At 52.2% G+C, this 69,671-nt stretch overlaps 1 protein-coding gene across 2 annotated transcripts; it reads left to right on the top strand.

Moving 5' to 3' along the window:
* Positions 1 to 33,527: 33,527 nt before the first annotated feature.
* Positions 33,528 to 54,454, top strand: LOC140398838 (uncharacterized). 2 transcript variants are annotated; one of them, XM_072487790.1, is made up of 9 exons: positions 33,528 to 33,690; positions 36,608 to 36,728; positions 38,390 to 38,506; positions 42,071 to 42,168; positions 51,298 to 51,378; positions 52,331 to 52,453; positions 53,170 to 53,319; positions 53,403 to 53,450; positions 53,625 to 54,454. In XM_072487790.1, exons 1-9 carry the CDS (start codon positions 33,622 to 33,624, stop codon positions 53,745 to 53,747), a joined length of 930 nt encoding a protein of 309 aa, XP_072343891.1. In that variant the 5' UTR covers positions 33,528 to 33,621; the 3' UTR covers positions 53,748 to 54,454. The 2 variants fall into 2 exon arrangements, with proteins under 2 accessions (XP_072343891.1, XP_072343892.1); XM_072487791.1 differs by lacking the exon at positions 52,331 to 52,453.
* Positions 54,455 to 69,671: the final 15,217 nt, after the last annotated feature.

Below are 69,671 nucleotides of genomic sequence, written 5' to 3'. Positions count from 1 at the left end.
TGACTGAAGACTGCTCTCTGAGGGAGCTGTGTGACTGAAGACTGCTCTCTTAGGGAGCTGTGTGACTGAAGACTGCTCTCTGAGGGAGCTGTGTGACTGAATACTGCTCTCTGTGAGGGAGTGTGTGATTGAAGACTGCTCTCTGTGTGGAAGTGTGTGACTGAAGACTGCTCTCTGTGTGGGAGCTGTGTGACTGAAGACTGCCCTCTGTGAGGGAGTGTGTGATTGAAGACTGCTCTCTGTGTGGGAGCTGTGTGACTGAAGACTGCTTTCTGTGAGGGAGCTTTGTGACTGAAGACTGCTCTCTGTGAGGGAGCTGTGTGATTGAAGACTGCTCTCTGTGAGGGAGCTGTGTGACTGAAGACTGCTCTCTGTGTGGGAGCTGTGTGATTGAAGACTGCTCTCTGTGTGGGAGTGTGTGACTGAAGACTGCTCTCTGTGAGGGAGTGTGTGATTGAAGACTGTTCTCTGTGAGGGAGTGTGTGACTGAAGACTGCTCTCTGTGAGGGAGCTGTGTGACTGAAGACTGCTCTCTGTGAGGCAGCTGTATGATTGAAGACTGCTCTCTGTGAGGGAGTGTGTGACTGAAGACTGCTCTCTGTGTGGGAGCTGTGTGACTGAAGACTGCTCTCTGTGTGGGAGTGTGTGACTGAAGACTGCTCTCTGTGAGGGAGCCATGTGGCTGAAGACTGCTCTCTGTGAGGGAGTGTGTGATTGAAGACTGCTCTCTGTGAGGGAGTGTGTGACTGAAGACTGCTCTCTGTGAGGGAGCTGTGTGACTGAAGACAGCTCTCTGTGAGGGAGTGTGTGATTGAAGACTGCTCTCTGTGAGGGAGCTGTGTGACTGAAGACTGCTCTCTGTGTGAAAGCTGTATAACTAAAGACTGCTCTCTGTGTGGGAGTGTGTGACTGAAGACTGCTCTCTGTGAGGGAGTGTGTGACTGAAGACTGCTCTCTGTGAGGGAGCTGTGTGACTGAAGACTGCTCTCTGTGAGGGAGTGTGTGACTGAAGACTGCTCTCTGTGTGGGAGCTGTGTGACTGAATACTGCTCTCTGTGAGGGAGTGTGTGACTGAAGACTGCTCTCTGTGAGGGAGTTGTGTGATTGAAGACTGCTCTCTGTGTGGGAGCTGTGTGACTGAAGACTGCTCTCTGTGTGGGAGCTGTGTGACTGAAGACTGCTCTCTGTGTGGGAGCTGTGTGGCTGAAGACTGCTCTCTGAGGGAGCTGTGTGACTGAAGACTGCTCTCTGAGGGAGCTGTGTGACTGAAGACTGCTCTCTGAGGGAGTGTGCGACTGAAGACTGCTCTCTGTGGGAGCTGTGTGACTGAAGACTGCTCTCTGTGAGGGAGTGTGTGATTGAAGACTGCTCTCTGTGAGGGAGTGTGTGACTGAAGACTGCTCTCTGAGGGAGTGTGTGACTGAAGACTGCTCTCTGTGAGGGAGCTGTGTGATTGAAGACTGCTCTCTGTGAGGGAGCTGTGTGATTGAAGACGGCTCTCTGTGTGGGAGTTGTGTGACTGAAGACTGCTCTCTGTGTGGGAGTGTGTGACTGAAGACTGCTCTCTGTGAGGGAGCTGTGTGATTGAAGACTGCTCTCTGTGAGGGAGCTGTGTGACTGAAGACTGCTCTCTGTGAGGGAGCTGTGTGACTGAAGACTGCTCTCTGTGTGGGAGTATGTGACTGAAGACTGCTCTCTGTGAGGGAGTGTGTAACTGAAGACTGCTCTCTGTGAGGCAGCTCTGTGACTGAAGACTGCTCTCTGTGAGGGAGCTGTGTGATTGAAGACTGCTCTCTGTGAGGGAGTGTGTGACTGAAGACTGCTCTCTGTGTGGGAGCTGTGTGACTGAAGACTGCTCTCTGTGTGGGAGTGTGTGACTGAAGACTGCTCTGTGTGAGGGAGCCGTGTGGCTGAAGACTGCTCTCTGTGAGGGAGTGTGTGATTGAAGACTGCTCTCTGTGAGGGAGTGTGTGACTGAAGACTGCTCTCTGTGTGGGAGCTGTGTGACTGAAGACTGCTCTCTGTGAGGGAGCTGTGTGACTGAAGACTGCTCTGTGTGAAAGCTGTATAACTAAAGACGGCTCTCTGTGTGGGAGTGTGTGACTGAAGACTGCTCTCTGTGAGGGAGTGTGTGAATGAAGACTGCTCTCTGTGTGGGAGCTGTCTGACTGAATACTGCTCTCTGTGAGGGAGTGTGTGACTGAAGACTGCTCTCTGTGAGGGAGTTGTGAGATTGAAGACTGCTCTCTGTGATGGAGTGTGTGATTGAAGACTGGTCTCTGGGTGGGAGCTGTGTGACTGAAGACTGCTCTCTGTGAGGGAGTGTGTGATTGAAGACTGCTCTCTGTGAGGGAGTGTGTGATTGAAGACTGCTCTCTGAGGGAGTGTGTGACTGAAGACTGCTCTCTGTGTGGGAGTGTGTGACTGAAGACTGCTCTCTGTGTGTGAGCTGTGTGATTGAAGATTGCTCTCTTTGAGGGAGTGTGTGATTGAAGACTGCTCTCTGTGTGGGAGTGTGTGATTGAAGACTGCTCTCTGTGTGGGAGCTGTGTGACTGAAGACTGCTCTCTGTGAGGGAGTGTGTGATTGAAGACTGCTCTCTGTGTGGGAGTGTGTGATTGAAGACTGCTCTCTGAGGGAGTGTGTGACTGAAGACTGCTCTCTGTGTGGGAGCTGTGTGACTGAAGACTGCTCTCTGAGGGAGTGTGTGACTGAAGACTGCTCTCTGTGTGGGAGCTGTGTGACTGAAGACTGCTCTCTGTGTGGGAGCTGTGTGACTGAAGACTGCTCTCTGAGGGAGCTGTGTGACTGAAGAGTGCTCTCTGAGGGAGATGTGTAATTGAAGACTGCTCCCTGTGTGGGACTGTGTGACTGAAGACTGCTCTCTGTGGGAGCTGTGTGACTGTAGACTGCTCTCTGTGAGGGAGCTGTGTGACTGAAGACTGCTCTCTGTGAGGGAGTGTGTGATTGAATACTGCTCTCTGTGAGGGAGCTGTGTGACTGAAGACTGCTCTGTGTGGGAGTGTGTGGCTGAAGACTGCTCTCTGTGTGGGAGTGTGTGACTGAAGACTGCTCTCTGAGGGAGCTGTGTGACTGAAGACTGCTCTCTTAGGGAGCTGTGTGACTGAAGACTGCTCTCTGAGGGAGCTGTGTGACTGAATACTGCTCTCTGTGAGGGAGTGTGTGATTGAAGACTGCTCTCTGTGTGGAAGTGTGTGACTGAAGACTGCTCTCTGTGTGGGAGCTGTGTGACTGAAGACTGCCCTCTGTGAGGGAGTGTGTGATTGAAGACTGCTCTCTGTGTGGGAGCTGTGTGACTGAAGACTGCTCTCTGTGAGGGAGCTGTGTGACTGAAGACTGCTCTCTGTGTGGGAGCTGTGTGATTGAAGACTGCTCTCTGTGAGGGAGCTGTGTGATTGAAGACTGCTCTCTGTGTGGGAGTGTGTGACTGAAGACTGCCCTCTGTGTGGGAGCTGTGTGACTGAAGACTGCTCTCTGTGAGGGACCTGTGTGACTGAAAACTGCTCTCTGTGAGGGAGTGTGTGACTGAAGACTGCTCTCTGTGTGGGAGTGTGTGACTGAAGACTGCTCTCTGTGTGTGAGCTGTGTGATTGAAGATTGCTCTCTGTGAGGGAGTGTGTGATTGAAGACTGCTCTCTGTGTGGGAGTGTGTGATTGAAGACTGCTCTCTGTGTGGGAGCTGTGTGACTGAAGACTGCTCTCTGTGTGGGAGTGTGTGACTGAAGACTGCTCTCTGTGTGGGAGTGTGTGATTGAAGACTGCTCTCTGTGTGGGAGCTGTGTGACTGAAGACTCCTCTCTGTGTTGGAGTGTGTGACTGAAGACTGCTCTCTGTGTGGGAGTGTGTGACTGAAGACTGCTCTCTGTGTGGGAGTGTGTGACTGAAGACTGCTCTCTGTGAGGGAGCTGTGTAACTGAAGACTGCTCTCTGTGAGGGAGTGTGTGATTGAAGACTGCTCTCTGAGAGAGATGTGTGACTGAAGACTGCCCTCTGTGAGGGAGCTGTGTGACTGAAGACTGCACTCTGTGAGGGAGCTGTGTGACTGAAGACTGCTCTCTGTGAGGGAGTGTGTGATTGAAGACGGCTCTCTGTGTGGGAGTGTGTGATTGAAGACTGCTCTCTGTGTGGGAGTGTGTGATTGAAGACTGCTCTCTGTGAGGGAGTGTGTGACTGAAGGCTGCTCTCTGTGTGGGAGTGTGTGACTGAAGACTGCTCTCTGTGAGGGAGCTGTGTGACTGAAGACTGCTCTCTGAGGGAGCTGTGTGACTGAAGACTGCTCTCTGTGAGGGAGTGTGTGACTGAAGACTGCTCTCTGTGTGGGAGTGTGATTGAAGACTGCTCTCTGTGAGGGAGTGTGTGATTGAAGACTGCTCTCTGTGAGGGAGTGTGTGATTGAAGACTGCTCTCTGTGAGGGAGTGTGTGATTGAAGACTGCTCTCTGTGAGGGAGTGTGTGATTGAAGACTGCTCTCTGTGAGGGAGTGTGTGATTGAAGACTGCTCTCTGTGAGGGAGTGTGTGATTGAAGACTGCTCTCCGTGTGGGAGTGTGTGATTGAAGACTGCTCTCTGTGTGGGTGTGTGTGATTGAAGACTGCTCTCTGTGTGGGAGTGTGTGATTGAAGACTGCTCTCTGTGTGGGAGCTGTGTGATTGAAGGCTGCTCTCTGTGAGGGAGTGTGTGACTGAAGGCTGCTCTCTGTGTGGGAGCTGTGTGACTGAAGACTGCTCTCTGTGAGGGAGCTGTGTGACTGAAGACTGCTCTCTGTGTGGGAGCTGTGTGATTGAAGACTGCTCTCTGTGAGGGAGCTGTGTGATTGAAGACTGCTCTCTGTGTGGGAGTGTGTGACTGAAGACTGCCCTCTGTGTGGGAGCTGTGTGACTGAAGACTGCTCTCTGTGAGGGACCTGTGTGACTGAAAACTGCTCTCTGTGAGGGAGTGTGTGACTGAAGACTGCTCTCTGTGTGGGAGTGTGTGACTGAAGACTGCTCTCTGTGTGTGAGCTGTGTGATTGAAGATTGCTCTCTGTGAGGGAGTGTGTGATTGAAGACTGCTCTCTGTGTGGGAGTGTGTGATTGAAGACTGCTCTCTGTGTGGGAGCTGTGTGACTGAACACTGCTCTCTGTGTGGGAGTGTGTGACTGAAGACTGCTCTCTGTGTGGGAGTGTGTGATTGAAGACTGCTCTCTGTGTGGGAGCTGTGTGACTGAAGACTCCTCTCTGTGTTGGAGTGTGTGACTGAAGACTGCTCTCTGTGTGGGAGTGTGTGACTGAAGACTGCTCTCTGTGTGGGAGTGTGTGACTGAAGACTGCTCTCTGTGAGGGAGCTGTGTAACTGAAGACTGCTCTCTGTGAGGGAGTGTGTGATTGAAGACTGCTCTCTGAGAGAGATGTGTGACTGAAGACTGCCCTCTGTGAGGGAGCTGTGTGACTGAAGACTGCACTCGGTGAGGGAGCTGTGTGACTGAAGACTGCTCTCTGTGAGGGAGTGTGTGATTGAAGACGGCTCTCTGTGTGGGAGTGTGTGATTGAAGACTGCTCTCTGTGTGGGAGTGTGTGATTGAAGACTGCTCTCTGTGAGGGAGTGTGTGACTGAAGGCTGCTCTCTGTGTGGGAGTGTGTGACTGAAGACTGCTCTCTGTGAGGGAGCTGTGTGACTGAAGACTGCTCTCTGAGGGAGCTGTGTGACTGAAGACTGCTCTCTGTGAGGGAGTGTGTGACTGAAGACTGCTCTCTGTGTGGGAGTGTGATTGAAGACTGCTCTCTGTGAGGGAGTGTGTGATTGAAGACTGCTCTCTGTGAGGGAGTGTGTGATTGAAGAGTGCTCTCTGTGAGGGAGTGTGTGATTGAAGACTGCTCTCTGTGAGGGAGTGTGTGATTGAAGACTGCTCTCTGTGAGGGAGTGTGTGATTGAAGACTGCTCTCTGTGAGGGAGTGTGTGATTGAAGACTGCTCTCCGTGTGGGAGTGTGTGATTGAAGACTGCTCTCTGTGTGGGAGTGTGTGATTGAAGACTGCTCTCTGTGTGGGAGTGTGTGATTGAAGACTGCTCTCTGTGTGGGAGCTGTGTGATTGAAGGCTGCTCTCTGTGAGGGAGTGTGTGACTGAAGGCTGCTCTCTGTGAGGGAGTGTGTGACTGAAGACTGCTCTCTCTGTGGGAACTGTGTGACTGAAGACTGCTCTCTGTGAGGGAGTGTGAGATTGAAGACTGCTCTCTGTGAGGGAGCTGTGTGACTGAAGACTGCTCTCTGTGAGGGAGTGTGTGACTGAAGACTGCTCTCTGTGTGGGAGTGTGTGATTGAAGACTGCTCTCTGTGAGGGAGTGTGTGATTGAAGACTGCTCTCTGTGTGGGAGTGTGTGATTGAAGACTGCTCTCTGAGGGAGTGTGTGACTGAAGACTGCTCTCTGTGAGGGAGCTGTGTGACTGAAGACTGCTCTCTGTGAGGGAGTGTGTGACTGAAGACTGCTCTCTGTGAGGGAGGTGTGTGACTGAAGACTGCTCTCTGTGAGGGAGTGTGTGATTGAAGACTGCTCTCTGTGTGGGAGTGTGTGATTGAAGACTGCTCTCTGAGGGAGTGTGTGACTGAAGACTGCTCTCTGTGAGGGAGCTGTGTGACTGAAGACTGCTCTCTGTGTGGGATTGTGTGATTGAAGACTGCTCTCTGTGAGGGAGCTGTGTGACTGAAGACTGCTCTCTGTGTGGGGGCTGTGTGACTGAAGACTGCTCTCTGAGGGAGATGTGTGATTGAAGACTGCTCTCTGTGAGGGAGCTGTGTGACTGAAGACTGCTCTCTGTGAGGGAGCTGTGTGACTGAAGCCTGCTCTCTGTGAGGGAGCTCTGAGACTGAAGACTGCTCTCTGTGTGGGAGTGTGTGATTGAAGACTGCTCTCTGTGAGGGAGCTGTGTGACTGAAGACTGCTCTCTGTGAGGGAGCTGTGAGACTGAAGACTGCTCTCTGTGTGGGAGTGTGTGATTGAAGACTGCTCTCTGTGAGGGAGCTGTGTGATTGAAGACTGCACTCTGTGAGGGAGTGTGTGACTGAAGACTGCTCTCTGTGAGGGAGTGTGTGACTGAAGACTGCTCTCTGTGAGGGAGTGTGTGACTGAAGACTGCTCTCTGTGAGGGAGTGTGTGACTGAAGACTGCTCTCTTTGTGGGAGTGTGTGACTGAAGATGGCTCTCTCTGTGGGAGCTGTGTGACTGAAGACTGCTCTCTGTGTGGGAGTGTGTGATTGAAGACTGCTCTCTGTGAGGGAGTTGTGTGACTGAAGACTGCTCTCTGTGTGGGAGTGTGTGATTGAAGCCTGCTCTCTGTGTGGGAGTCTGTGACTGAAGATTGCTCTCTGTGTGGGAGTGTGTGACTGAAGACTGCTCTCTGTGTGGGAGTGTGTGACTGAAGATTGCTCTCTGTGTGGGAGTGTGTGACTGAAGACTGCTCTCTGTGGGAGCTGTGTGATTGAAGACTGCTCTCTGTGAGGGAGCTGTGTGACTGAAGACTGCTCTCTGTGTGGGAGTGTGTGACTGAAGACTGCTCTCTGTGTGGGAGTGTGTGATTGAAGACTGCTCTCTGAGGGAGTGTGTGACTGAAGACTGCTCTCTGTGTGGGAGCTGTGTGACTGAAGACTGCTCTCTGAGGGAGTGTGTGACTGAAGACTGCTCTCTGTGTGGGAGCTGTGTGACTGAAGACTGCTCTCTGTGTGGGAGCTGTGTGACTGAAGACTGCTCTCTGAGGGAGCTGTGTGACTGAAGAGTGCTCTCTGAGGGAGATGTGTAATTGAAGACTGCTCCCTGTGTGGGACTGTGTGACTGAAGACTGCTCTCTGTGGGAGCTGTGTGACTGTAGACTGCTCTCTGTGAGGGAGCTGTGTGACTGAAGACTGCTCTCTGTGAGGGAGTGTGTGATTGAAGACTGCTCTCTGTGAGGGAGTGTGTGACTGAAGGCTGCTCTCTGTGTGGGAGTGTGTGACTGAAGACTGCTCTCTGTGAGGGAGTGTGTGACTGAAGGCTGCTCTCTGTGTGGGAGTGTGTGACTGAAGACTGCTCTCTGTGAGGGAGCTGTGTGACTGAAGACTGCTCTCTGAGGGAGCTGTGTGACTGAAGACTGCTCTCTGTGAGGGAGTGTGTGACTGAAGACTGCTCTCTGTGTGGGAGTGTGATTGAAGACTGCTCTCTGTGAGGGAGTGTGTGATTGAAGACTGCTCTCTGTGAGGGAGTGTGTGATTGAAGACTGCTCTCTGTGAGGGAGTGTGTGATTGAAGACTGCTCTCTGTGAGGGAGTGTGTGATTGAAGACTGCTCTCTGTGAGGGAGTGTGTGATTGAAGACTGCTCTCTGTGAGGGAGTGTGTGATTGAAGACTGCTCTCCGTGTGGGAGTGTGTGATTGAAGACTGCTCTCTGTGTGGGAGTGTGTGATTGAAGACTGCTCTCTGTGTGGGAGTGTGTGATTGAAGACTGCTCTCTGTGTGGGAGCTGTGTGATTGAAGGCTGCTCTCTGTGAGGGAGTGTGTGACTGAAGGCTGCTCTCTGTGAGGGAGTGTGTGACTGAAGACTGCTCTCTCTGTGGGAACTGTGTGACTGAAGACTGCTCTCTGTGAGGGAGTGTGAGATTGAAGACTGCTCTCTGTGAGGGAGCTGTGTGACTGAAGACTGCTCTCTGTGAGGGAGTGTGTGACTGAAGACTGCTCTCTGTGTGGGAGTGTGTGATTGAAGACTGCTCTCTGTGAGGGAGTGTGTGATTGAAGACTGCTCTCTGTGTGGGAGTGTGTGATTGAAGACTGCTCTCTGAGGGAGTGTGTGACTGAAGACTGCTCTCTGTGAGGGAGCTGTGTGACTGAAGACTGCTCTCTGTGAGGGAGTGTGTGACTGAAGACTGCTCTCTGTGAGGGAGCTGTGTGACTGAAGACTGCTCTCTGTGAGGGAGTGTGTGATTGAAGACTGCTCTCTGTGTGGGAGTGTGTGATTGAAGACTGCTCTCTGAGGGAGTGTGTGACTGAAGACTGCTCTCTGTGAGGGAGCTGTGTGACTGAAGACTGCTCTCTGTGTGGGATTGTGTGATTGAAGACTGCTCTCTGTGAGGGAGCTGTGTGACTGAAGACTGCTCTCTGTGTGGGGGCTGTGTGACTGAAGACTGCTCTCTGAGGGAGATGTGTGATTGAAGACTGCTCTCTGTGAGGGAGCTGTGTGACTGAAGACTGCTCTCTGTGAGGGAGCTGTGTGACTGAAGCCTGCTCTCTGTGAGGGAGCTCTGAGACTGAAGACTGCTCTCTGTGTGGGAGTGTGTGATTGAAGACTGCTCTCTGTGAGGGAGCTGTGTGACTGAAGACTGCTCTCTGTGAGGGAGCTGTGAGACTGAAGACTGCTCTCTGTGTGGGAGTGTGTGATTGAAGACTGCTCTCTGTGAGGGAGTGTGTGATTGAAGACTGCTCTCCGTGTGGGAGTGTGTGATTGAAGACTGCTCTCTGTGTGGGAGTGTGTGATTGAAGACTGCTCTCTGTGTGGGAGTGTGTGATTGAAGACTGCTCTCTGTGTGGGAGCTGTGTGATTGAAGGCTGCTCTCTGTGAGGGAGTGTGTGACTGAAGGCTGCTCTCTGTGTGGGAGCTGTGTGACTGAAGACTGCTCTCTGTGAGGGAGCTGTGTGACTGAAGACTGCTCTCTGTGTGGGAGCTGTGTGATTGAAGACTGCTCTCTGTGAGGGAGCTGTGTGATTGAAGACTGCTCTCTGTGTGGGAGTGTGTGACTGAAGACTGCCCTCTGTGTGGGAGCTGTGTGACTGAAGACTGCTCTCTGTGAGGGACCTGTGTGACTGAAAACTGCTCTCTGTGAGGGAGTGTGTGACTGAAGACTGCTCTCTGTGTGGGAGTGTGTGACTGAAGACTGCTCTCTGTGTGTGAGCTGTGTGATTGAAGATTGCTCTCTGTGAGGGAGTGTGTGATTGAAGACTGCTCTCTGTGTGGGAGTGTGTGATTGAAGACTGCTCTCTGTGTGGGAGCTGTGTGACTGAAGACTGCTCTCTGTGTGGGAGTGTGTGACTGAAGACTGCTCTCTGTGTGGGAGTGTGTGATTGAAGACTGCTCTCTGTGTGGGAGCTGTGTGACTGAAGACTCCTCTCTGTGTTGGAGTGTGTGACTGAAGACTGCTCTCTGTGTGGGAGTGTGTGACTGAAGACTGCTCTCTGTGTGGGAGTGTGTGACTGAAGACTGCTCTCTGTGAGGGAGCTGTGTAACTGAAGACTGCTCTCTGTGAGGGAGTGTGTGATTGAAGACTGCTCTCTGAGAGAGATGTGTGACTGAAGACTGCCCTCTGTGAGGGAGCTGTGTGACAGAAGACTGCACTCGGTGAGGGAGCTGTGTGACTGAAGACTGCTCTCTGTGAGGGAGTGTGTGATTGAAGACGGCTCTCTGTGTGGGAGTGTGTGATTGAAGACTGCTCTCTGTGTGGGAGTGTGTGATTGAAGACTGCTCTCTGTGAGGGAGTGTGTGACTGAAGGCTGCTCTCTGTGTGGGAGTGTGTGACTGAAGACTGCTCTCTGTGAGGGAGCTGTGTGACTGAAGACTGCTCTCTGAGGGAGCTGTGTGACTGAAGACTGCTCTCTGTGAGGGAGTGTGTGACTGAAGACTGCTCTCTGTGTGGGAGTGTGATTGAAGACTGCTCTCTGTGAGGGAGTGTGTGATTGAAGACTGCTCTCTGTGAGGGAGTGTGTGATTGAAGACTGCTCTCTGTGAGGGAGTGTGTGATTGAAGACTGCTCTCTGTGAGGGAGTGTGTGATTGAAGACTGCTCTCTGTGAGGGAGTGTGTGATTGAAGACTGCTCTCTGTGAGGGAGTGTGTGATTGAAGACTGCTCTCCGTGTGGGAGTGTGTGATTGAAGACTGCTCTCTGTGTGGGAGTGTGTGATTGAAGACTGCTCTCTGTGTGGGAGTGTGTGATTGAAGACTGCTCTCTGTGTGGGAGCTGTGTGATTGAAGGCTGCTCTCTGTGAGGGAGTGTGTGACTGAAGGCTGCTCTCTGTGAGGGAGTGTGTGACTGAAGACTGCTCTCTCTGTGGGAACTGTGTGACTGAAGACTGCTCTCTGTGAGGGAGTGTGAGATTGAAGACTGCTCTCTGTGAGGGAGCTGTGTGACTGAAGACTGCTCTCTGTGAGGGAGTGTGTGACTGAAGACTGCTCTCTGTGTGGGAGTGTGTGATTGAAGACTGCTCTCTGTGAGGGAGTGTGTGATTGAAGACTGCTCTCTGTGTGGGAGTGTGTGATTGAAGACTGCTCTCTGAGGGAGTGTGTGACTGAAGACTGCTCTCTGTGAGGGAGCTGTGTGACTGAAGACTGCTCTCTGTGAGGGAGTGTGTGACTGAAGACTGCTCTCTGTGAGGGAGCTGTGTGACTGAAGACTGCTCTCTGTGAGGGAGTGTGTGATTGAAGACTGCTCTCTGTGTGGGAGTGTGTGATTGAAGACTGCTCTCTGAGGGAGTGTGTGACTGAAGACTGCTCTCTGTGAGGGAGCTGTGTGACTGAAGACTGCTCTCTGTGTGGGATTGTGTGATTGAAGACTGCTCTCTGTGAGGGAGCTGTGTGACTGAAGACTGCTCTCTGTGTGGGGGCTGTGTGACTGAAGACTGCTCTCTGAGGGAGATGTGTGATTGAAGACTGCTCTCTGTGAGGGAGCTGTGTGACTGAAGACTGCTCTCTGTGAGGGAGCTGTGTGACTGAAGCCTGCTCTCTGTGAGGGAGCTCTGAGACTGAAGACTGCTCTCTGTGTGGGAGTGTGTGATTGAAGACTGCTCTCTGTGAGGGAGCTGTGTGACTGAAGACTGCTCTCTGTGAGGGAGCTGTGAGACTGAAGACTGCTCTCTGTGTGGGAGTGTGTGATTGAAGACTGCTCTCTGTGAGGGAGCTGTGTGATTGAAGACTGCACTCTGTGAGGGAGTGTGTGACTGAAGACTGCTCTCTGTGAGGGAGTGTGTGACTGAAGACTGCTCTCTGTGAGGGAGTGTGTGACTGAAGACTGCTCTCTGTGAGGGAGTGTGTGACTGAAGACTGCTCTCTTTGTGGGAGTGTGTGACTGAAGATGGCTCTCTCTGTGGGAGCTGTGTGACTGAAGACTGCTCTCTGTGTGGGAGTGTGTGATTGAAGACTGCTCTCTGTGAGGGAGTTGTGTGACTGCAGACTGCTCTCTGTGTGGGAGTGTGTGATTGAAGCCTGCTCTCTGTGTGGGAGTCTGTGACTGAAGATTGCTCTCTGTGTGGGAGTGTGTGACTGAAGACTGCTCTCTGTGTGGGAGTGTGTGACTGAAGATTGCTCTCTGTGTGGGAGTGTGTGACTGAAGACTGCTCTCTGTGGGAGCTGTGTGATTGAAGACTGCTCTCTGTGAGGGAGCTGTGTGACTGAAGACTGCTCTCTGTGTGGGAGTGTGTGACTGAAGACTGCTCTCTGTGTGGGAGTGTGTGATTGAAGACTGCTCTCTGAGGGAGTGTGTGACTGAAGACTGCTCTCTGTGTGGGAGCTGTGTGACTGAAGACTGCTCTCTGAGGGAGTGTGTGACTGAAGACTGCTCTCTGTGTGGGAGCTGTGTGACTGAAGACTGCTCTCTGTGTGGGAGCTGTGTGACTGAAGACTGCTCTCTGAGGGAGCTGTGTGACTGAAGAGTGCTCTCTGAGGGAGATGTGTAATTGAAGACTGCTCCCTGTGTGGGACTGTGTGACTGAAGACTGCTCTCTGTGGGAGCTGTGTGACTGTAGACTGCTCTCTGTGAGGGAGCTGTGTGACTGAAGACTGCTCTCTGTGAGGGAGTGTGTGATTGAAGACTGCTCTCTTTGAGGGAGTGTGTGACTGAAGGCTGCTCTCTGTGTGGGAGTGTGTGACTGAAGACTGCTCTCTGTGAGGGAGTGTGTGACTGAAGGCTGCTCTCTGTGTGGGAGTGTGTGACTGAAGACTGCTCTCTGTGAGGGAGCTGTGTTACTGAAGACTGCTCTCTGAGGGAGCTGTGTGACTGAAGACTGCTCTCTGTGAGGGAGTGTGTGACTGAAGACTGCTCTCTGTGTGGGAGTGTGATTGAAGACTGCTCTCTGTGAGGGAGTGTGTGATTGAAGACTGCTCTCTGTGAGGGAGTGTGTGATTGAAGACTGCTCTCTGTGAGGGAGTGTGTGATTGAAGACTGCTCTCTGTGAGGGAGTGTGTGATTGAAGACTGCTCTCTGTGAGGGAGTGTGTGATTGAAGACTGCTCTCTGTGAGGGAGTGTGTGATTGAAGACTGCTCTCCGTGTGGGAGTGTGTGATTGAAGACTGCTCTCTGTGTGGGAGTGTGTGATTGACGACTGCTCTCTGTGTGGGAGTGTGTGATTGAAGACTGCTCTCTGTGTGGGAGCTGTGTGATTGAAGGCTGCTCTCTGTGAGGGAGTGTGTGACTGAAGGCTGCTCTCTGTGAGGGAGTGTGTGACTGAAGACTGCTCTCTCTGTGGGAACTGTGTGACTGAAGACTGCTCTCTGTGAGGGAGTGTGAGATTGAAGACTGCTCTCTGTGAGGGAGCTGTGTGACTGAAGACTGCTCTCTGTGAGGGAGTGTGTGACTGAAGACTGCTCTCTGTGTGGGAGTGTGTGATTGAAGACTGCTCTCTGTGAGGGAGTGTGTGATTGAAGACTGCTCTCTGTGTGGGAGTGTGTGATTGAAGACTGCTCTCTGAGGGAGTGTGTGACTGAAGACTGCTCTCTGTGAGGGAGCTGTGTGACTGAAGACTGCTCTCTGTGAGGGAGTGTGTGACTGAAGACTGCTCTCTGTGAGGGAGCTGTGTGACTGAAGACTGCTCTCTGTGAGGGAGTGTGTGATTGAAGACTGCTCTCTGTGTGGGAGTGTGTGATTGAAGACTGCTCTCTGAGGGAGTGTGTGACTGAAGACTGCTCTCTGTGAGGGAGCTGTGTGACTGAAGACTGCTCTCTGTGTGGGATTGTGTGATTGAAGACTGCTCTCTGTGAGGGAGCTGTGTGACTGAAGACTGCTCTCTGTGTGGGGGCTGTGTGACTGAAGACTGCTCTCTGAGGGAGATGTGTGATTGAAGACTGCTCTCTGTGAGGGAGCTGTGTGACTGAAGACTGCTCTCTGTGAGGGAGCTGTGTGACTGAAGCCTGCTCTCTGTGAGGGAGCTCTGAGACTGAAGACTGCTCTCTGTGTGGGAGTGTGTGATTGAAGACTGCTCTCTGTGAGGGAGCTGTGTGACTGAAGACTGCTCTCTGTGAGGGAGCTGTGAGACTGAAGACTGCTCTCTGTGTGGGAGTGTGTGATTGAAGACTGCTCTCTGTGAGGGAGCTGTGTGATTGAAGACTGCACTCTGTGAGGGAGTGTGTGACTGAAGACTGCTCTCTGTGAGGGAGTGTGTGACTGAAGACTGCTCTCTGTGAGGGAGTGTGTGACTGAAGACTGCTCTCTGTGAGGGAGTGTGTGACTGAAGACTGCTCTCTTTGTGGGAGTGTGTGACTGAAGATGGCTCTCTCTGTGGGAGCTGTGTGACTGAAGACTGCTCTCTGTGTGGGAGTGTGTGATTGAAGACTGCTCTCTGTGAGGGAGTTGTGTGACTGAAGACTGCTCTCTGTGTGGGAGTGTGTGATTGAAGCCTGCTCTCTGTGTGGGAGTCTGTGACTGAAGATTGCTCTCTGTGTGGGAGTGTGTGACTGAAGACTGCTCTCTGTGTGGGAGTGTGTGACTGAAGATTGCTCTCTGTGTGGGAGTGTGTGACTGAAGACTGCTCTCTGTGGGAGCTGTGTGATTGAAGACTGCTCTCTGTGAGGGAGCTGTGTGACTGAAGACTGCTCTCTGTGTGGGAGTGTGTGACTGAAGACTGCTCTCTGTGTGGGAGTGTGTGATTGAAGACTGCTCTCTGAGGGAGTGTGTGACTGAAGACTGCTCTCTGTGTGGGAGCTGTGTGACTGAAGACTGCTCTCTGAGGGAGTGTGTGACTGAAGACTGCTCTCTGTGTGGGAGCTGTGTGACTGAAGACTGCTCTCTGTGTGGGAGCTGTGTGACTGAAGACTGCTCTCTGAGGGAGCTGTGTGACTGAAGAGTGCTCTCTGAGGGAGATGTGTAATTGAAGACTGCTCCCTGTGTGGGACTGTGTGACTGAAGACTGCTCTCTGTGGGAGCTGTGTGACTGTAGACTGCTCTCTGTGAGGGAGCTGTGTGACTGAAGACTGCTCTCTGTGAGGGAGTGTGTGATTGAAGACTGCTCTCTGTGAGGGAGTGTGTGACTGAAGGCTGCTCTCTGTGTGGGAGTGTGTGACTGAAGACTGCTCTCTGTGAGGGAGTGTGTGACTGAAGGCTGCTCTCTGTGTGGGAGTGTGTGACTGAAGACTGCTCTCTGTGAGGGAGCTGTGTGACTGAAGACTGCTCTCTGAGGGAGCTGTGTGACTGAAGACTGCTCTCTGAGGGAGCTGTGTGACTGAAGACTGCTCTCTTAGGGAGCTGTGTGACTGAAGACTGCTCTCTGAGGGAGCTGTGTGACTGAATACTGCTCTCTGTGAGGGAGTGTGTGATTGAAGACTGCACTCTGTGTGGAAGTGTGTGACTGAAGACTGCTCTCTGTGTGGGAGCTGTGTGACTGAAGACTGCCCTCTGTGAGGGAGTGTGTGATTGAAGACTGCTCTCTGTGTGGGAGCTGTGTGACTGAAGACTGCTCTCTGTGAGGGAGCTGTGTGACTGAAGACTGCTCTCTGTGTGGGAGCTGTGTGATTGAAGACTGCTCTCTGTGAGGGAGCTGTGTGATTGAAGACTGCTCTCTGTGTGGGAGTGTGTGACTGAAGACTGCCCTCTGTGTGGGAGCTGTGTGACTGAAGACTGCTCTCTGTGAGGGACCTGTGTGACTGAAAACTGCTCTCTGTGAGGGAGTGTGTGACTGAAGACTGCTCTCTGTGTGGGCGTGTGTGACTGAAGACTGCTCTCTGTGTGTGAGCTGTGTGATTGAAGATTGCTCTCTGTGAGGGAGTGTGTGATTGAAGACTGCTCTCTGTGTGGGAGTGTGTGATTGAAGACTGCTCTCTGTGTGGGAGCTGTGTGACTGAAGACTGCTCTCTGTGTGGGAGTGTGTGACTGAAGACTGCTCTCTGTGTGGGAGTGTGTGATTGAAGACTGCTCTCTGTGTGGGAGCTGTGTGACTGAAGACTCCTCTCTGTGTTGGAGTGTGTGACTGAAGACTGCTCTCTGTGTGGGAGTGTGTGACTGAAGACTGCTCTCTGTGTGGGAGTGTGTGACTGAAGACTGCTCTCTGTGAGGGAGCTGTGTAACTGAAGACTGCTCTCTGTGAGGGAGTGTGTGATTGAAGACTGCTCTCTGAGAGAGATGTGTGACTGAAGACTGCCCTCTGTGAGGGAGCTGTGTGACTGAAGACTGCACTCTGTGAGGGAGCTGTGTGACTGAAGACTGCTCTCTGTGAGGGAGTGTGTGATTGAAGACGGCTCTCTGTGTGGGAGTGTGTGATTGAAGACTGCTCTCTGTGTGGGAGTGTGTGATTGAAGACTGCTCTCTGTGAGGGAGTGTGTGACTGAAGGCTGCTCTCTGTGTGGGAGTGTGTGACTGAAGACTGCTCTCTGTGAGGGAGCTGTGTGACTGAAGACTGCTCTCTGAGGGAGCTGTGTGACTGAAGACTGCTCTCTGTGAGGGAGTGTGTGACTGAAGACTGCTCTCTGTGTGGGAGTGTGATTGAAGACTGCTCTCTGTGAGGGAGTGTGTGATTGAAGACTGCTCTCTGTGAGGGAGTGTGTGATTGAAGACTGCTCTCTGTGAGGGAGTGTGTGATTGAAGACTGCTCTCTGTGAGGGAGTGTGTGATTGAAGACTGCTCTCTGTGAGGGAGTGTGTGATTGAAGACTGCTCTCTGTGAGGGAGTGTGTGATTGAAGACTGCTCTCTGTGTGGGAGTGTGTGATTGAAGACTGCTCTCTGTGTGGGAGTGTGTGATTGAAGACTGCTCTCTGTGAGGGAGTATGTGACTGAAGACCGCTCTCTGTGAGGGAGTGTGTGACTGAAGACTGCTCTCTGTGTGGGAGCTGTGTGATTGAAGGCTGCTCTCTGTGAGGGAGTGTGTGACTGAAGGCTGCTCTCTGTGAGGGAGTGTGTGACTGAAGACTGCTCTCTCTGTGGGAACTGTGTGACTGAAGACTGCTCTCTGTGAGGGAGTGTGTGATTGAAGACTGCTCTCTGTGAGGGAGCTGTGTGACTGAAGACTGCTCTCTGTGAGGGAGTGTGTGACTGAAGACTGCTCTCTGTGTGGGAGTGTGTGATTGAAGACTGCTCTCTGTGAGGGAGTGTGTGATTGAAGACTGCTCTCTGTGAGGGAGCTGTGTGACTGAAGACTGCTCTCTGTGAGGGAGTGTGTGATTGAAGACTGCTCTCTGTGTGGGAGTGTGTGATTGAAGACTGCTCTCTGAGGGAGTGTGTGACTGAAGACTGCTCTCTGTGAGGGAGCTGTGTGACTGAAGACTGCTCTCTGTGTGGGATTGTGTGATTGAAGACTGCTCTCTGTGAGGGAGCTGTGTGACTGAAGACTGCTCTCTGTGTGGGGGCTGTGTGACTGAAGACTGCTCTCTGAGGGAGATGTGTGATTGAAGACTGCTCTCTGTGAGGGAGCTGTGTGACTGAAGACTGCTCTCTGTGAGGGAGCTGTGTGACTGAAGCCTGCTCTCTGTGAGGGAGCTCTGAGACTGAAGACTGCTCTCTGTGTGGGAGTGTGTGATTGAAGACTGCTCTCTGTGAGGGAGCTGTGTGACTGAAGACTGCTCTCTGTGAGGGAGCTGTGAGACTGAAGACTGCTCTCTGTGTGGGAGTGTGTGATTGAAGACTGCTCTCTGTGAGGGAGCTGTGTGATTGAAGACTGCACTCTGTGAGGGAGTGTGTGACTGAAGACTGCTCTCTGTGAGGGAGTGTGTGACTGAAGACTGCTCTCTGTGAGGGAGTGTGTGACTGAAGACTGCTCTCTGTGAGGGTGTGTGTGACTGAAGACTGCTCTCTTTGTGGGAGTGTGTGACTGAAGATGGCTCTCTCTGTGGGAGCTGTGTGACTGAAGACTGCTCTCTGTGTGGGAGTGTGTGATTGAAGACTGCTCTCTGTGAGGGAGTTGTGTGACTGAAGACTGCTCTCTGTGTGGGAGTGTGTGATTGAAGCCTGCTCTCTGTGTGGGAGTCTGTGACTGAAGATTGCTCTCTGTGTGGGAGTGTGTGAATGAAGACTGCTCTCTGTGTGGGAGTGTGTGACTGAAGATTGCTCTCTGTGTGGGAGTGTGTGACTGAAGACTGCTCTCTGTGGGAGCTGTGTGATTGAAGACTGCTCTCTGTGAGGGAGCTGTGTGACTGAAGACTGCTCTCTGTGTGGGAGTGTGTGACTGAAGACTGCTCTCTGTGTGGGAGTGTGTGATTGAAGACTGCTCTCTGTGTGGGAGCTGTGAGACTGAAGACTGCTCTGTGTGAGGGAGCTGTGTGACTGAAGACTGCTCTCTGTGTGGGAGTGTGTGACTGAAGACTGCTCTCTGTGTGGGAGTGTGTGACTGAAGACTGCTCTCTGCGTGGGAGCTGTGTGACTGAAGACTGCTCTCTGTGTGGGAGTGTGTAACTGAAGACTGCTCTCTGTGTGGGAGTGTGTGACTGAAGACTGCTCTCTGTGAGGGAGTGTGTGACTGAAGACTGCTCTCTGTGAGGGAGTGTGTGACTGAAGACTGCTCTCTGGGTGGGAGCTGTGTGACTGAAGACTGCTCTCTGTGTGGGAGTGTGTGACTGAAGACTGCTCTCTGTGTGGGAGTGGGTGACTGAAGACTGCTCTCTGTGAGGGAGCTGTGTGACTGAAGACTGCTCTCTGTGAGGGAGCTGTGTGATTGAAGACTGCTCTCTGTGAGGGAGTGTGTGACTGAAGACTGCTCTCTGTGAGGGAGCTGTGTGATTGAAGACTGCTCTCGGTGTGGGAGTATGTGACTGAAGACTGCCCTCTGTGTGGGAGCTGTGTGACTGAAGACTGCTCTCTGTGAGGGAGCTGTGTGACTGAAAACTGCTCTCTGTGAGGGAGTGTGTGACTGAAGACTGCTCTCTGTGTGGGAGTGTGTGATTGAAGACTGCTCTCTGTGTGGGAGCTGTGTGACTGAAGACTGCTCTCTGTGTGGGAGTGTGTGACTGAAGACTGCTCTCTGTGTGGGAGTGTGTGATTGAAGACTGCTCTCTGTGTGGGAGCTGTGTGACTGAAGACTCCTCTCTGTGTTGGAGTGTGTGACTGAAGACTGCTCTCTGTGTGGGAGTGTGTGACTGAAGACTGCTCTCTGTGAGGGAGCTGTGTAACTGAAGACTGCTCTCTGTGAGGGAGTGTGTGATTGAAGACTGCTCTCTGAGGGAGATGTGTGACTGAAGACTGCCCTCTGTGAGGGAGCTGTGTGACTGAAGACTGCACTCTGTGAGGGAGCTGTGTGACTGAAGACTGCTCTCTGTGAGGGAGTGTGTGATTGAAGACGGCTCTCTGTGTGGGAGTGTGTGATTGAAGACTGCTCTCTGTGTGGGAGTGTGTGATTGAAGACTGCTCTCTGTGAGGGAGTGTGTGACTGAAGGCTGCTCTCTGTGTGGGAGTGTGTGACTGAAGACTGCTCTCTGTGAGGGAGCTGTGTGACTGAAGACTGCTCTCTGAGGGAGCTGTGTGACTGAAGACTGCTCTCTGTGAGGGAGTGTGTATCTGAAGACTGCTCTCTGTGTGGGAGTGTGATTGAAGACTGCTCTCTGTGAGGGAGTGTGTGATTGAAGACTGCTCTCTGTGAGGGAGTGTGTGATTGAAGACTGCTCTCTGTGAGGGAGTGTGTGATTGAAGACTGCTCTCTGTGAGGGAGTGTGTGATTGAAGACTGCTCTCTGTGAGGGAGTGTGTGATTGAAGACTGCTCTCTGTGAGGGAGTGTGTGATTGAAGACTGCTCTCTGTGTGGGAGTGTGTGATTGAAGACTGCTCTCTGTGTGGGAGTGTGTGATTGAAGACTGCTCTCTGTGAGGGAGTGTGTGACTGAAGACCGCTCTCTGTGAGGGAGTGTGTGACTGAAGACTGCTCTCTGTGTGGGAGCTGTGTGATTGAAGGCTGCTCTCTGTGAGGGAGTGTGTGACTGAAGGCTGCTCTCTGTGAGGGAGTGTGTGACTGAAGACTGCTCTCTCTGTGGGAACTGTGTGACTGAAGACTGCTCTCTGTGAGGGAGTGTGTGATTGAAGACTGCTCTCTGTGAGGGAGCTGTGTGACTGAAGACTGCTCTCTGTGAGGGAGTGTGTGACTGAAGACTGCTCTCTGTGTGGGAGTGTGTGATTGAAGACTGCTCTCTGTGAGGGAGTGTGTGATTGAAGACTGCTCTCTGTGAGGGAGATGTGTGACTGAAGACTGCTCTCTGTGAGGGAGTGTGTGACTGAAGACTGCTCTCTGTGTGGGAGCTGTGAGACTGAAGACTGCTCTGTGTGAGGGAGCTGTGTGACTGAAGACTGCTCTCTGTGTGGGAGTGTGTGACTGAAGACTGCTCTCTGTGTGGGAGTGTGTGACTGAAGACTGCTCTCTGCGTGGGAGCTGTGTGACTGAAGACTGCTCTCTGTGTGGGAGTGTGTAACTGAAGACTGCTCTCTATGTGGGAGTGTGTGACTGAAGACTGCTCTCTGTGAGGGAGTGTGTGACTGAAGACTGCTCTCTGTGAGGGAGTGTGTGACTGAAGACTGCTCTCTGGGTGGGAGCTGTGTGACTGAAGACTGCTCTCTGTGTGGGAGTGTGTGACTGAAGACTGCTCTGTGTGTGGGAGTGGGTGACTGAAGACTGCTCTCTGTGAGGGAGCTGTGTGACTGAAGACTGCTCTCTGTGAGGGAGCTGTGTGATTGAAGACTGCTCTCTGTGAGGGAGTGTGTGACTGAAGACTGCTCTCTGTGAGGGAGCTGTGTGATTGAAGACTGCTCTCTGTGTGGGAGTGTGTGACTGAAGACTGCCCTCTGTGTGGGAGCTGTGTGACTGAAGACTGCTCTCTGTGAGGGAGCTGTGTGACTGAAAACTGCTCTCTGTGAGGGAGTGTGTGACTGAAGACTGCTCTCTGTGTGGGAGTGTGTGATTGAAGACTGGTCTCTGTGTGGGAGCTGTGTGACTGAAGACTGCTCTCTGTGTGGGAGTGTGTGACTGAAGACTGCTCTCTGTGTGGGAGTGTGTGATTGAAGACTGCTCTCTGTGTGGGAGCTGTGTGACTGAAGACTCCTCTCTGTGTTGGAGTGTGTGACTGAAGACTGCTCTCTGTGTGGGAGTGTGTGACTGAAGACTGCTCTCTGTGAGGGAGCTGTGTAACTGAAGACTGCTCTCTGTGAGGGAGTGTGTGATTGAAGACTGCTCTCTGAGGGAGATGTGTGACTGAAGACTGCCCTCTGTGAGGGAGCTGTGTGACTGAAGACTGCACTCTGTGAGGGAGCTGTGTGACTGAAGACTGCTCTCTGTGAGGGAGTTTGTGATTGAAGACGGCTCTCTGTGTGGGAGTGTGTGATTGAAGACTGCTCTCTGTGTGGGAGTGTGTGATTGAAGACTGCTCTCTGTGAGGGAGTGTGTGACTGAAGGCTGCTCTCTGTGTGGGAGTGTGTGACTGAAGACTGCTCTCTGTGAGGGAGCTGTGTGACTGAAGACTGCTCTCTGAGGGAGCTGTGTGACTGAAGACTGCTCTCTGTGAGGGAGTGTGTGACTGAAGACTGCTCTCTGTGTGGGAGTGTGATTGAAGACTGCTCTCTGTGAGGGAGTGTGTGATTGAAGACTGCTCTCTGTGAGGGAGTGTGTGATTGAAGACTGCTCTCTGTGAGGGAGTGTGTGATTGAAGACTGCTCTCTGTGAGGGAGTGTGTGATTGAAGACTGCTCTCTGTGAGGGAGTGTGTGATTGAAGACTGCTCTCTGTGAGGGAGTGTGTGATTGAAGACTGCTCTCTGTGTGGGAGTGTGTGATTGAAGACTGCTCTCTGTGTGGGAGTGTGTGATTGAAGACTGCTCTCTGTGAGGGAGTGTGTGACTGAAGACCGCTCTCTGTGAGGGAGTGTGTGACTGAAGACTGCTCTCTGTGTGGGAGCTGTGTGATTGAAGGCTGCTCTCTGTGAGGGAGTGTGTGACTGAAGGCTGCTCTCTGTGAGGGAGTGTGTGACTGAAGACTGCTCTCTCTGTGGGAACTGTGTGACTGAAGACTGCTCTCTGTGAGGGAGTGTGTGATTGAAGACTGCTCTCTGTGAGGGAGCTGTGTGACTGAAGACTGCTCTCTGTGAGGGAGTGTGTGACTGAAGACTGCTCTCTGTGTGGGAGTGTGTGATTGAAGACTGCTCTCTGTGAGGGAGTGTGTGATTGAAGACTGCTCTCTGTGAGGGAGCTGTGTGACTGAAGACTGCTCTCTGTGAGGGAGTGTGTGATTGAAGACTGCTCTCTGTGTGGGAGTGTGTGATTGAAGACTGCTCTCTGAGGGAGTGTGTGACTGAAGACTGCTCTCTGTGAGGGAGCTGTGTGACTGAAGACTGCTCTCTGTGTGGGAGTGTGTGATTGAAGACTGCTCTCTGTGAGGGAGCTGTGTGACTGAAGACTGCTCTCCGTGAGGGAGCTGTGTGACTGAAGACTGCTCTCTGTGAGGGAGCTCTGAGACTGAAGACTGCTCTCTGTGTGGGAGTGTGTGATTGAAGACTGCTCTCTGTGAGGGAGCTGTGTGACTGAAGACTGCTCTCTGTGAGGGAGCTGTGAGACTGAAGACTGCTCTCTGTGTGGGAGTGTGTGATTGAAGACTGCTCTCTGTGAGGGAGCTGTGTGATTGAAGACTGCACTCTGTGAGGGAGTGTGTGACTGAAGACTGCTCTCTGTGAGGGAGTGTGTGACTGAAGACTGCTCTCTGTGTGGGAGTGTGTGATTGAAGACTGCTCTCTGTGAGGGAGTTGTGTGACTGAAGACTGCTCTCTGTGTGGGAGTGTGTGATTGAAGCCTGCTCTCTGTGTGGGAGTCTGTGACTGAAGATTGCTCTCTGTGTGGGAGTGTGTGACTGAAGACTGCTCTCTGTGTGGGAGTGTGTGACTGAAGATTGCTCTCTGTGTGGGAGTGTGTGACTGAAGACTGCTCTCTGTGGGAGCTGTGTGATTGAAGACTGCTCTCTGTGAGGGAGCTGTGTGACTGAAGACTGCTCTCTGTGTGGGAGTGTGTGACTGAAGACTGCTCTCTGTGTGGGAGTGTGTGACTGAAGACTGCTCTCTGTGTGGGAGCTGTGAGACTGAAGACTGCTCTGTGTGAGGGAGCTGTGTGACTGAAGACTGCTCTCTGTGTGGGAGTGTGTGACTGAAGACTGCTCTCTGTGTGGGAGTGTGTGACTGAAGACTGCTCTCTGCGTGGGAGCTGTGTGACTGAAGACTGCTCTCTGTGTGGGAGTGTGTAACTGAAGACTGCTCTCTGTGTGGGAGTGTGTGACTGAAGACTGCTCTCTGCGTGGGAGCTGTGTGACTGAAGACTGCTCTCTGTGTGGGAGTGTGTAACTGAAGACTGCTCTCTGTGTGGGAGTGTGTGACTGAAGACTGCTCTCTGTGAGGGAGTGTGTGACTGAAGACTGCTCTCTGTGAGGGAGTGTGTGACTGAAGACTGCTCTCTGGGTGGGAGCTGTGTGACTGAAGACTGCTCTCTGTGTGGGAGTGTGTGACTGAAGACTGCTCTCTGTGTGGGAGTGTGTGACTGAAGACTGCTCTCTGTGAGGGAGCTGTGTGACTGAAGACTGCTCTCTGTGAGGGAGCTGTGTGATTGAAGACTGCTCTCTGTGAAGGAGTGTGTGATTGAAGACTGCTCTCTGTGAGGGAGTGTGTGATTGAAGACTGCTCTCTTTGTGGGAGCTGTGTGACTGAAGACTGCTCTCTGTGTGGGAGTGGGTGACTGAAGACTGCTCTCTGTGAGGGAGCTGTGTGACTGAAGACTGCTCTCTGTGAGGGAGTGTGTGATTGAACACTGCTCTCTTTGTGGGAGCTGTGTGACTGAAGACTGCTCTCTGTGAGGGAGTGTGTGACAGAAGACTGCTCTCTGTGAGGGAGTGTGTGATTGACGACTGCTCTCTGTGAGGGAGTGTGTGACTGAAGACTGCTCTCTGTGTGGGAGTGTGTGATTGAAGACTGCTCTCTGTGAGGGAGTGTGTGATTGAAGACTGCTCACTGTGATGGAGTGTGTGATTGAAGACTGCTCTCTGTGTGGGAGCTGTGTGACTGAAGACTGCTCTCTGTGAGGGAGTGTGTGCTTGAAGACTGCTCTCTGTGTGGGAGCTGTGTGACTGAAGACTGCTCTCTGTGAGGGAGCTGTGTGACTGAAGACTGCTCTCTGTGTGGGAGTGTGTGATTGAAGACTGCTCTCTGTGAGGGATTGTGTGATTGAAGACTGCTCTCTGTGAGGGAGTGTGTGATTGAAGACTGCTCTCTGTGTGGGAGCTGTGTGACTGAAGACTGTTCTCTGTGTGGGGGCTGTGTGACTGAAGACTGCTCTCTGAGGGAGATGTGTGATTGAAGACTGCTCTCTGTGAGGGAGCTGTGTGACTGAAGACTGCTCTCTGTGAGGGAGCTGTGTGACTGAAGACTGCTCTCTGTGAGGGAGCTGTGAGACTGAAGACTGCTCTCTGTGTGGGAGTGTGTGATTGAAGACTGCTCTCTGTGAGGGAGCTGTGTGACTGAAGACTGCTCTCTGTGAGGGAGCTGTGAGACTGAAGACTGCTCTCTGTGTGGGAGTGTGTGATTGAAGACTGCTCTCTGTGAGGGAGCTGTGTGATTGAAGACTGCACTCTGTGAGGTAGTGTGTGACTGAAGACTGCTCTCTGTGAGGGAGTGTGTGACTGAAGACTGCTCTCTGTGAGGGATTGTGTGACTGAAGACTGCTCTCTGTGAGGGAGTGTGTGACTGAAGACTGCTCTCTCTGTGGGAGTGTGTGGCTGAAGACTGCTCTCTCTGTGGGAGCTGTGTGATTGAAGACTGCTCTCTGTGAGTGAGTTGTGTGACTGAAGACTGCTCTCTCTGTGGGAGCTGTGTGACTGAAGACTGCTCTCTGTGTGGGAGTGTGTGATTGAAGACTGCTCTCTGTGAGGGAGTTGTGTGACTGAAGACTGCTCTCTGGGTGGGAGCTGTGTGACTGAAGACTGCTCTCTGTGTGGGAGTGTGTGACTGAAGACTGCTCTCTGTGTGGGAGTGTGTGACTGAAGACAGCTCTCTGTGAGGGAGTGTGTGACTGAAGACTGCTCTCTGTGAGGGAGTGTGTGACTGAAGACTGCTCTCTGGGTGGGAGCTGTGTGACTGAAGACTGCTCTCTGTGTGGGAGTGTGTGACTGAAGACTGCTCTCTGTGTGGGAGTGTGTGACTGAAGACTGCTCTCTGTGAGGGAGCTGTGTGACTGAAGACTGCTCTCTGTGAGGGAGCTGTGTGATTGAAGACTGCTCTCTGTGAGGGAGTGTGTGATTGAAGACTGCTCTCTGTGAGGGAGTGTGTGATTGAAGACTGCTCTCTTTGTGGGAGCTGTGTGACTGAAGACTGCTCTCTGTGTGGGAGTGTGTGACTGAAGACTTCTCTCTGTGAGGGAGCTGTGTGACTGAAGACTGCTCTCTGTGAGGGAGTGTGTGATTGAAGACTGCTCTCTTTGTGGGAGCTGTGTGACTGAAGTCTGCTCTCTGTGTGGGAGTGTGTGACTGAAGACTGCTCTCTGTGAGGGAGTGTGTGATTGAAGACTGCTCTCTGTGTGGGAGCTGTGTGACTGAAGACTGCTCTCTGCGAGGGAGCTGTGTGACTGAGGACTGCTCTCTGTGAGGGAGTGTGTGACAGAAGACTGCTCTCTGTGAGGGAGTGTGTGATTGAAGACTGCTCTCTCTGAGGGAGTGTGTGACTGAAGACTGCTCTGTGTGTGGGAGTGTGTGATTGAAGACTGCTCTCTGTGAGGGAGTGTGTGATTGAAGACTGCTCTCTGTGAGGGAGTGTGTGATTGAAGACTGCTCTCTGTGTGGGAGCTGTGTGACTGAAGACTGCTCTCTGTGAGGGAGTGTGTGATTGAAGACTGCTCTCTGTATGGGAGCTGTGTGACTGAAGACTGCTCTCTGTGAGGGAGCTGTGTGACTGAAGACTGCTCTCTGTGAGGGAGTGTGTGATTGAAGACTGCTCTGTTTATGGGAGCTGTGTGACTGAAGACTGCTCTCTGTGTAGGAGTGTGCGACTGAAGACTGCTCTCTGTGAGGGAGCTGTGTGACTGAAGACTGCTCTCTGTGAGGGAGTGTGTGATTGAAGACTGCTCTCTTTGTGGGAGCTGTGTGACTGAAGACTGCTCTCTGTGTGAGAGTGTGTGACTGAAGACTGCTCTCTGTGTGGGAGTGTGTGATTGAAGACTGCTCTCTGTGAGGGAGTGTGTGATTGTAGACTGCTCTCTGTGAGGGAGTGTGTGATTGAAGACTGCTCTCTGTGTGGGAGCTGTGTGACTGAAGACTGCTCTCTGTGAGGGAGCTGTGTGACTGAAGACTGCTCTCTGTGAGGGAGTGTGTGACTGAAGACTGCTCTCTGTGTGGGAATGTGTGATTGAAGACTGCTCTCTGTGAGGGAGCTGTGTGATTGAAGGCTGCTCTCTGTGAGGGAGCCGTGTGGCTGAAGACTGCTCTCTGTGTGGGAGTGTGTGACTGAAGACTGCTCTCTGTGAGGGAGTGTGTGACTGAAGACTGCTCTCTGTGAGGGAGCTGTGTGATTGAAGACTGCTCTCTGTGAGGGAGCCGTGTGGCTGAAGACTGCTCTCTGTGTGGGAGCTGTAGGACTGAAGGCTGCTCTCTGTGAGGGAGTGTGTGACTGAAAACTGCTCTCTGTGAGGGAGTGTGTGACTGAAGACTGCTCTCTGTGTAGGAGTGTGTGACAGAAGAGTGCTCTCTGTGTGGGAGCTGTGTGACAGAAGACTGCTCTCTGTGAGGGAGCTGTGTGACTGAAGACTGCTCTCTGTGTGGGAGCTGTGTGATTAAAGACTGCTCTCTGTGGGAGCTGTGTGATTGAAGACTGCACTCAGTGAGGGAGTTGTGTGACTGAAGACTGCTCTCTGAGGGAGTTGTGTGACAGAAGACTGCTCTCTGTGAGGGAGTTGTGTGACAGAAGACTGCTCTCTGAGGGAGTGTGTGACTGAAGACTGCTCTCTGTGAGGGAGCTGTGTGACTGAAGACTGCTCTCTGTGAGGGAGTGTGTGAGTGAAGACTGCTCTCTGTGAGGGAGCTGTGTGACTGAAGACTGCTCTCTGTGTGGGAGCTGTGTGACTGAAGACTGCTCTCTGAGGGAGTTGTGTGACAGAAGACTGCTCTCTGTGTGGGAGTGTGTGATTGAAGACTGCTCTCTGTGTGGGAGTGTGTGACTGAAGACTGCTCTCTGAGGGAGTTGTGTGACAGAAGACTGCTCTGTGTGTGGGACTGTGTGATTGAAGACTGCTCTCTGTGTGGGAGTGTGTGACTGAAGACTGCTCTCTGTGGGAGCTGTGTGACTGAAGACCGCTCTCTGTGAGGGAGTGTGTGACTGAAGATTGCTCTCTGTGGGGGAGTGTGTGATTGAAGACTGCTCTCTGTGAGGGAGTGTGTGATTGAAGACTGCTCTGTGTGGGAATGTGTGATTGAAGACTGCTCTCTGTGTGGGAGTGTGTGATTGAAGACTGCTCTCTGTGAGGGAGCTGTGTGACTGAAGACTTCTCTCTGTGTGGGAGTGTGTGATTGAAGACTGCTCTCTGTGTGGGAGCTGTGTGACTGAAGACTGCTCTCTGTGAGGGAGTGTGTGATTGAAGACGGCTCTCTGTGTGGGAGTGTGTGATTGAAGACTGCTCTCTGTGAGGGAGTGTGTGACTGAAGACTGCTCTCTGTGGGGGAGCTGTGTGATTGAAGACTGCTCTCTGTGTGGGAGTGTTTGACTGAAGACTGCTCTCTGTGTGGGAGTGTGTGACTGAAGACTGCTCTCTGTGTGGGAGCTGTGTGACTGAAGACTGCTCTCTGTGAGGGAGTGTGTGATTGAAGACGGCTCTCTGTGTGGGAGTGTGTGACTGAAGACTGCTCTCTGTGAGGGAGTGTGTGACTGAAGACTGCTCTCTGTGAGGGAGCTGTGTGATTGAAGACTGCTCTCTGTGTGGCAGCTGTGTGACTGAAGACTGCTCTCTGTGTGGGAGCTGTGTGACTGAAAATTGCTCTCTGCCTGGGTGACTGAAGACTGCTCTGTGTGACTGAGTAGTTATCCCTCGCTGAAGGTGGTGCCCGATACTAATGGAGCTACATAAGATGGAGCTATGTCTGGTGGCCCAGTCTCAACTCAGGACATAATGGGCTTGGTGAAGCAGTGCGATTCATGCCAGGAGAATCAAAAGCCATCTCCTTCGGCCTCCCTACATCCGTGGCCATGGGTGCGAGTGCAGGTGGACTTTGTTGGGATTTGTATGGGTTACATGTTTTTGATCTTGGTAGACGCACACTCCAAATGGTTAGCGATAAACCACACGGTCTCCACGACCTCCCACACTACAATGGAGAAACTCGGCCAGAGTTTCTGCACGCAGGGAATACCAGAAGTCCTGGTGTCCGACAGCGACACTGCCTTCACCAACGGCGAGTTCCAAAGGTACGTGCTATCCAATGGCATCAGACTCATCAGAACGGCACGTTATCTCCCGTCGTCAAACGGGCTGGCGGAACGGGCAGTGCAGATGTTTAAAACTGGCGTAAAGAAACAACCTGCGGCATCCACAGAGAACAAATTGGCATAATTCCTATTCGGCTATCGGACCATTTCTTACACAACAACAGGAATTCCCCCAACAGAACTGTTAATGGGACAGCTGCTTTGTCCGAGATTAAACCGGCTATTCCCAAACCTGACGGGGTGGGTGGAGTCCCAACAAGGGAACCAGGAAAGAAATTACAACTCTGTGAGAACCGAAGGAACATTCAAGACAGGTGTTCTGGTTTATGTGAGGAACTTCGGAGATGGTTCCAGCTGTGTCCCTGGAATCGTATTGTCAAAAATAGGGTGACATGGTGGCAAAATGGTGTTGCTGATTTTCTCCTTGGTTCAATTGCTCTGTTTTATAACCTTTGCTCTCGAGTCGCCAGGTATCTTTATGATACCGCCATGAGGTTCAAGTCCGAGTAATGATCAATAATCCAATACACCGATTAGTAAGATTTAAATCAAAGCACATTTATTATACACAGTAATCGCTACTCATGCACAAATTCTACGTCTATGCTACTTCTACAACTAACAGGCCTATACTTAACTTTGAACTGGCCCACCAGGTCAGGGGAAGAAATGGCCTTTCGTTCGGGTTCTGAGTCTGCGGGATTCGAAGTCGGTACGGATTGGTAGCTAGGAGCGCCTATCTCGTAGCGAGCGTTGAATTAAGACTTACGATTTTGATGATCACTGGAGTCACTGCACCGATCACGGTCAATGTTGGTTCGTTTTGCTGTGTGACCCGGGCAGGAAGAAGAGAGCGGTGAAGAGAGCAGTGAAGAGCGATTTGAACTTGGGGCTCAACTCTTATAGTCCCCAGGGGCTTCCCGCCTTTCGGGGTGAACCCTGTACCTGGTCCCAAGTGATTGGACTTTGTCCCAATTGCTTGGTTCGATTTTCTCCAATACTGGAGCGGTTCCCTGATCGATGGGCGGTCTTGAGGTGCTCGTTCACCTCCTTTGTTTTGGTTCCTGCTGGCGCCGAGGAGTCTGGCTTTGCTTTGCGTGTCAAAATGTTACTTATTGTTCCCGGGGATTGCTCATCAGTATGCAGATGGCCGTTACTTTGTTATGCTGATGGTCGCTGGTATCGATGTTGTCTGGTTTTTGCAGAGGTAAATACACAGCAAACCTGCAGCTGCTGGTTTTTGTCTTGTTGGCTGACTTTCCCATCAGCCTTTGCCGTTCGCCATTTTGAATCGGGAGTTGGCCAATTTAGGTGGCTACAATGGTTAGCACTGCTGCCTCACTGTACCAGGGACCTTGGGCAGCTGTTTGGAGTTTGCACTTTCTCCCTGTGACTGTGGGTTTCCTCCGGGTGCTTCGGTTTTGTCTCACAGTCCAAACATGTGCAGGTTAGGTGGGTTGTCCAATGATTAAGTAGGGTTATGGAGATAGGGCAGGGGAGTGGGCTTTGGTAGGGTGCATTTTTGGAGGGCCGGTGCAAAGTCAATGGGCTGAATGGCCTCCTTTTGCACTGTAGGGATTCTATGGTGACTGGTGTCCTACAAAGTGAAGGTCCAGGATAAGGTCGTGAGGAAACACCCAGACCATCTCAGAAATAGGCAGCCTGTCCCCAAGAAAGCCTCATTACCGGCCAGGTAGCTGGTCGTCACTAATACGGGGCAACAGCCTGAAACAAATCCTGCGTCCGTCTCCCCTGATAACAAAGGCACTGATTCCGAGATGGAGGCAGAGGAAGCTGGTTTGCTGGCTAAAGCAGACGCCAAGGGGGATCTGCGCCAGTTACTCTTCGACGCGCTCTCCGGAAGCAAAGGTCTCCAATTTGGTTCACACCTCCAGATCCTGTTTCACCCTTGACAGATCTCACGAATTGTTAAGCGGCAGAAGAGATTTCCTCACTGCAGGAGCACTGAGGGAGAAACAGACTTGTGGGGGGTGGGGGGGGGGGGGGGATGTTTTGGTGGCCACGAAGGACAGGGGTGTTCGTTAATAGAATACAAATTCTCCTATTGAGCGGGTGGTAGCTCGCCCAATAGGAAATGTAAAGCGGGAGCTTAAAACCCGCTGATCCAACCCAGGCTGGTATCCCATAGGTCCCTGGGCTTGGACTAGAGTGCTGTTAGCCACTGCAGTGGCCTTTTTTGTTCCCTTAATAAAAGGGTTTTGTGCTGGAAGACTGACCTTGGTGACAGAACTCCGTGCGGCTGATTGAGAGATGCTGCACAAATCCCCCACTGAGTACTGAAATGAACTAGAAGCGTAGAAGCGGAGGGCAACTATGTCCTTCAAAGCCACTGTCATGGGGTGTCCCTAAGTGGTGTAGCCTCCTGAGCACTGGACCTCAGGCATTTGTCGGTAGTTGCTGCGCTGTACGCTCTAGCCACTGGATAGTGGGGTCTTTGGCGTCTCTTCCCACCTTGGACTCACTGCTGGCCCTGCACCAACTGAGCCTCTCCTCTTACACGCCTCTGCCTGCACCCACTTTCCCTCCTCTCCCTCCTGCCCCTCTCTTCCTCTTTAGAGGAGGTCCCACCAGCAGAGTACACTGTCCCCACTGGAGCAGATGCTACAAACCAGTACCTTGCAAATGATGGACCGCTGTCCCCCAATCCTCAGAAAAACCTTCCAGGGGATCCCTAAAATGCTGAAATGCATCAAATGTTAAACAATAACTCTGAAACTCAAAGAAAACTCTTTACTCACACTTTACAGCTACGAACTCTACCACAGAGAAACTGCTACTGCTCTGGGGGCTTTTATCCTGCTCTCGGATGAGGAAATTAAAAACATGTGATGAGCGACCATTGGTTTTGGCTGTTTGATGAGCTAAAAGTCTCACAGGCAGTGTAAAATCGCTGTCGATTTGGACTTTTAATGGCCTTAATTGGCCCTTTAATAGTTGGCAGCCATGCATCCGATTCATGCACGCCCAGACCTCGAACGCTCCCTCGGGAACCAGTGCCCTACAATCCAAGCAGACTCACCAAAATGCCCTCCGTGCCTTTACGCGCTGCACGGCGGGGTTTCCTGTACAGGCTGCTGCTGCACTCCCTTCACCTCCTTGTCCTCGCCTACCACCCGGACACGCCTTGGCGTGCCTTGTTGTCGACCAGTGGCACAGCTCCACACTGGGGGTCTCCCTACAGACCTGTCCTCCACCTCAATCTTGGGACGTTGGATGGAGGGTGATGCGCACAATACCGATTGCACTGGCAACAACTCTGCCATTGTTGCGGTTTTGTGGAGTCTGTGTATCATTTTTATGTTGAATGTTGTAGGCAGCACTCCCTGTTTAGGTTCTTAACCAATCTTTTGTTGAAGTTTTGTTTGCACTTAAGTCTCACGCTCATGATCTATGGGCACCCTGTGCGAAAGGGGCAGGGAAGGTGAAGGACCTCCTCGTGAACCTACTCCTGGTCACGGCAAAACTTGCCATTCACACGTCCAGGCGGCGGGTGACCGAGGGGGTCGTCCTATCAGATTGTCTGCCCCTCTTCCGCGGCTATGTTCATGGTCGGGTGACCCTAGAGAGGGAGCATGCGGTGTACGCGTGCACCATGAATGCCTTCGGTGCACAGTGGGCACCGCAGGGGTTGGAGTGCTTTATCGGCCCTCTTAACCACACTTTGATTTGGTGTTTGTCAAGTTTCTGTTCCTCTTTGTTTTGTTGGATAGTATCCCTTCAAGGAGCGGCTCCTTTTAATTTGTCTGTGAGTTTGTTTCTTTTAGTGTATTAAGTTGATTGGTCCCAAAATAGTTCACTCACACACGCACTGGCCGACCGCGACATGTGTGTGTACGCGATGACTTCGGGAAATGCTACCAACATCTTCTCGAAAGATTTTAACGCATTTCTGGGTTGTGCCGTGCGGCCCAGACAGGTAACGTTCAGGCCATAGATTTCCAACTCTAATGTTGTTAATCTCCACCTCAGTCAGCTGCTTACCTTTAACCTTGCCTTTGTCACCTCCAGACCCAAACTTTTCCAATCCTCTCCTGGGTGGCTTCCTTAGCATCCTCTGTAAACGTCCATTACCTTACTTGCTCCAAGTCCTGTTCACTCATCACCCCCGTGCTCACTGACGCTCCGTGGTTCCCATTTCAGTCAGTGTCGTTGTTTGCTTACTTCACTCCTGAGCAACCTAGCAGAAAAATTTTAAAATCATTTTTATTCAAAATTTTTCACAGATTATCACAACAGAAAAATAGAAACCGCCCCTTTGCACAAATAATAAAACAACAAGAACAAAAGTGCATAAATAAACAAATAAACATTAAACAATAAACAATAGCGCATCCCCTACTAATTACGAACTTACCCCCCCTTCCCCCCCCACCCCGAACCCCCCCCCCCACCCCCCTCAACCGACCCCTCCCGTCATAACCTTTGACTCTCTTATTTGTCAAAAATCTATACAACTCAACCTTGAATATATACAATGACGCAGCCTCCACTGCTCTCTGACTAACAACCCTCAAAGAAAAATAATTCTCTTCATCTCTGCCTTCAAAGGGAGAAGAGCTATTATTCTTAGAACTGTTTCCCTGAGTTTAAGTCATTCACTGCATCGAGCCCCCTCAGGGATCTTACACATTCCAGTCACATCGCCTCTCATTCTTATGAATGCCAGTGAAAGTAATATATCTGACAAATTAGGTCCAACCGGTGATTAATGAGTAATTTGACATTTCCTTGTGTTCTTTTGAAAATATAAAACAGAGGGAGGGAGAGTTTATTGAATGTAAATGTTGTCCGCAGTCACACCTCTTTGCCCACAAACAACTTCAGCCACTCAGAACCTGTGTCACCCCATTCTCCGCTAAAGAATTTCTTCTCATAGTTCACAGTGGAAATGCAAATACCACACAACTGGCCAGGAATCTACAGGATCTGATCGATGGCAATGGTGAAAATATTTAACAAAAAGAAAAAAAACAGCTGTATCAATTAACCATGTGGAAGAGATTGGCCTCACATTTCAACAACCTATCTGTAAAATACTTTTCCTCACATCAGTCAGAGGTAAGCAGCAACCCCAATGTCTTCTAACCTTAGACTTTGGGAGATTGATTGTACATTTCAAATATTTATAGTATACACTTAAGAAGAAACTCTCATTGAATCATATTGTTCATAGAAATCATAACATTTCTACAGTGCAGAAGGAGGCCATTTGGCCCATTGAGTCTGCGCCGACCCTCTGAAAGAGCTTCCTACTTAGGCCCACTCCTCTGTAACCCCACTGTCACCGTTGGACACTAAGGAGGCAATTTAACGTGGCCAATCCACCTAACCTGCCCATCTTTGAACTGTGGGAGGAAACCGGAGCACCCGGAGGAAACCCCCGCAGACACGGGGAGAAAGTGCAAACTCCACACAGTCACCTATGGTCAGAATCGAACCCAGGTCCCTGGTGCTGTGAGGCAGCAGTGCTAACCACTGTGCCACCACAGGAGGAGCCCAGATCCCTGAGATATTCACTTAAACTTTGATGTACCTTCAATGACGACAGACGAGAGTCGGAAGAGTAAACTGTGGCTTTAATCAGCTAAAAGACACCTGCTGGCAGCCGGTCCCAGAATGAGGGCAGGGCTGGAGATTAGCCGCCTTTATACTTGAGCCCGAGGGGCGGAGCCAGCAGGGACAAACCCAGACATGTAACAAACAGTAAGTACAATAAGTAAGAACAGTAAGTACAATATAATACAGTGGTTTACCACAAACATATTCCGAAATGTTTAAATAAATTAGTTTTAAAATATTTATCCACTCCCCTTTAAAAGCTATTATGAGTTTTGCTTCCCATCTAACAACATTTGTAAAACTAAGTTTTCCCACAAATTATGTCCTTTGGTAATGATCTTAGATTTATGCTCTGCAGTGATCTCCTGTAGCTCTCATTGCACAGTGGGTAATGTCCCTGCCTCTGGGTTCAGGCTCCCCGGGCCTTGTTGGCCAAAGAGGGCACGTTTATAATGCAGCCAAACAAGCTGAGTATCAACTTGTGAATCCTTCCACCGTACACCAATAACAGGCAATAAGACGGAAAAATTCATGGCCAGCCATGCTCTGGAAAGAAATTGGAGTCGCTCCCATTACTTTTATAGCTCCAAGCTGCCACACAAGTGTACATTGCTGCAGTAACTTTGGGGGGGGAATGTGGTTGGCTGTCGTGGATGATGCCAACAGCATTGGGGTTGATCCCTGTTCTGACCGAGTGGATATTAGACCTGCCTCCTTACCTTACCCTACCTACCCTATGGTACGTTTGACTTTCTCTCCGGCAGAGAACTGAAGAAATTATCCATTCACATACCAGTGGGAGCAGGCTTTCTTGAGTCACTGCTGCCTCACAGAGTCAGGGACCCAGGTTCAATTCCGGCCTTGAGTGACTGACTGTGTGGAGTTTATGCTTTCTCCCCGTGTGTGCGTGGGTTTCCACCGGGTGCCCTGGTTTCCTCCCACAGTCCAAAGATGTGCAGGCTAGGTGGATTGGTCATGCTAAATTGCCCCTTAGTGTCCAGAGATAGGGCGGCATGGTGGCACAGTGGTTTGCACTGCTGCCTACAGTGCTGAAGACCCGGGTTCAATTCCGTCCCCTGGTCATTGTCCGTGTGGAGTTCGCACATTGTTCTCGTGTCTGCATGGGTTTCACCCCCACAACCCAAAGATATGCAGGGTGGGTGGATTGGCCACGCTAAGTTGCCCCTTAATTGGAAAAAAAATGATTGGGTACTCTAAAAAATTTTTTTAAAAAAAATACAGTATCCAGAGATGTCCAGGTTAGGTGCGGTTACAGGGATAGGTTGGGGAGTGAGCCTAAGTAGGGCCTGTGAGCTATGGGCCAATACACTGAGAGCGAGAGTGAGTGGCAGCTGCTTAAATGGGAGGTGAGGCACCTGCAGAGAGAGGAGTGAGATGAACTGTAAGGTGTGTGGCCTTGAGGTGATGCTACGCAGGAGAATGCTGGGGAAAATCCGAGTGTACGGCTTGGCACCTGACAGCTTTACGTCAAGTCCCCAGAGTCCTGGATCCACCCGGAGCGGGGTCGCACTTCTGCTGACTTCCTTGGTCATTTCCATCCATGGTTGGAAGTACTTTTCCTCCTGTCCCTTAGCTGGATCTCCAGGTAAGAGGGGGTGACCAGTGATGGGGGGCAGGGTCTCCTCACCATTCCTGTGTGGGATACAGCCTCAACAATCCCAACTGCTGGTAAGAATTTCTGAAACATGTGGTGGTCCCTTCCATTAGAAATCCTTCGACTGACTGAATGACAGTGTCACCCAATCGCCCTGGTCAAGAAGTCCAGTGGCGGGTGTTAATTGGTTTGCTCTGGTAAAGAGCAGTCGGAGGAGGACTTGTGGCTCATGGTAGCATCCCTACCTCTAGACTAGAAGCTCTGGGTTCAAGTCCAACACCAGGACCTGTTGGCCACAGAAGGAATGTTCAATGTAGTTCAATGGGCTGATAATCAGCTCAGGAATCATTCCACCACTTCCCCTATTGTTCCCCAAAGGGAGAAAAATGTGTGGGTGTGAAGATAGACCGAAAATAAATTGGAAAGCTTTGGGAAAATGGGGCTCTGACATGATTGACATGTTAGGTGGCCAATGGCAGGGGTCTGGGGAAAGGGTGGCAGGCGGTCATGTGATGACATCTCCTGGAATATTTTGAAAGTGCAGTCAGGGTTCCCGCTAATTGACAGGCGGGATGAGTGAGCTGCAAATTAATGAAGGTGAGACGATTCTGCCCTTGGTAATTTTCCTATTGTGTGGCTTAAAAATGGCTTTGTGCCTGTAAATAATTCCATTTAAAACTGAGACTAGTTTTATGACAAAACACATTTTTTAAAAATCTATTAGTGCTTGGAAATCTACTGAGACTAAATGCAGCAGAAGTGATTGAGGGCGCCTGTTATGAGATGGTTTGTTTTGTGTAGGTGAACCATTGCTCGTTCTCTCGGGATGGTCAGCTCCTACTAACAGGTTCAGACGACTGTAACGTTTGTGTGTGGAACGTTAAAAACGAAAAACTTCGATCTACAGTCAAAGGTCACACAGGTATGTGATTTCAGTGACATCTTTCAGTTCCTTGTTGATATTCTTTACATATTTCTGATTTGTTCACAGCCCATAATGGCCGTCCAGCAAATAATGCATCATGTGTTCGCTGTATGTTTTGTAATCTTAATGACTGTCAGTTGTGGGAATTTGTATTTCAGTCTTAAGTCTTTCAGGGAATTTAGCTGCTGATTGGCTTCTACAAGATCTGGAAAGTATTTGTGAGCAGTTATGGCACCACAACGCAGGGAAATTGTGGAAAAGTGGCATTGGCAGGATTAACACGGAAGGGGTGTTCTGTCTCTGTAATGATTCACTTTTAAAGACTTCATTCGTGAACAGCAAGGGATTTATTAACGAGGCGTGTGTAGGGCATCTGCATGTTTGCAGCTATCTCTAAAATACCTCTACCGAGGAGAACTCCTCCCCCTGAGGTGATTTTCCACTCTGACTCCCACATTGGACACCCAGGCCAGGCGCCCCATACTCTGCTCTGTGACCTTTAAAGGGACAATCACCACAGTTTCTTATCCGACTGAGGCATTGGGGCAGCTAAAATGTAAGTCCAAGGACTTGGCAGTAATTAGTTGACCACAGGGAACTTCAATAATGTCATTGGTGTGATTGATCAATATAATATGAACAAGCACAGTAATAATGAACCCAAAAGTAGGGACTGGATTGAAATAGCAATGGATGATGTTGTCTCTCAAAGTGACAATACATTGGACCATTCCACTGCAACCTCTACCCTTCTCCTATTTTAAAATGTAATTTACTCACTTTATGTTTGGTCTTTTTAAAATTAATTAATTTGTACAGTTTAAATTATTAATGTCATAATGCATTCGCAAGCTTAGGATTTCTAATTTCAGCCATTCCGCCTCCTCCTAACATCTCCTGGGATCACCTCTGCACTGAATCCCCATTGCCACTCTATTTTCAGTAGATTCTCCCAACTCTGTGCACGCCGTTCTTCATTTATAGGTATTGGGTGGGATTTTCCAGCCCGTCCCACTGACGGGATCTTCCGATCCCACTGAAGGTGAATCTCCACGATGGGTTCCCCAGCGGCTGAATGAGAGAGCTGCACAAAAACACCATAGACAATGGCAAGGCTGGAAGATCGTACTGGCGGCCAATGGTGAGCTCTCTCTGCCACTGTGGTGGACTGGAAAATCCCTTCCGGTGTCTCAGATATACTTTAACTATGGCAGCACTTGAATTGTATAGTTTCAGTTCTATGGCTCAGGAATATTTGTACATGCCCAGTTTAGAGGATGGCTAATAGAGTATTAGGTTTGCTGAACAAGTGAAGACCGGCAAGTATTCTAGATGCCAAAATGTTCTCATACAGTGCAATTGCCCATTGCAATTTAACATGCTTGGGTATTTCAAAAGGTGGCAAGAAATCTATAAATAATAGAATCCATTTTAAAAGGGTTTGTTGTAGCCACATTCACAGCCATCGAGGAAAATGCTCAGGTTAGCTTTGGCTCATTATTTGGGTTGATTCATTAATAGGTTGCTAGCAAGAATGGACCCATTTTGCTAGCGCAAAATTGCATCAGAATTGTTTAAAGTTGTGTTTGCGTGGCAGTGTAATGTTACATGTTGTGTAATAATTGAGTGTGAATAGATTCTGGCTTCTACCCCAACAGGCCCAGTGAAGGCGTGTGCGTTCTCTGCCGATGCTACTCTCTTCGCAAGTGGGTCCTCTGATTGTACTGTCAGAGTGTGGAATGTGAAAACTGGAGTGTGTCTGCACGTTCTAAAAGGTATCTGTGTGAGAAAATATCCTGACCACAACAGAGGCAGAAAACACACTTTCCCAGCATGGCGGTCACCAGGGTTAATTGTCTTTGCCCAGACTTAAACAGAATGGGGGTGGGGGAGTGAAGGGGGGGTGGTCTGATGCACGATCAATGACCACTAACGCGAGGTAGTAGTCCAACTGAAGGCTTTAATAAGCTAGATGTTTCCCCCAGCAGCTCAGGGACAGAATGAAGGCTGCTGGGGCGGCACGGGCTCTTATACCCCGCCTTGCAGGGCGGAGCTACCATACAGCTTGACCAGTAGGAAACATACAATATCTACCAATGGTGTTCCAGCATTACCAGGTACTGTAATACCTCTACACAGACTACCACAGGGTCCAAGGGAGAGGATTCCAGACCGAGGCAGGCAGTGTTTGAGGTTGACTGCATTAACAAGGTGGTATGTGTGAAACAGGGTTAAAACTGAACCTGGTTACACTTATCAAAATGAATGGGCTGAAACCTCCAATTTATACAGTTTGAAATTAGACGGCTGTCAACAGCACCTGACTTTCTGGTTTATGGCGCTTTAGTTTTGTGTGGGCCTTCTCCATCACCTCACTAAACATCCCCAGCAGGTGAGGGGCCAACTCTGCCTCAAACGTCTTATAGAACTCCACTGGGAAGCCGTCTGACCCTGGGGCCTTCCGAGCTAAGCCTCCCCTCCAACCAATGCAGTGCATCATCCAAAATCACAATTCCCGCATACTCCGCCCCCCACAACCCCTATCAGCACTGCTCGATTCACCACAGAGAAATCAATTCTAGAGTACACCCTATACACGTGCGAGAAGAAGGAGCACTCCAGTGATGAAAATAATTCTAAGTGTGGACTAAACCGGTGAAAACACCCCAGGGCTCAAAAAAGTGACTAAGTGTCATTTGATAGCGTTGGGAAACTCCCAGCAAAACCATCACAAATGACACGATGGTCATGATCTACCCAAATTTGGACAAAGTCCCGTAGCGCGAGATGAGCTGGGTCTTTCCCAGTGCTCGGACACCAAGAAACACCCCGCGATCTAATGCCCATCTGGATAGATCGGGGGCCTCAGCGGGGAATTCCATAATGAAGCTGCACTTATCCCTGTTGCCTGCACTGAGTAGTTCCGCTCACTGGAACTCCTCAGTGCAGCGAGAGAGTGGGACGCCATTTTAAAAGCTCCAACTCACTATAATGGATTCGTCAGGCCTCCCCACACACCCCCCCCACACACCCATGCAGGGAACCCCCAGCTCAATCACCGCAGTGCACAGGATCCCTTGAACCCTGTGGTAGTCTGTGTAGAGGTATTACGGTACCTGCTAATGCTGGAACACCATTGGTAGATATTGTATGTTTCCTACTGGTCAAGCTGTATGCCAGGGTGCCAGCTTGGTACCACCAGCCTGGCACCCTGGCAGTGCCCCTGCCAAGAACACCTGGGCAGTATTATGGTGTGAGTGCCAAGGTGCCAGGTGGCACCAGCAGTGCCAGGGTACCATCCTGTCCAGAAGGTAAGCGGAGCCTCCAATCCCTAGGAGACCACCACAAGTGCTGTTGTGTCTGGTCCCCATTTGTGGAGGCCAGTACTGAACTGCGCTCACCCAAGATCTCCAAGGTGGTTAGGTCCCAATGCCTTGGTTAGATCTCGGGAATGCTTATTAGAGTGAGACTAACTGTCTCACTCTAATATGCAGATTTTTCAGATAGTGATCCCGCCCACAAGAGGCGGGATTCGCATCGTGACATCTCACGAGAGTGTGTTAGATCCGCAAGGCATGGCAAGCCCGGTAGATCCCGGAAGTGGAATCTCCCGGCATCTACCGGCTGTGTTGTGCCACACCTCGCTGTTTTTCGGGTGCAATGTGACTGGTAGATCCCGCCCTTAGAAACTTTCACGTTAGATTGCGCCTCTGTCTCTCTCCACAGATGCTACCAGACCTGCTGAATTTATGCAGCATTTTCTGTTTTTATTCCATCCATTCATGTTGTATAGAATTCCAACGCACACATCTATTGGCAATACATAGAATTCAAAGCAACAAAGCCATGTCCCTTTTGCACCCATTGCCTAGAACTTTTATTAGAACTTTTGATTCAGTCATTACAGCTAAATACAAAAGCTGCTTTGATTCCCTGATTAATTTTTAGACCCAGATATTTTCCAAGCAACTTTTTAAGTCGTTCAGACTGGTGGTTGCCTTTGCCAGTTCTTTGAAAGGTAATCCACTTAGTTCCAATCCCCAACTCTTTCCTCATTGTCCACAAATGGAAAGAAATTGAGGACAGTATCCAACTTCTCTGTGAAAGTTATCTGCTAACACCAGACTTACGGCTAGATCATAACTTTTAAAATAAAAAAAAAGCCCTTCTCGTTTCTCCTCTGGTCCATTGTTTATCCTGTGTCCCCTAGATTAAGGGTCTCCACTCAGCAATGGCAACAGTTTCTCCTGAATTATACTCTGGGCCCATTCATAATTTTGGATACATTTATTAAAACCTTCCCTCAACCTTTTAAGGAGAACAACTGTAGCTTCTTCTGATGTTCCTTTAATGTCTTTGAGAGATAGCAACGAGTCCCATATAAAGAAAAAATAAGCATACCTCTGGAAAATATACAGTTGTACATTTAGAAGAAGCTCATTTTATGGACAAAAGGAGAGTAGAAAACAATTGTGATGTATCAGATACGGCAGCATGGTAGCATAGTGGTTAGCACAATTGCTTCACAGCTCCAGGGTCCCAGGTTCGATTCCCAGCTTGGGTCACCGCCTGTGCAGAGTCTGCACGTTCTCCCCGTGTGCGTGTGGGTTTCCTCCGGGTGCTCCGGTTTCCTCCCACAGTCCAAAGATGTGCAGGTTAGGTGGATTGGCCATGATAAATTGCCCTTAGTGTCCAAAATTGCCCTTAGTGTTGGGTGGGGCTACTGGGTTATGGGGATAGGGTGGAGGTGTTGACCTTGGGTAGGGTGCTCTTTCCAAGAGCCGATGCAGACTCGATGGGCCAAATGGCCTCCTTCTGTACTGTAAATTCTATGATATAATCTGACAGAATCTGGGTTAGTACAAGAGCAGTTTGAGAAAGAGGCACCAGAACACAGCACAGCAGCTTCATGCATAAATTAGCACTAAATGTAAAACTTTTTGTGCAATATGTTTCCATATTCGTGATATAGATTCATTAGACTATGGTTATGGCTGAAGGAAGGAACTTATTTCCTGAAGATTTCCCTCTGTGTAGGCGTGCATTCTCTGAATCTTCTATCAGTATCAAGGTTGCTGATGTGAAGTTTAGCTCCGACACAAATACATGGAAAATGAAAATGAAATCCAGATCTCCGCAAATTTGACGGCAATCAATTCAATAATGTTTACTGCTCTGGGTTTTAGTTAATGAATTTTAGTTTCAACATTCAGCTTTACTTTGTATCAAAACTGATTCTCTTCTGTATCACCCCAAACCACAGAGCTCCCATCTCATTTATGGTTTCTTAATATAATTCTCTAACAGAGTCCAACGAGCTGTATTGTTCTTATTCTTAGGACACAGTAAGATGGTGGAGACCGTGTGCTTTAGCCATGATATGAACCTACTCGTATCGGGAAGTTGGGATCATACAGCTATTCTGTGGGATCCAAAGGTTAGTTGCAGGCCTTTTAATTTAATTCTGTTTACTGTGTCTGACAGGAGCTCAACCTTGCCCCTTCCTCTATCGCCTTAAATATTAACCGCTCCAACAACACTGTTCCTATCCTCGTCTCATTGTTTACCCTGGGCAAGATTTTCTGTTTGGGTGGAGGTACTGACATCAACACCGTTTCTACATCCCTACCTTACTCTGAGGGGGAAGTGGTTCCGGATCCTGATTTTTTCCCCAAAGTTGACCCTATTTGGCTGGAAGGTGGGTTTGAAATGAAATGAAAATGAAATGAAAATCGCTTATTGTCACAAGTAGGCTTCAATGAAGTTACTGTGAAAAGCCCCTAGTCGCCACATTCCGGCGCCTGTTCGGGGAGGCTGTTACGGGAATTGAACCGTGCTGTTTGGCGGCCAATTAGTGGCGGCGGGTAGGATTGTGAAATTGTGGGTCTGATTTAAAGGCACGACAGCAGCTAATATTCTGACAGCTGTCTTTACAATTCTAGATGGCAGGTGGAGGTTAGCTGGAGGAGTGGTGGAGACCAAGCACCCAATGGCAGGGTTGCCCCAAAGCTTGCAATGCTGCCCATGAGATCATTTTGGTTTTTTAAGTGTTTTTATTAAGGCATTTATATACATAAATACATCAACCAAAATCAAAACAAGAACAACAGGAAATCTCATAACAGATAAATAACCAACACCCCTGCACCCCACCCTCTCTGTTGTTACCCTCCACCCATTCTGCCTCCTTTTTTAACCCCAAAGTCCCCCTCCCCCTGCTGACTTAACTATCCTGGAAGAAGTCTCCAGGCAAACCCCTCCACAGTCCCTCTTGATGCAAACTGGATTTTTTTCCAACCTGAGGAATTCAGAAAGGTCGCTCATCCCCCCCCCCCCCCCACCACCCCAAACCCCCTCACCCCCCGATCCGGTGGCCCCGAGTCCCTCCATCCCAACTAGATCCGTCTCCGGGCTACCAAAGAGGCAAAGGGCAAAACGCCGGCCTCTCTCACCTCCTGGACTCCCGGGTCATCTGACACTCCAAACATTGTCACTTTTGGACTCGGGACCACTTTCTCCCTCAGCACCTTAGACATCACATCAGCGAACCCCCGCCAAAATCCCTGCAGCTTCGGACAGGCCCAAAACATGTGGGCCTGGTTTACCCACACCTATCCTCCACCCCCTCCAAAAACCTGCTCATTCTGGCCACCATCATATGCGGCCTGTGAACTTCTTTAAAACTGAATGAGGCTAAGTCTAGCGCATGAAGACCATGAGGTCATTTTGCAGGCTGCATGTGAAAGGCAGGGGTCTTATTCCCGAAGGATGGCAGGAGAAGGCCATCCAACCAAATTAAACAGGTCTGGCTGGAGGTGACAGAACATGTAAGCAGTCACTGCAGAGCTGGGTGCGGGAGACACAAGAGGTGAGTGCCTCCGGGCCTCCAGCAGACTCAACAGCTGAGCTATCTCCGCACACATGGTGCTGCTGAACATGGGAGAATGTTTGCCCAGGCTAATTACTGACCCTGAGCAAGGCTCAGAGACTGACCGCTGTTGACCAGCTGGCACCACTGGTATATGCAACTTTGTATGTCAGTGAGCCGCTGGCATTGATCAGAGAGCCCAAATGTGCCTTATCTCTTTCTCCCTCTCTCTCTCTCTCTCTCCTGGCCTGTCCTCGCAGGGAAAGGAGCTCAGGATGCTCAGTTCTGCCAATAGGAGGAAGCCATTGAAATCCCTAGGATGGCCCCTCAAGTTGGGAAGGAAAACAAATGAGCTGCCCGGAGCAGAGGAGAGGGTGAAGCAGTATTGTCACCTGAAGTCGAAGGACACAGAGTGCATTCCCCCACCCCATCCAACTGCAAAGCTTTCTACTGTCAAAAGTCAGTTCTCAGGATCGCCTAGTGTTTCCCACAGATATGGATTTGATGGAGAAATGTTTCAGTTTTGGCGCGGCACTGCGCTAATCAGAAGAAACAGCAGAGTCAGCGCGGACACGTCTAACGAGCACACCCTCACCAGTGCAGGCACACTCACAGCATTGGGTCCTCAGGCGGCACTCGGTGGAGAGCATGGTTTGTGGTGGGTGGGGGGGGGCAGAGGCTGCTGTGGTCTTCCCTCCTCGGAGCATGGGGGACATATAAAGCCATGTTCAGCTGGGCACAGGTGCACAGCCTCAGGAGTCACAAGTAAGGTGATTGAATGACCAGTAAGAGATGTGTGCCCATATGTGAAGTTGCCCATGCAGAGTAGGGTCTTGGTCTGAGAATGGAGGAATCCATTTACCTCATGGGGTGGGATTCTCCCCTACCCAGCGGGGCGGGGGGTTCTGGCGTAATGGAGTGGCGGGAGCCACTCCGGCGTCGGGTCGCCCCAAAGATGCGGAAAGGTCTTCGCCAGGCGACACATGCGCGGGAGCGTCAGCGGCCGCTCACGGCATCCCCGCGCATGCGCAGGGGAGGGGGGTCTCTTCCACCTCCGCCATAGTGAAGACCATGGCGAAGGCGGAAGAAACAGAGTGCCATCAGGGCACAGGCCCGCCTGCGGATCGGTGTGCCCCGATCCCGGGCCAGGCCACCTGGGGGCACCCCCCAGGGCCAGATTGCCCCGCGCCCCCCCCAGGACCCCAGAGCCCGCCCGCGCCGCCTTGTCCCGCCGTTCAAAAGGAGGTTTAATCCACGTCAGCTGGCATGGGTTGACAGCGGCGGGACTTCGGCCCATCGCGGGCCGGAGAATCAGCGGGCATGGGCCCGCCGACCGGCGCAATTCCCGCCGAACGGCGCGGCGCGATTCCCGCCCCCGCCGAATCTCTGGTGGCGGAGAATCCGGGACACGGCGGGGGCGGGATTCACGCCAGCCCCCGGCGATTCTCCGACCCGGTGGGGGGTCGGAGAATCGCGCCCATGTTTTTAAAAAATTAATTTAAGGGATGTGGGCGTCGCTGGTTCAGCCAACATTTATTGTCCATCCCTAGTTGCCTTCAGAAGATGGTGTGCTTAAACTGCTGCAGTCCAGTCCCTGAGGTGTAGGTATGCCCACAGTGCTGTTAGGGGGGCAATTCCAGGATTTTGACCCAGTGACAGTGAAGAAACGGTGATATATTTCCAAGTCGAGGTGGTGAGTGACTAGGAGGGGAACCTCCATATGGTGGGGTTCCCAGGTATCTGCTCTTGTCCTTCTAGATGGCAGTGGTCGTGGGTTTGGAAGGTGCGGCCTAAGGAACCCTGTTGAGCTCCTGCTGTGCATCTTGGAGATGGTACGCACGGCTGCCACTGTTCGTCGGTGGTGGAGGGATTGAATGTTTGTGGGCGGGGGAGCAATTTTCTGCATTGCTGGGTATATGCCAATGTTGTAGATGTACAGGAATAGCTTGGCTAGGGGGTGGGCAAGCCTTCAGTACCAGTGCTGGGATATTGTCCGGGCCCATAGCCTTTGCAGTATCCGCTGTCTTCAGCTGTTTCTTGATATCACGTGGGGTGAATTGCAATGTCTGAATACTGACATCTGTGATGCTGGAGGAAGCCCAGATGGATCATCCACTCAGCCCATCATTGAGGTTGGGGATATTTGTGGAGCCTCCTCTTCTTCCAGTGAGTTGTTTAATTGTCCACCACCATTCACGGCTGGATGTGGCAGGACTGCAGAGTCCTGTGCTGAGCTTCACCAGGTTGACACATCATTCCTATGTACGCCTGGTGCTGTTCCCGGCACGCTCTCCTGCACTCTTCATTGAACCAGAGTTGAACCCCTGATTTGGTGGTAATGGTAGAGTGGGGGATATGCTCGGACGTGAAGTTGCAGGTTGTCGCTGAATACAATTTTGCTGCTGCTGATGGCCCACAATGCCTCCTGGATGCCCAGTCTTGAGTTGCTAGATCTATTTGAAGTCTATCTCATTTGGCACATTGGTAGTGCCACACAACACGATGGAGGGTATCCTCAATGTGAAGACGGACATTGTCTCCACAAGGACTGTGCTACCACCGGGTGTCCATCACGAACTTTGAACGCATGAGCTCCTCCATTGAGAAAGTGAATGGCATAACTGGAATAGAGAGGAGTGCTGATGTGAAACAATGGTCGTGAAAAGGTGCACAGACTGCTGGAGACACACAGAGATTGCTGGGAGGGAGGGGTACACAGAGTGCAGGAGAGGGAGGGGTATAGGAGAGTGCTGGAGAGGTAGGGGTACACGGAATGCTGGAGAGGGAGGGATACACGGAGTGCACGGAGGGAGGTGTACACAGAGTGCTGGAGAGGGAGGGGTACACGGAGAGCTGGAGAGGGAGGGGTAATCGGAGAGCTGGAGAGGAAGGGGTAATCGGAGAGCTGGAGAGGGAGGGGTACACGGAGAGCTGGAGAGAGAGGAGTACACGGAGAGTTGGATAGGGACGGGTACACGGTGCTGGAGAGGGAGGGGTACACGGAGAGTGCTGGAGAGGGAGGGGTACACGGAGAGTGCTGGAGAGGGAGGGGTACACGGAGAGTGCTGGAGAGGGAGGGGTACACGGAGAGCTGGAGAGGGAGGGGTACAGGGAGTGCTGGAGAGGGAGGGGTACACTGAATGCAGAAGAGGGAGGGGTACACGGAGAGCTGGAGAGGGAGGGTACACGGAGTGTGCTGGAGAGGGAGGGGTAATCGGAGAGCTGGAGAGGGAGGGGTAATCAGAGAGCTGGAGAGGGAGGGGTACATGGAGAGCTGGAGAGGGAGGGGTACATGGAGAGCTGGAGAGGGAGGGGTACACAGAGAGCTGGAGAGGGAGGGGTACACAGAGAGCTGGAGAGGGAGGGGAACACAGAGTGAGCTGAAGAGAGAGGTGTACATGGAGTGCTGGAGAGGGAGGGGTACACAGAGAGTGCTGGAGAGGGAGGGGTACATGGAGAGTGCTGGAGAGGGAGGGGTAATCGGAGAGCTGGAGAGGGAGGGGTAATCATAGAGCTGGAGAGGGAGGGGTACATGGAGAGCTGGAGAGGGAGGGGTACACGGAGAGCTGGAGAGGGAGGGGTACACGGAGAGTGCTGGAGAGGGAGGGGTACACGGAGAGTGCTGGAGAGGGAGGGGTACACGGAATGCAGAAGAGGGAGGGGTACACAGAGAGCTGGAGAGGGAGGGGAACACAGAGTGAGCTGAAGAGAGAGGTGTACATGGAGTGCTGGAGAGGGAGGGGTACACAGAGAGTGCTGGAGAGGGAGGGGTACATGGAGAGTGCTGGAGAGGGAGGGGTAATCGGAGAGCTGGAGAGGGAGGGGTAATCATAGAGCTGGAGAGGGAGGGGTACATGGAGAGCTGGAGAGGGAGGGGTACACGGAGAGCTGGAGAGGGAGGGGTACACGGAGAGTGCTGGAGAGGGAGGGGTACACGGAGAGTGCTGGAGAGGGAGGGGTACACGGAATGCAGAAGAGGGAGGGGTACACAGAGAGCTGGAGAGGGAGGGGTACACGGTGCTGGATAGGGAGGGGTACACGGAGAGTGCAGGAGAGGAAGGGGTACACGGAGAGTGCTGGAGAGGGAGGGGTACACGGAGTGCTGGAGAGGGAGGGGTACACGGAATGCAGAAGAGGGAGGGGTACACGGAGAGCTGGAGAGGGAGGGTACACGGAGGGTGCTGGAGGGAGGGGTACACGGAGAGTGCTGGAGAGGGAGGGGTACACGGAGAGCTGGAGAGGGAGGGGTACACGGAGTGCTGGAGAGGGAGGGGTACATGGAATGCAGAAGAGGGAGGGGTACACGGGGAGCGCTGGAGAGGGATGGGTACACGGAGTGCAGGAGAAGGAGGTCTTACCGGAGTGCAGGAGAGGGAGGGGTACATGGAATGCTGGAGAGGGAGCGGTACACAGAGAGCTGGAGAGGGTGCGGTACACAGAGAGCTGGGGATGGAGGGGTACACAGAGAGCTGGGGATGGAGGGATACACAGAATGCAGGAGCTGGAGGGGTACACGGTGAGCTGGAGAGGGAGGGGTACACGGTGAGCTGGAGAGGGAGGGGTACACAGAGAGTGCTGGAGAGGGAGGAGTACACGGAGTCCTGGATAGGAAGGGGTACACGGAATGCAGAAAGGGGGGGTACACAGAGAGCTGGAGAGGGAGGGGTACACGGAGGGTGCTGGAGAGGGAGGGGTACACGGAGAGCTGGAGAGGGAAGGGTACACGGAGAGCTGGAGAGGGAGGGGTACACGGAGAGCTGGAGAGGGAGGGGTACACGGAGAGATGGAGAGGGAGGGGTACACGGAGAGTGCTGGAGGGGGAGGGGTACACGGAGAGCTGGAGAGGGAGGGGTATGGAGAGTGCTGGAGAGGGAGGGGTACAGGGAGAGTGCTGGAGAGGAAGGGGTACACGCAGTGCGGGAGGGGTACACGGAGAGCTGGAGTTGGAGGGGTACACGGAGAGGGAGGGGTACACGCAGAGTGCTGGAGAGGGAGGGGTACATGGAGTGCAGGAGAAGGAGGGGTACACGGAGAGCTGGAGAGGGAGGTGAACACGGAGAAGGAGGGGGACACGGAGGGTGCTGGAGACACGGAGAGCTGGAGAGGGAGGGGTACATGGAGAGCTGGAGAGGGAGGGGTACACGGAGAGCTGGGGAGGGAGGGGTACACGGAGAGCTGGAGAGGGAGGGGTACATCGAGAGCTGGAGAGGGAGGGGTACACGGAGAGCTGGAGAGGGAGGGGTACACGGAGAGCTGGAGAGGGAGGGGTACACGGAGAGTGCTGGAGACACGGAGAGCTGGAGAGGGAGGGGTACACGGAGAGCTGGAGAGGGAGGGGTACACGGAGAGCTGGAGAGGGAGGGGTACACCGAGAGCTGGAGAGGGAGGGGTACACGGAGAGCTGGAGAGGGAGGGGTACACGGAGAGCTGGAGAGGGAGGGGTACACGGAGAGTGCTGGAGACACGGAGAGCTGGAGAGGGAGGGGTACACGGAGAGCTGGAGAGGGATGGGTACACGGAGTGCAGGAGAAGGAGGTCTACCGGAGTGCAGGAGAGGGAGGGGTACATGGAATGCTGGAGAGGGAGCGGTACACAGAGAGCTGGAGAGGGAGCGGTACACAGAGAGCTGGAGAGGGTGCGGTACACAGAGAGCTGGAGAGGGTGCGGTACACAGAGAGCTGGAGAGGGTGCGGTACACAGAGAGCTGGAGAGGGTGCGGTACACAGAGAGCTGGGGATGGAGGGGTACACAGAATGCAGGAGCTGGAGGGGTACACGGTGAGCTGGAGAGGGAGGGGTACACAGAGAGTGCTGGAGAGGGAGGAGTACACGGAGTCCTGGATAGGGAGGGGTACACGGAATGCAGAAAGGGGGGGTACACAGAGAGCTGGAGAGGGAGGGGTACACGGAGAGTGCTGGAGAGGGAGGGGTAATCGGAGAGCTGGAGAGGGAGGGGTAATCGGAGAGCTGGAGAGGGAGGGGTACACGGAGAGCTGGAGAGGGAGGGGTACACGGAGAGATGGAGAGGGAGGGGTACACGGAGAGTGCTGGAGAGGGAGGGGTACACGGAGAGCTGGAGAGGGAGGGGTATGGAGAGTGCTGGAGAGGGAGGGGTATGGAGAGTGAGCTGGAGAGGGAGGGGTACACGGAGAGCTGGAGAGGGAGGGGTACACGGAGGGCTGGAGAGGGAGGGTATGGAGAGTGCTGGAGAGGGAGGGGTACAGGGAGAGTGCTGGAGAGGAAGGGGTACACGGAGTGCGGGAGAGGGAGAGGTACACGGAGAGCTGGAGTTGGAGGGGTACACGGAGAGGGAGGGGTACACGCAGAGTGCTGGAGAGGGAGGGGTACATGGAGTGCAGGAGAAGGAGGGGTACACGGAGAGCTGGAGAGGGAGGTGTACACGGAGAGGGAGGGGGACATGGAGGGTGCTGGAGACACGGAGAGCTGGAGAGGGAGGGGTACACGGAGAGCTGGAGAGGGAGGGGTACACGGAGAGTGCTGGAGACACGGAGAGCTGGAGAGGGAGGGGTACACGGAGAGCTGGAGAGGGAGGGGTACACGGAGAGTGCTGGAGACACGGAGAGCTGGAGAGGGAGGCGTACACGGAGAGCTGGAGAGGGAGGGGTACGGTGAGTGCTGGAGAGGGCGGGGTACACGCAGATTGCTGGTGAGGGAGGGGTACACGGAGAGCTGGAGAGGGAGGGGTACAGGGAGAGCTGGAGAGGGAGGGGTACAGGGAGAGCTGGAGAGGGAGGGGTACACAGAGAGCTGGATAGGGAGGGGCACACGGAGAGCTGGAGAGGGAGGGGTACACAGAGAGCTGGAGAGGGAGGGGTACACAGAGAGCTGGAGAGGGAGGGGTACACGGAGAGCTGGAGAGGGCAGGGTACACACAGATTGCTGGAGAGGGAGGGGTACACAGAGAGCTGGATAGGGAGGGGTACACGGAGAGTGCTGGAGACGTGTGAACCATGCATGGACAGTAAGATTGTGTCACACTGCTGGATGAGTTGCACTCAGGTGAAATATGCCTCTATCAGATATGCCCCAGTGTTCACCCCATCTTGGTGAGTGTTTTCTGTCCAGGGACCGCTCCAGCTAAATCCCGCTTCTTCCAATGAACTGTCTGTTTAGTACTTCAAGGTTCCTATCTCTCTGGAGAACACAGTAGAACATCTCAATGTGCAGGAACCTTGCAGAAATATCCTTCCGATCCAGGCACCAGAGCCACATCTTCAGAACCTCATGGGCCTGTTCAGTGATTGACCTGGTGAGCAGATGGCTTGGATTGTGGCACCTGTGTGCCTCCATTCAAGCCACGTAAAAATGTGAGTAGCCATCTCCTCAAGAGATATCCTTGTCTCTTAGCGACCATTGACAGAGTTCCATTGGTGACATGAAGAGCTTCAGCTCCCAGGACAGTCGGAGGATGAAGACATTGTGAAAGCTAATCAGCACAGTGGGCATGGGCATGCAGGGAACTCTTGTTCTGGTCACATTTAAGGAATGGAATGGATGATCTGGAACAGGCAGAAGAAGTCTACCTCTTGCCTTCCCCCATGCCTGAGGCAGAGTGGAACCCTACAATCTATTTATATATTTTCTCTTTCTAATGGAGAGAGATTCCTTTGTGGACATACCTGTACGTGGCAGTGTAGAACTTAATTCTAAACTATTTGGATTCTGTTTTTTTATGCAGTCAGGCCGCCTGGTGAAGTCTCTCTCTGGACATCACAACGTCATCAAAACCTGCGCCTTTTCGGTCAAGGCAGGATATTTGGTAATCTGTCTTTCTTCATGATTATACTTGTATAATGTATCTCCAATTATCCCCAAATGCGCCTCAACATATATTTACTACTGACCTTAATATCGCACCTTCAACATCAAAGATGTTCCGTAGCATTTAAAAAGGGCAGGGAATGTGGGAAAAGGTTAAATATATATATATATAAAAGGAATAAAACAAATAATGATGCAGGAAAGGAGTATGAAGCAGGTTAGTTCCAAAGCGTTTAAAGGTGGAAGGATTCATGAAGGTTTAATGGACTTGAAGCTATTGGCGATAGAGTCAGATTTCCCACCCATCAGGTGGCGCACTGGTTAGCACTGCTACATCAAGGCGCCGAGGTCCCAGCTTCGGTCCCGGCCCTGGGTCACTGTCCATGTGGAGTTTGCACATTCTCCCCATGTTTGTGTGGGTTTCACCCCCACAATCCAAAGATGTGCAGGGTAGGTGGATTGGTCACGCTAAATTGCCCCTTAATTGGGAAAAATGAATTGGGTATTCTAAATTTATTTTTAAAAAGATTTCCCACCCATCAATGTTCTCCACTGACCACAGCTGGATTTCCGATACGGACAGAATTGCGTTTGGCTATAATTCACCCCAATCAAAGGGTCAAACAACACTCACTGTCTTTACCTACCCATGGAGAAAGGGTGAGGTAGTGGAGGGTGACTGAACCTCAGGAACCAGATCCAGGCAGGGAACTGGCAGGAGACAAAAGCAAATATATTGAAACATGAAAAAGAATACAATTCGATACATTGAAAAGACAGAATCGTAATATTTGTGGTGAACTGTTGAATCTCTTTGGTAATAAATGTAATTTCCAAATTGCCTGTGTACTGACTCCAACTAACTGTTCCTGTTAAGATCATCCAGACTTTGTTTTTTGCTGCTGGACATCAGAGATTGTTTTGAACAAGCTATTGTTCTTCTTGTATAGGCCACTGGATCCTGGGATTTTACAGTGAGGGTGTGGAGTTTACAAACAATGAAACAAAAACTAACTTTGCGTGGTCACAAGGGCAACGTGAGCTGTGTAGCATTTTCTGGAATTGGAATGCTGGTAAGCTGAATGGTGGAATGAAGTGGGAAATGGGAAAATGGGAATGCCCACTGACTGTCACTGGCTCAACTGGTGGATATATTTGTATGGTGTGGCACTGGACCAAGCAGATTAGGAAAGTCTCTGGCCTGAGCTAAGCTACCTGATCTTAGCCAGGCTGACAATGGGGTTTCCCGTTGTTTTTACCCTTCACCGCCAGGGAACCCACGGCGGAGGTTCCACCAGCGGGAACGGCCGGAAGATCCCTCTGTGACGGGCTTGTAAAGGAAGGAAGTCAGTTTGGTTATTTCTTTCAATGGTTGATGTAGGAAAGTGTATGTGTAACTGCCAGGTGAAAACAAGTCAGGTTCATTTCTAATAGAATCATAGAATCTCGAAGGTCATCAATTGGGTAACACACTGAAGTTACCGAGGTAACCAATCCACATTGAGCCGATCAGGAGGGGGTAATTAGAAAATCAAAATATAAAATCCTGTAAAAGATTTGTATGGACTGTAGACCGAGTGGTCACATGATGATGTGGCTCCAAAAGAGGTCATGTGATACACCCGGGAGCATGGGCAGGGTACAAGCTGATAAACTTGTGAATAAATGACTCTTCATTCTAAGTCCTTGTCACCTGTGAGTTGGGAACCCAACACATTTACATGGACGAACAAATTAGTATTCACAACACCAGTTCTGTCTGATGCAAGTTTCTCTGATTGTTTCACAGGCTTCGGGTTCCTGGGATAAGACTGTACGTGTGTGGGATCCGAGAAATGGGCGCCTGATCTTCCTTCTGAAGGAGCACACAGGTCGGGTGATGGCCCTGTCGTTCTCTCTGGATTCAATTCTGCTGGTGACAGCGGCAGGAGATGAAACGGTGAATGAGGAAGGGATTCATTTAAACTGGAATTCTTGTTTTCCATAGCCTGCCAGGCGATTCATTCTCATCTGTTCTCCTAGATTCGTGTGTGGGATTGTGAAGATGGGGAATGCAAGAAGACCCTGAAGGTAATACACCCAAAAATCTTCATTGTATATGAGCAATGCTCCGGTCTAGATACACAAAGGTCTCATGGCAAACGCAATTTTTGAGACACTATTTCAAATGTAACCTGCACCTTAATTTGAGATTGTTGTGTTAAAATCACCTTCTTTGAAGACTGATTGTCTTTCTTTCCCCAGTGTCATTTGGATTTAATCTTCAGTTGCCAGTTTTCTCCTTCCAATACTCTTCTGACTGCAGGAACATCTGATTATGAACTGACAACTGAATCTACAACATCCATCCTACATCAAGAGTTTTAGAAGGAAATCTGATCAGTTAAATAATATAATAGTTACTCAAGCAAACCATTTTAAAGATGCAATGAAATATGTTGACTATAACATTAAAAATAGACTTTGTGTAAAGTGATTGTTCTGGGGTTGGTTTAGCACAGGGCTAAATAGCTGGCTTTTAAAGCAGGCCAAGCAGCGCGGGTTCAATTCCCGTATCAGCCTCCCCAAACAGGTGCCGGAATGTGGCGACGAGGGGCTTTTCACAGTAACTTCATTTGAAGCCTACTTGTGACAACAAGCAATTTTCATTTCATTTCATTTTTTTAAATGTAAAAGCTGCATACCAGAATTTTTTTTTTGACATCTCTCACATCTCCACATGGGAGAAATCTCATGCATGTTACCTTCTCAAATCACAAACCTTACCTCATGTTGTCTTGATTTTTGGCAATACTTTCATGTGGATTTTTATGATGAAATTTTGTTTTCCAATGTGCTGTCCTTGAGTCAGAAGGTTGGAGCTTCAATTCCACTCTAGGCACTTGAGTCCACTTTCTACGCTAGTATTTCAGTGCAGTACTGAGCGAGTTGGAGGTGTGTGTTTTGGATGCAACGTTAAACTGAGGCACCATCTACCCTCTCAGATCTATGTTAACCTTCCCATGACGCTATTCGAAAAAGGGTGGAGAGGAGTCCTCCTGATGTCCTGACCAATAAATATCCCTCAACCAGCATCACTGAAACATTTTATCTGGTTGTTTGTTTTGTGAAGGCAAGCAAAAAGGAATGCAAGGGACAAGCAGGAGGGACAAAGCCTCACGTGACCAGTCCGATGGCAAGCCAAAACCAAATTGTAAATAAATACCTGTAAATATGTGTCTTGGCCATATTGGGGAATGTAAAATACGTATGCCCATTAAAGAGGGGCCACGGCCACAATTGTTATGAAAATGGTCGCTTGTAAATATATGGGTTAGTTTTTACATGTTTTTTCTTTGATAATGTATAATTTATAATTTGTTTTCATAAAATATGAAAACTCAGTAAAAAACATTTGTAAAAAAAAGAAATCAAGACAATTTATGGGTGCCATTTTGGTTGGAGAGTATCACAGAATCGTTACGGTACAGAAGGAGGCCTTTCAGCCCTCTGAGTCTTCACCAAACAGTATCAGTGTCACACAAACTTGCTGTGTTGTCAATGCTGGATGGCATTTTGCTGAGGGCACCAGTGTGGGTGTTCAGAGCGAAGACCAGAGTATTCAGAGATGGCAAGTTGTGATGTCAGTCAGTATGTAACGCTGATCTGCCAGCAACACTGTCATTTTCAAACTCGCCCCTCCAGCTCCTGATCTCTCAGCCTTGCAGAGCTCCATCTGCCCCCATATTCTCCTCCATCTGCCCCCATATAAGTCCGGGGCCTTAAACCACTGCTGTACCTTATCAATGTTTGCTGTGGACTTCCAGTTGCGGCGATGCGGAGCTAAGCCACACGATTCGGCAGCTCCCGTTCTAATGGACTTTTGGGCTCTTTTCGGGAGCCCCAACGGAATTTTTTCAGACCAAACCCAGTGTGGGGTGACGAAGGAAGGTGCCCCCCCGGGGGTATATGGAAAGGACCAGTGGCAGTGGCCAGATTGTGAAGGATCCTTTGGAGCAGCGGCAGCGAAGAGAAGGGAGAAGTAAGATGGCGGCGGATGGAGCCCAGACGACATGGGGCCCGGACCAGCAGGAATTCCTCCGACGGTGTGTGGAGGAACTAAAGAAGGGGGTGCTGGCGCCGATGCTATTGGCAATCGATGGACTGAAGGCAACACAAAAGGTCCAGGCGATAGAGCTCCGTGTAGTGAAGGCAAAGGCAGCCGAAAATGAGGATGAGATACAGGGCCTGATGGTAAAAACGGAGACGCATGAGGCGCTACATAAAAGGTGTATCGAAAGGTTGGAAGCCCTGGAGAACAGCTCGAGGAGGAAGAACCTACGGATTTTAGGTCTCCCCGAAGGAACAGATGGGGAGCTGATGTTGGGGCTTATGTGAGCACGATGCTCCATACGCTAATGGGAGCTGAGGCCCCAACGGGCCCCCTGGAGGTGGAAGGAGCGTACCGGGTCCTTGTGAGAAGACCAAAGGCGGGTGAAATACCAAGGGTGATAGTGGTGAGATTTCACCGCTTCATGGACAGAGAGGCTGTTCTGAGCTGGGCCAAGAAGGTACGGAGTAGCAAGTGGGAGAGTGCGGTGATACGAGTGTATCAGGACTGGAGTGCGGAGGTGGCGAGAAGGAGGGCGAGCTTTAATCGGGCCAAGGCGGTGCTTCACAGGAAGAAAATAAAATTTGGGAAGCTGCAGCCGGCGCGATTGTGGGTCACGCATCAGGGCAAGCACTACTACTTCGAAACGGCGGATGAGGCATGGACCTTTATCCAAGAAGAGAAACTGGACTAGAACTGAGAGTTTGATGTTGGGGGGGAAACAACGAGGTTGTGGTACAGAAATGTAAAGTGGGAAATGGGAGGTTTATTATGTAGTAACGTTGGATGGGGAATTTCTCTTCCCTTGATGGGGGGACACGAAGAAATGTGGGCGCCGGTGGAAAAAGGGACAGAGAGGGGGGATGGGGAATGAGGGAGCTGTGCCATAGGGGGCGGGCCGATAGGAAATCGTGTTTTTTTTCCCCGCGCTATGGAGATGATGGCGGTAAGATAGGCGCAGGAAGGAAGAGAGCCCCACACGCAGGGGGGTCAAAGGGAGAACAGGGGAAGCCGGGGTCAGCTAGAGTTAGCTGACTTTCGGAAGCATTATGGGGGGAGTAACCATGCTAGATGGGGATCTAGCGGTGTGGGGGGGGGGCTAACTGGGTTGCTGCTGCTGAATGCAAGGGGGAGCTGGCAAGAGAAGAGGTGGTCGAGACGGGAAGGCGCCGCCTGGGGGACAGATGGGTGCGCGGGACCTGGACGGGGGGCTGGGCAAGAAAAGGGGATGGCTAGTCGGCGGGGGGGGGGGGGGGGGGGGGGGGGGGAGTGGCCCCCCAATCCGGCTGATCACGTGGAATGTGAGAGGCCTAAATGGGCCAATTAAGAGGGCCCGAGTGTTCGCGCACTTAAAAAGACTGAAGGCAGACGTAGTCATGCTCCAGGAGACGCACCTGAAGGTGGCAGATCAGGTTAGGTTAAGAAAAGGATGGGTGGGACAGGTATTCCACTCAGGGTTGGACGTGAAAAACAGGGGGGGGGGCGGCGATACTGGTGGGGAAACGGGTGTCGTTCGAGGCTAAGAATATAGTGGTGGATAACGGGGGCAGATATGTGATGGTGAGTGGTAGATTGCAGGGAGAGGCGGTCGTGCTGGTAAATGTGTATGCCCCGAACTGGGATGACGCGGGATTTATGAAGCGGATGCTGGGACGTATCCCGGACCTGCAGGTGGGAAGCCTGGTAATGGGGGGGGGGGACTTTAATACTGTGCTGGATCCAGGGCTAGACCGGTCTAGATCCAGGACCGGACGAAGGCCGGCAGCGGCCAAGGTGCTTAGGGGATTTATGGAACAAATGGGGGGAGTGGATCCGTGGAGGTTTGCTAGGCGTTGACCAAAGAGTTCTCCCTTTTCTCCCATGTCCACAAGGTATATTCCCGAATAGACTTCTTTGTTTGAGCAGGGCACTGATTTCGAAGGTGGCAGGAACGGAGTACTCGGCCATAGCCGTTTCAGACCATGCCCCGCACTGGGTGGATCTGGAACTAGGAGAGGAGAGGGCGCAGCGCCCACTCTGGCGACTGGATGTGGGACTATTGGCGGATGAGGGGGTCTGTGGAAGGGTGCGGGGATGTGTTGGGAGATACCTGGAGGTCAATGATGATGGTGAGGTCCAGGTGGGGGTAGTATGGGAAGCGCTGAAGGCGGTGGTTAGGGGAGAGCTGATCTCCATTAGAGCCCACAAGGAGAAACAAGAGGGCAAAGAAAGAGAGATTAGTGGGGGAGATTTTGAGGGTGGATAAAAGATATGCGGAGGCCCCAGATGAAGGACTATATAGAGAAAGGCGAAGACTTCAGATGGAGTTTGACCTGCTGACCACAGGAAAGGCAGAGGCACAGTGGAGGAAGGCACAGGGGATGAGATACGAATATGGGGAAAAGGCGAGCCGGCTGCTGGCCCACCAACTTCGTAAGAGGATAGCGGCGAGGGAAATAGGGGGAGTTAGGGATGAAACGGGAACTATGGAGCAGAGAGCAGGGAAGGTAAATGAGGTGTTTAAGACCTTCTGTGAAAGGCTATATAAGTCCCAACCCCCGGAGGGAAAAGAGGGAATGCTACATTTTCTTGACCAACTAAGGTTCCCGAGGGTGGAGGAGCAGGAGGTGGCAGGTCTGGGGGCGCCAATCGAGGTGGTCGAGGTGACTAAGGGACTGGGGAACTTGCAGGCAGGGAAGGCCCCGGGACCAGACGGGTTTCCGGTGGAATTCTACAGGAAATATGTGGACCTGTTGGCCCCGCTGCTGGCAAGAACCTTTAACGAGGCCAGAGAAGGGGGGATACTACCCCCGACAATGTCGGAGGCGACGATATCATTAATCCTGAAGCGGGATAAAGATCCGCTGCAATGCGGGTCATACAGGCCTATCTCACTCCTAAATGTAGACCCCAATTGCTGGCAAAAGTGCTGGCGACAAGGATAGAGGATTGTGTCCCGGGGGTGGTGCATGAAGACTAGACAGGGTTCGTAAAGGGGAGACAACTGAATGTCAACGTTCGACGGCTGCTGGGGGTGATGATGACGCCCCCAGCGGAGGGGGAGGCAGAGATAGTGGCGGCGATGGATGCGGAGAAGGCATTTGATAGGGTGGAGTGGGAGTATTTGTGGGAGGTGCTGAGGAGGTTTGGGTTCGGGGAGGGGTTTGTTAGATGGGTCAGACTCCTTTATGGGGCCCCAGTGGCAAGTGTAGTCACAAACCGGCAAAGATCGGAGTATTTTCAGCTACACAGGGGAACAAGACAGGGGTGTCCCCTGTCCCCATTACTGTTCGCGCTGGCAATTGAACCACTGGCCATAGCGTTGAGGGACTCTAAGAAATGGAGGGGGGTGGTTAGAGGGGGAGAGGAGCATCGAGTGTCACTCTATGCTGATGACTTACTGCTATATGTTGCGGACCCTGTAGAGGGGATGCCAGAGGTTATGCAGATATTGAGGGAGTTTGGAGATTTCTCGGGATACAGGCTTAATATGGGGAAGTGCGAGCTTTTTGTAATACACCCCGGGGACCAGGGAAGAGGAATAGACACTCTGCCGTTAAGGAGAGTGGAAAGGAGCTTCCAATACTTGGGGATCCAGGTAGCTAGGAACTGGGGAACTTTACACAAACTCAATCTGACGCGACTGGTGGAGCAGATGGAGGAGGATTTCAAGAGGTGGGATATGCTGCCGCTCTCATTGGCGGGCAGAGTGCAGGCGGTAAAAATGATGGTCCTCCCGAGGTTTCTTTTCGTGTTTCAATGTCTCCCCATTCTGATCACAAAGGCCTTTTTCAAAAAAATAGACAGGAGCATTATGAGCTTTGTGTGGGCAGGGAAGACCCCGAGGGTAAGGAGGGGGTTCCTGCAGTGCAGTAGGGATAGAGGGGGACTGGCGCTGCCGAGCCTGAACGACTACTACTGGGCCGCCAATGTGGCGATGGTTTGTAAGTGGATGAGGGAGGGAGAGAGGGCGGCGTGGAAGAGGCTGGAGATGGTGTCCTGTAAAGGAACGAGCCTAAGGACGCTGGTGACGGCGCCGCTGCCGTTCCCCCCGAAAAGGTACACCACAAACCCCGTGGTGGTGGCAACCTTGAGGATCTGGGGGCAGTGGAGGCGACACAGGGGGGTGACGGGTGCCTCGGTGTGGTCCCCAATCAGGAATAACCACAGGTTTGTCCCAGGAAGGATGGACGGGGGGTTCCAGAGTTGGCAACGAGCAGGAATTAGGAGACTGTGGGAACTGTTTATAGATGGGACGTTTGCGAGCCTGGGAGCGCTGAAGGAAAAATATGAGTTGCCCCCGGGGAATATCTTCAGATATATGCAAGTGAGGGCATTTACGAGGCACCAGGTGAGGGAAATTCCGCAGCTCCCGACGCAGGGGATCCAGGATAGAGTGATTTCGGGGGTATGGGTCAGGGAGGGCAAAGTGTCCGAAATATATCAGGAGATGAGAGACGAGGGGGAGGCGCTGGTAGAGGAGCTGAAGGGAAAATGAGAAGAAGAGCTGGGGGAGGAGATTGAGGAGGGGCTGTGGGCTGATGCCCTAAGCAGGGTAAATTCCTCGACTTTGTGTGCCAGGCTTAGCCTGATTCAATTTAAGGTTCTACACAGAGCACATATGACGGGAGCAAGAATGAGCAGGTTCTTTGGAGTGGAGGACAGGTGCGGGAGGTGCTTGGGAAGCCCGGCGAACCACACACATATGTTCTGGTCGTGTCCGGCACTGGATGAGTACTGGAGGGGAGTGGCAAAGGTGATCTCAAAGGTGGTGAAGGTCCGGGTCAAGCCAGGCTGGGGGTTGGCTATATTTGGGGTAGCGGAAGAGCCGGGAGTGCAGGAGGCGAAAGAGGCCGATATTCTGGCCTTTGCGTCCCTGATAGCCTGGCGAAGGATCCTACTTATGTGGAAGGAAGCGAAACCCCCCGGCGTGGAGGCCTGGATAAACGACATGGCAGGGTTCATAAAGCTGGAACGAATGAAATTTGCGCTGAGAGGATCGGTTCAGGGGTTCTCCAGGCGGTGGCAACCGTTCCTTGACTATCTCGTGGAACGTTAAGGGAAAATAGATTGACAGCAGCAGCAACCCGGGGGGGGGGGGGGGGGGGGGAGGGGTGGGGGAGGGGTGGGGGGGGGGGGAGGGGTGGGGGGGGGGGGGGGGGGGGGGGAGGGGTGGGGGAGGGGTGGGGGGGGGGGGGAGGGGTGGGGGAGGGGGTGGGGGGGGGGGGGGGGGGGGGAGGGGTGGGGGAGGGGTGGGGGGGGGGGGGAGGGGTGGGGGAGGGGTGGGGGGGGGGGGGAGGGGTGGGGGAGGGGTGGGGGGGGGGGGGAGGGGAGGGGTGGGGGGGGGGGGGGGAGGGGTGGGGGGGGGGGGGGAGGGGTGGGGGGGGGGGGAGGGGGGGGGGGGGGAGGGGGGGGAGGGGTGGGGGGGGGGGGAGGGGGGGGGAGGGGAGGGGGGGAGGGGTGGGGGGGGGGGGAGGGGGGGAGGGGTGGGGGGGGGGGGAGGGGGGGAGGGGTGGGGGGGGGGAGGGGTGGGGGGGGAGGGGGGGAGGGGGGGGAGGGGGGGAGGGGTGGGGGGGGGGGAGGGGGGGAGGGGTGGGGGGGGGGGGAGGGGTGGGGGGGGAGGGGGGGGAGGGGGAGGGGTGGGGGGGGAGGGGGGGGAGGGGTGGGGGGGAGGGGGGGGAGGGGTGGGGGGGAGGGGTGGGGGGGGGGGGAGGGGGAGGGGGGGGGGGAGGGGGGGGTGGGGGGGGAGGGGGGGGAGGGGTGGGGGGGGGGGGGAGGGGTGGGGGGGGGGGAGGGGTGGGGGGGGGGAGGGGTGGGGGGGGGGGGGAGGGGTGGGGGGGGGGGGGGAGGGGTGGGGGGGGGGGGAGGGGTGGGGGGGGGGGAGGGGTGGGGGGGGGGGGTGGGGGGGGGGAGAGGGGGGGGGGGGAGGGGGGGGGGGGGGGAGAGGGGTGGGGGGGGGAGAGGGGTGGGGGGGGGGAGGGGTGGGGGGGGGGGAGGGGTGGGGAGAGGGGTGGGTGGGGGGGGGAGGGGTGGGGTGGGGGGGAGGGGTGGGGGGGGGGAGGGGTGGGGGGGGGGGTGGGGGGGGGGGAGGGGTGGGGGGGGGGGGAGGGGTGGGGGGGGGGGAGGGGTGGGGGGGGGAGGGGTGGGGGGGGGAGGGGTGGGGGGGGGGAGGGGTGGGGGGGGGGGAGGGGTGGGGGGGGGGAGGGGTGGGGGGGGGGGGAGGGGTGGGGGGGGGGGGAGGGGTGGGGGGGGGGGAGGGGTGGGGGGGGGGGGGGAGGGGTGGGGGGGGGGGGGGAGGGGTGGGGGGGGGGAGGGGTGGGGGGGGGGGAGGGGGAGGGGTGGGGGGGGGGGGGGGGGAGGGGGGGGGGGGGGAGGGGTGGGGGGGGGGGTGGGGGGGGGGGGGAGGGGGGGGGGGGAGGGGGGGGGGGAGGGGGGGGGGGGGGGGAGGGGTGGGGGGGGGGGGGAGGGGTGGGGGGGGGGGGAGGGGTGGGGGGGGGGGAGGGTGGGGGGGGGGGGAGGGGTGGGGGGGGGGGGGAGGGGTGGGGGGGGGGGGAGGGGTGGGGGGGGGGGGAGGGGTGGGGGGGGGAGGGGTGGGGGGGGGGGGGAGGGGTGGGGGGGGGGGGGAGGGGTGGGGGGGGGGAGGGGTGGGGGGGGGGGAGGGGTGGGGGGGGGAGGGGTGGGGGGGGGGGGGTGGGGGGTGGGGGGGGGAGGGGTGGGGGGGAGGGGTGGGGGGGAGGGGTGGGGGGGGGGGGGGAGGGGAGGGGGGGGGAGGGGAGGGGGGGGGAGGGGTGGGGGGGGGGGGGAGGGGTGGGGGGGGGGAGGGGTGGGGGGGGGAGGGGTGGGGGGGGGAGGGGTGGGGGGGGGAGGGGAGGGGGGGGAGGGGTGGGGGGGGAGGGGTGGGGGGGGGGGGGAGGGGTGGGGGGGGGGGAGGGGTGGGGGGGGGGGAGGGGTGGGGGGGGGGGGAGGGGTGGGGGGGGGGGAGGAGGGGGGGGGGGTGGGGGGGAGGGGTGGGGGTGGGGGGGAGGGGTGGGGGGGGGGGAGGGGTGGGGGGGGGGGGAGGGGTGGGGGGGGGGGGGGAGGGGTGGGGGGAGGGGTGGGGGGGGGGGAGGGGTGGGGGGGGGAGGGGTGGGGGGGGGGAGGGGTGGGGGGGGGGGGAGGGGTGGGGGGGGGAGGGGGAGGGGTGGGGGGGGGGAGGGGTGGGGGGGGGGGGAGGGGTGGGGGGGGGGGGAGGGGTGGGGGGGGGGGGAGGGGTGGGGGGGGGGGAGGGGTGGGGGGGGGAGGGGGTGGGGGGGGGGGGAGGGGTGGGGGGGGGGGGAGGGGTGGGGGGGGGGAGGGGTGGGGGGGGAGGGGTGGGGGGGGGGAGGGGTGGGGGGGGGGGGGGAGGGGGGGAGGGGTGGGGGGGGGGGGGAGGGGGGGAGGGGTGGGGGGGGGAGCACTATTTTCTTTGTCACTTTGTTAGTTCACTATATTATTTAAATAATGTTATTTATCAGTTATTGTATTATTTTTATGTTGATTTGTAAACACGGAAACATTTTGTTTGAAAACTTTAATAAAATATATTTTTTTAAAATCAAAAGTATCAATGTTTGCTGCCCTGTAATAACACAGCAGATCAGGTCGTGCCAAGCCCCCGGCTGCCTATACCCTCTAAAAAAAACCTACACACCCGAGGGGTCTGGCCCACCTTAATAAAAGTAGATATTAACTTATTGACCCTACCAAAGACCGCCTTAGAAAGAAAGGCTGAGGACACTGAAACAAAAACAAAACTTTTGGAAGAATATTCAATTTCACCGTCTGAACTCTGTCTGAGTTTCTGGAAATGCTGAGTTTTCAGGAGCGATTGAAAGCTGGTGATGTTGACAGGGAGGGATGCTACACATGATGTAGGCCTTGGTTCTCACTTGCTCCCAGTCAGTTGTGCTAGAATTACTGCAGGATGCCTGGGAGATTGAGCAGAGGTAACACAGAGGAGGACAAGTTTCTGGAAGAAGGAGGCGCAGAAGGGCGAGAGCAACTCTCAGGAGGGGGAGAGGAATTCTCAGGAGGGGGAGAGGAACTCTCAGGAGGGGGAGAGGAACTATCAACAGGGTACCTTATCCATATATGTTCCTTAAAGAGCGTCTCTTTCCTCAAGCCAAGCCATGAATAGCATGTGTCATCTTTATTTTATTAAGGATACTGCCACGCCCTGCAGTCAGGCCTCAACTTCTGAGCCAAGAAAGGATGGTGTTGTTAATGTGACAATGGTCATCAACTTTTATGTGTCGGAAATCCTTCACTGCTGGTGCAGGTGACATCGCTAACTAATCTTTTTACCATACAAGGAGATGATGATACGTATTATGCCAAGGGAGAGAAGTACGTTCTCTATGAGAAATGGGTGGAGCATACATCTAGTTTTATCTGTGTAGTGGGCTTCCTCCTTGTTTAGAGTGCCACATCATGACCAGTACAGGTTTGGAGGGCCGAAGAGCCTGTTCCTGTGCTGTATTATTCTTTTTTCTTTGTTCTTTTCAGCACATATGTGGCTTTGTGGGATTCGCATTCAATGCTGAGATGTACCAAAGCCACAAATGGTTCCACTCCCCGAATGTGGGGTTGACTGTGCTTAGCACATCACGTAGGTGATTGCCCAGTATCCCGGCAACACTGAGGACGCCTTTATTCTGTGTCAGTCTGCTGTACCATCAGTATTTCTGGGTGACCAGGACTGTCCACTGACCACCTGGCTCACGATCCCAGTGTGCAATTCAATCACATGTGGGGAGCCACATCTCCACATGAAGCATCATCGAGCAGAGTATTAGGGTGATCAAGCAGTGTGTCTGCTGCCTGAACAACCTGGAGGAGTGTGAGTGCTTCCCAGAATGTGTCTCACAATTTGCTGCGGTATGCTGTACCCTGCACAACCTCACTATCATGAGGTCATTGACCACCGCACATCTTCTCAGCCACTATGCTGAAAAAACAACTTCAAAACAACTACTCCAAAGTAAATTAAGAGCAGTCACTAAGTGGGTAATATTTTGGAGTTGATATTAAGGGCAGTCACTGACGAATGTGATATAGAATAGTTACTTTAAATATATTAGTTACTGTAATGTAGATATAGGCCGGTCTAATTCCTGTTAGTCCACAGGCAAAGGATTGAGCATGGCAAGGAAGGGGGAATGGGGTGTTTAGAGTATGAGGAGAAAAGGATGCTGGATAACAAGAGGCCAGGGGAAGGAATGAGAAGTGAGCTAATTAGGATGTATGGCCAGGTCAGGAGGGGTATAGGATGACCTATGGGAATCGTGTATGTGAAACTTGATGCCATTTGAATGTGTTGGTAGAGATTTCTTTGTTCTCCAGAAGCACTCGATTCTGAAGACCTAGGAGACTGCTTGTGTACTGGGTTTTTGTGAAACGAGTCAGACTTGCAAGTCGAATAAAAATAACTTAATGCTATGCCTACAAATCCATCTCGAGTTTTATTGAGGCCAGACTGATGGGTAAAGAATTTATTATTTCTCATTTGGTGCCGGAAACCCGGGATTTCTCAAGACGGTTCTGACCAACCGCGAAATCAGAATTAGACTGATTTTGGACAAGGAAAGTGGAAAAGGGCTCACAATGTATAGCAGGAAAATGACCGTGCATTGATTTTTCCCCTCTTCTTATGGTCTGATTAGCCTGGTCACTCGCGGTTGGTACGGAAAGATCGTCTCGACGAAATCAAAGGTCCGTCGGGGGATTAGAAATTTAACTGATCGGATTTCATAATTGATGATTCAGTTTTGGGTTAGTTTTGGAATTAATGGGACATCAAAAAGATGGTTTAATTCCATGTGTGAGTGTTTTTGGAGAACTGATGGGACCTCAGAATGAGGGTTTAGTTCAATGAGTGTTTTTTAAATCTATAGTTGATTAAGCTAAAATTGTATCCTTGGACTGTAGTGGCGAAAAAACACAGTCTTGAGGATTAGTTGAGATTATGGGGAATTGCTTGGATAACACGAATGATCCAGGCACGCCATTGCAAATATTTTGTGATATTTATCCAGATAAAGCGAGAGATTTTAGGAAAATGTCAGTAACCTTAAGGAACAAATTGGGTGATGAATGGTCACTAGGGGGCACTAAAGATCTGGACATCATTAAGAAAATTCAGGGAAAAATCTGGAAAAAAAGCCAAAGTATGAAAGCAAAAGAATTAATTAGATTATGGAGACAATATTGTCAAGAGGAAAGAGATAAGATCATGTTATCAAGTTGGCAAGAAAATGCCCTTAAAATGGGGAATTCCAATTAGTGAAGGGGGAAACCAGTAAACGCTGGAGATCTTGAAAAAGGAGTGTGCATTCAAAAAACGCGCAAGTAAAGAGAGGATGGGCTCGAGTAAAACAGAAAATGGGCTACGTAGTTCAATGGCTGGCCTTGCATTGACAGAGGATGAAGATTTAGAAAATTTGACCAGGTCAGCTAGAGTTCCGACTGCACCAGTAGCATTGTCTGCACTAATTCCGGAACCACCAGAGTATCATAATTTATATCCAGTCACTGCTCCCCAGATTCAAATCATGCCAGCCTCTCCAGCCCCATCGGTTGATAGTATGGGTCCTATTTTACCATCTTCACTGTCTGTGAGAGAAGGGGAGCTCTGTTCCACAAGCCCAGTTAGCTCTAGGACCCGATCTCGGACAATGAGAGAAGGGCCTGATCCTATCCAGAAACAATCACGCATACCCTTCAGACCGATATGGTAGGACAGAAAAGTACGAGAACAAAGGAAGAGGATGGGGATGGTTCTGAGGAGCTGGAACTCCCCCTAGTGACAGAGAAGGACGTCAAAGTCTTGGAAGAGCCAGAGGAATCAGCTAGAGCGCCCCCTAGTGAGACTCTGAGACAGTTGCCGATTAGGGACCAAACCCTGACGCTGTGACGGCGGCGGCCCAGCCCACGATAGACGTTTATTTCCCATGGAGACCCAGTGAGATGATGGCTATTATGGCTGCAATCCCAGACAGGAAGAAATCTCCTGCTGCTTTCGTGGATCATCTGAGAACTACCATCTCAGTTTATCAAGCTGATTCTAGGGACCTCTGGGCCCTAGTCCCACAGGTTTTAACCACAGCAGAGTACCGCAATCATCTCAATCACTTGAATTATGCTAGCCACGCCGCACTTCAGCAAGCCCATGCGTTGGACAATGATAGACGGGCACAAACTCTGAATGCGTTGAATGTCACATTTCAAAAGCCCATAAACATTTCTGCTATCTTAGACCTCAAACCTAAAAAGACCGAAGAGCCAGAGGAATTTCTGGAACGTTTTAATGATATCTACCATGGGCAGTCAGGCGACTTGACATACCAAAATGGTCAGAATTCCCCTCAATATTGTGCTATGTTAATGCATTGCCTACCACCTTCCGTGGCTACTGCCGTGAAATGTAATAACATGAATTGGACAAGGAACGACCCTTCTCAAATGGCCAGGGCAGTCAGATTTTATTGGAATGAGGGTGTAGGCCAGGAAGGAGGCTCAGTTACAAAGATTAAGACTGAGTATGTAATGAAAAAGGATGATCTGAGACCCCAACCAGCGGCAGAAATGGTGGCTTAACAGCTGTTACCCCACTATTGTGACTTTGGGTGGGTGGATCAACATGGGGTAGGATATCAAACCCACCCAAATGGACCCTCAGCTCCTCTTTATGGCCCACCGTATGCACCAACAGCTTTACAACTGCCGCCCCCTCTGAGGGGCCATTGGTCTACTGGGAAAAGAGGACGGAGCAAATATAGAGGGAACAATGCATGTTTTAATTGCGGCCGTGCAGATCACTGACAACAGGAATGCCCCTTTAAAAGAGGGGCAGCAGAAGGAGACTACCCGACCCAAAGGAGGGGGTACCCACCAAGGGGAGGACAGACGAGGTACACTGACTTCTCCCAGGCAAACCCTTTCCCAACACAGGATTGACTAGCTAATTTAGTCATAAGGACTCTCCAATCGGACAGGGAACCTATTATTTCTCTGCAGATAGGAGATCAACATTACCCATTTGTAATCGACACTGGAGCAGCCATGTCTTCGGTGCAATCAGAACTTCAACTACCACTATCCGACTACACGCAGCATTTGTCGGGGTTCCAAGGACAGGTGTTTGAGTATCCGATTTCTGAACCTGTGACAGTCACGAGAATAAGTCTGCGGATCATCAGTTTGTAGTGACTACTGGATTGGACTGTAACTTGTTGGCCCGAGATTTACTGTGTATCTTCCAGCTACAGCTAGAGTACGGAGACGAAGGGGTAACGGTCCAATCATGGAGGATGAGACAACAGTGCTATACTTCTATCACCCCCAGTGGTGGACGTTAGACATTGAACATTCACTGCATCACGTTACCCTGGCCTATGACAGAACCGGACAAAACAGGGAGTTGGAGAACAAATACCGGCCGTTAATTGGGACCGAGTAGCCAGTCAAGGTTTCAGCCACAGTCACGGGAAAAGAAGGGCCTATGATAAGGAGGGCAGTGGATCATTCAGATCCAACAGAGTACTCTCTTTACCCAGAGAGTAGTGGGGGCATGGAATGCACTGCCTGTGGAAGTAGGGACCTTCAAGCAGCTATTGGATAGGTACATGGATTACGGTAAAATGATATAGTGTAGATTTATTTGTTCTTAAGGGCAGCACGGTAGCATTGTGGATAGCACAATTGCTTCACAGCTCCAGGGTCCCAGGTTCGATTACGGCGTGGGTCACTGCCTGTGCGGAGTCTGCACATCCTCCCCGTGTGTGGGTGGGTTTTCTCCGGGTGCTCCGGTTTCCTCCCACAGTCCAAAGATGTGCAGGTTAGGTGGATTGGCCATGATAAATTGCCCTTAGTGTTGGGTGGAGGTGTTGACTTTGGGTAGGGTGCTCTTTCCAAGAGCCAGTGCAGACTCAATGGGCCGAATGGCCTCCTTCTGCACTGTAAATTCAATGATAATCTATGATTAATCTAGGACAAAGGTTCGGCACAACATCGTGGGCCGAAGGTACTGTTCTGTGCTGTATTTTCCTATGTTCTATGTTCTAGTACGCACTTCAAGTCACGCCAGACGGCACTTCCATAAAATATTTTGAGGTCCCTGAAACGATTAACACTCGACTTCTACATCACCGGGGACGCAATGTTTTGGAATATGTCAATCCACAGGCCTGGGCAGAATACCCATCACAAGTGGGAAAGACAAATGTTACACCAATTAAGGTAACAATTAAGGACCATGTAAAGCTGCCTTCCATTTGGCAATACCCCCTGAAACCCCAAGCTGCCCCGTCTATAGACAAATTAATCAGAGAGCTGTTGCAACAGGGTATTTTGGTCCCTTGCCAATCAGAATGTAACACCCCCATGCTTGCTGTGCCTAAACCAGCCAAGCCAGACCAGTACCGATTAGTACAGGATTTACGTTCAATCAATGCCATCGCACAGCCGTTACATGCTCTCGTCCCTAATCCTGCCCACATACTGGCTCAAATTCCAGCTCAAGCCCGGGTCTTCACCATAATTGGCCTTCAGCATGCCCTCTTTGCCCTCCCACTCGCATCTCAAAGCCAATATTTGTTTGCCTTCACTTACAATGGACAGCAGTATACCTGGACCCAACTGCCACAGCTGTTCGTCAACTCACCTACGCTCTTTTCCAGATGTCTGCAGACCCAACTCCAGGCTTTGGCATTGGAGCATGGTTCCACTCTAGTGCAGTATGTAGATGACATATTGGTAGCGAGTCCTGACGAGCCCAGTAACAGGGATGATGTGATCCAGTTATTAAACCACCTATCCTCGTTGGGTTATGTTGTTTCACAATCAAAGGTCCTGGTGGCTCAGACAAAGGTCAAGTTCTTAGGAGTTTTACTTACAGCCACAGAAAGAAGTCTTGAACCCAGTAGGATTGAACCAATATGCCAATTCCCCGCCCCGATTGGCAAGGGACCCCCCAAGGAGGTCCGTCATTGGCTGGGTATGGTGAATTATTGTTGGCAGTGGATACCAAACATCGCTGTCTATACAAAGCTGCTGACGCCTTACACTAGTGAAGGGGGGAATTTTACTCTCACCACCGAGGCATTCGAAGCCTTCCGTTGCCTGAAGCAGGCCTTGTTACAAGCACCGGCCCTCGGTAGGCCCTTGTACGACCGACCGTTCCAGATATACTGTACTGTTCTGGAAGG

This window comes from Scyliorhinus torazame, chromosome 22 (genome assembly GCF_047496885.1).
Source record: "Scyliorhinus torazame isolate Kashiwa2021f chromosome 22, sScyTor2.1, whole genome shotgun sequence".
Classification (NCBI taxonomy): Eukaryota; Metazoa; Chordata; class Chondrichthyes; order Carcharhiniformes; family Scyliorhinidae; genus Scyliorhinus; species Scyliorhinus torazame.
This window is presented reverse-complemented; position numbering and strand designations above follow the sequence as displayed.

Bases quoted from the DNA above. Each gene is read 5' to 3' on its own strand.
- LOC140398838 (XM_072487790.1), top strand. From the start codon at position 33,622: ATGTGGAAGAGATTGGCCTCACATTTCAACAACCTATCTGTAAAATAC. The intron at 42,169-51,297 runs GTTAGTTGCAGG...TTTTTTATGCAG, and splicing joins CTATTCTGTGGGATCCAAAG to TCAGGCCGCCTGGTGAAGTC. The intron at 53,320-53,402 runs GTGAATGAGGAA...CTGTTCTCCTAG, and splicing joins CAGCGGCAGGAGATGAAACG to ATTCGTGTGTGGGATTGTGA.